This window comes from Mixophyes fleayi, chromosome 2, assembly GCF_038048845.1.
Source record: "Mixophyes fleayi isolate aMixFle1 chromosome 2, aMixFle1.hap1, whole genome shotgun sequence".
NCBI classification, from domain to species: domain Eukaryota; kingdom Metazoa; phylum Chordata; class Amphibia; order Anura; family Limnodynastidae; genus Mixophyes; species Mixophyes fleayi.
Window position 1 is genome coordinate 223127842 of NC_134403.1, and position 51000 is coordinate 223178841.

The 51000-nt window shown below is 40.3% G+C and overlaps 1 protein-coding gene and 2 long non-coding RNA genes across 6 annotated transcripts; 2 read left to right on the forward strand and 1 right to left on the reverse strand.

Annotated features, from left to right (window-relative positions):
- The first annotated feature begins 6597 nt into the window (after window positions 1-6597).
- LOC142138674 (uncharacterized) lies at window positions 6598-11140 on the forward strand. Of its 2 annotated transcripts, none has more exons than XR_012688087.1 (3): window positions 6598-6660; window positions 7454-7509; window positions 11013-11140. It is a non-coding gene; the product is annotated as an uncharacterized LOC142138674 (long non-coding RNA). The 2 variants fall into 2 exon arrangements; XR_012688088.1 differs by lacking the exon at window positions 11013-11140 and adding an exon at window positions 10615-10702.
- LOC142138673 (uncharacterized) lies at window positions 11140-14796 on the reverse strand. 2 transcript variants are annotated; one of them, XR_012688086.1, is made up of 4 exons: window positions 14725-14796; window positions 12508-12565; window positions 12051-12416; window positions 11140-11619 (listed from the first exon to the last, which is right to left on the reverse strand). It is a non-coding gene; the product is annotated as an uncharacterized LOC142138673 (long non-coding RNA). The 2 variants fall into 2 exon arrangements; XR_012688085.1 differs by lacking the exon at window positions 11140-11619 and having other exon boundaries at window positions 11903-12416.
- Window positions 14797-14900: 104 nt separating this feature from the next.
- LOC142138672 (uncharacterized) lies at window positions 14901-25047 on the forward strand. Of its 2 annotated transcripts, XM_075195517.1 has the most exons (6): window positions 14901-15025; window positions 18371-18498; window positions 20523-20635; window positions 20887-21095; window positions 23086-23121; window positions 23231-25047. In XM_075195517.1, exons 1-6 carry the CDS (start codon window positions 14901-14903, stop codon window positions 24453-24455), a joined length of 1836 nt encoding a protein of 611 aa, XP_075051618.1. In that variant the 3' UTR covers window positions 24456-25047. The 2 variants fall into 2 exon arrangements, with proteins under 2 accessions (XP_075051618.1, XP_075051620.1); XM_075195519.1 differs by lacking the exons at window positions 14901-15025; window positions 18371-18498 and adding an exon at window positions 18511-20162.
- The last annotated feature ends 25953 nt before the right edge of the window (window positions 25048-51000 follow it).

A 51000-nucleotide genomic window follows, 5' to 3' on the forward strand; every position in this document is an offset into this window, starting at 1 on the left:
AATTCCTATCCTAGTTTATTTAATAATATGGTTAACAAAATTTACTATTTTTTGTTTGTAACCTTTTTGTCAAGGTTCAAATTTGAGTGGCACCGGAAAAAAAAATTGAAATATGTGTATGTGAAACATTCAACCAATATCTAAATAACATTTAAAATTTGTGTTTTCTTTGGTAGTTCGAACACAAAAAGACAGCACACTATCTAAGAAAAAAGATTCACGTGTGACAACTACAGGTATGTATGATTAATCTCTTTATTTAATTTTTTTTTACAAAATATAAATAATATATCTATATCATCCATTAGCTTCAACAAATCCATTTTAAAAAGACATTCAAAGAAAAGGAATGATAGAATACCCACTTTCTGGAATTCCTAAAATCACTGAAAAAAGAAGAGGTTGATTTTAACATTACTTTTGTAACATTTTGTAAAATTCAATTTTATGCAAATTTTTAACATTGATTATTTTTCAGAGACTGCATTAGAAGATCAGGCTTGTACCCCAAGGACAGAAGTGAAGTCATTTCAGAACATTTCTGAATCATTTGCAGGTGAATGATAGAACAATATACTGTCTACCTTCAACTTTTCGCAGCAAATTAATTTTTGAATTTGAAAAATAATTCTAGTTGTCAATATTTGTAAATAACATACAAATATGTTGTTGATGTAATAATTTAGTTATAATATTATATTACAAAAGCAACATATCATGTATTATTGTTCTACCTCAGAAACCCTGAGAGAGGAGCAACAAGAGACAAGACCTGCAGACAGCGATCTAACCCATATTGAGGATACTGAAACGTGTGAATTGGCGGGGAATGGTTTGTAAAAATGTCGTAGAACTATGTTTGAAAGTTAAAATGTAACTTATGTTAATTACCAATATATTTTATTGATCCAGAATCTGAAGAATCCCAACTGAAATTCCTGTGGTTCAGCGTAAATGTACAGTCATTAATTTAAGATATTTTTTTAACAATCCAGCATGTGTGTATATAAATATGTGTGTGTGTTTATATATGTATGTATGTGTATATATATATATATATATATATATATATATATATATATATATAAAACTAGATACAACAACAGCTTTTGAGGCCCTGCAGCAAACATTTAAGCGTTTGGAAGACACCTCACAATCAAGATTGCAACGTGGACAAAGTGCACCTTCTCCATCAAGTTTTTTCAAGAATTACAGACTTTGCCAGAGATATGGAAAACTCTCAGGAGGTGTTTAGGAAAACAATGGAAGACAACATGAGGGGAATCAAAGGTACCATTGTTGGACTGATGGAGGAAATGAGAAATTACAGATGAACAACAATAGAGATATTGCCACAATTCTTTCTGAAATCCTAGCCTCCCAAGAGAAAACAGAAATGAGCATAGGACGAATTTCAAATACTCTAGACCTAATTTCTCATAACCAGCAACAGACTGCAGCTGCCAATATCCTGATAGCCACCAACCTTCAAAGTTTAAATGAAGAATTGAGATCAAGGCCTTTGGAAAATATTTCGGTAAACTTTCCAGAGTGGAATCTGTCAGGTACCATCCCCCAAACAGGACAACATCAAAGTGCTATGCCAGTAACCAGCTCCAGGACCCCAGAGATACAGTTAGATTTGACAGTGCAGTCTGCAAGGCCAAGCCCAGAAGATTTACAATCTTCAAGAAGAAGACTTCTATCATCATCTTCATCTGAGGATCCAGTGATGCAATCAACACCGAATGTAAGTAAATTTATATAAAAATGTTATTATATTTTTTTTTACATTCAAATGTAAATTAGAAAAATATTTATTAAGCTGACTAACCAAATGGATGGTCATAATTAATATTAAATAATTATCAATACAAATGAAACAAAAGAATACAAATTTGGTAATAATCTTTTTAATTAAAAATAATAAGTTTTGTACAGTTTATAATTTTTATCTATCTGTATTTTTTCTCAGAAATAAAAGAAGATATAATTCAGAGAAATATATATATGGAGCTACAAGTTAAAAAAGTTTGAGACGTTTGAACATTTTAAAAAGTTAAATTTTGATGATCACAATGAAAATTACATTTAAAAAAGGTATATATTTTTTCTTTTTTAAAGGTCAAATATATATATATATATATAAATATGTAGCTATATATATATATATATATATATATACATATATATATGTATATATATATATATATATATTAAAAAAAAATTTGGGTTAAAAATACACAAAGTTATTGTTAGAGTGAAAACATTAGAGAAAATGAGAAGGAGATGCTCCGCACCAGGAGAATGCAAATAATAGAAACGATGGAGGTAACCTCCAGCACTGATAATCTCATCAAAATACTGTAGATAGTGTGCCAGAGGGGTGCTAAATCTTGTATATATTTAAAACAAAAGAAAAGAAATCAAAGAGATTTCAGTACAAAGAAAGGCTGGGAAGCACTCCTACCCTAAAATATAACTTTTATTATTCATATTAAAAAATGAGAAATAATATGTGAAGGGAATATCATCTTTAATAAAGAAAAAGGGGTGTGAAATATTAAAAACGAACATGAACACAAAGACATGTGTATTAAAAACACTGAGGGAAAAATAATGACATATAATAACAGTTCAAAGCAATAAATATGGCATGCAAATATATTGGCCAAATTGAACTTGTAATGGTCTAGATAAACTGTATCCTGAGCAATAGCAATCCTGGAAAAAAAAATATATATGAATCAAACAGGTGTAATGCCCTGAATCTGATTAGAAAGAAAAAGGAAGCACAGAAATAATTATATTCACAGAGTCTCCTCCGTGCTATAGTACTCTATGCATGTTATAATGCTGTTGTGAATGTGATCGTTATATCAATTTTAAATAGAACGGGTATTGTGACCTGAATCTCATTCATGAAAGTAAGAGTACAGAAAAAATTATATACACTATATGTGTCACGTGCTGAAGTGCTCTGTGCAGGATCTCTGCCGTTGTAAATATATTTTTTTAAATATCAGATAACTATGTCCACTAATAGTATTGAAACACAGAGCCGATCTGGACTCATTCAAAAATTGTAATGTGATCTAAACGTAATCCGTATCAATAAAAACATTTCTATGCATAAAAAGTTTGGGTCAATGAATTATAGTTGTCAAAAGCTAAAAGTGAATGCCAACTAGCGCGCGTAGTGTGTAGTGTAATTGGTTTATCATTCACGCATCAACAAAATGAAAAGTGGAAAGAAATAATGATTCTGCTGAAATCTTATAAGAGACCCGCAAGTTAAATTTCCAGAAATGCACTTTAGGAAACAATTGTTCCAAATATAGTAATCCCTGCATATTGTTGAAAAGTCATAATATTTAGTATGCGGGTTAATGGTGAAGAACAAATAAATGATGGTAGAGAGGACTACAATGTAATAAAGACCGAGGGAATCCAATGCTTGAATTATAGGTATATCGAGTACACAACTCAAATAGTGAGAATGCTGTCTAGATTACAAGAATCCTAGTTACAAAGTAAAAACTTGCGAAAGTGTAACTCGTGGCAATTACAATATATGACTGAAAATGTGCCGTAGTATATAAAATACGGCTAATGGGAAATGTCACTGAATATAGTTCACCATTCACAAAAGTAGCTGTCATGTTATGTTCAGCAACATGGTTTGTTAAAATTAATTTGAAATCCGAGCATTTTCATTCAGAAAAAATGTATTAGAATCATTATGTAGAACAGTGACAGATCTACTGCCGGCGTATTAGACAAATGCTTAAACTGACGGCTCAGCGAATATATAAGAGTTTTAAATTAGACTCTTGATATGAATGTTTTCATTCAAAATACAACGGAATCGTCAAATCAAATGATAGTGAGTCTGCTATTAGCGTGTTGAGAGATTATCTAAAACGATGTCTCAACAAAAAAATTATAACTGAGCCGCGGCATGTAACATACAGGTATTAGGGAAACATCATTGTATGTATTCAGGTGTTCACAGAAAAAGTAGTTATTTGTATTCAGCAGCAGAATTTAAAAATGAGCTTTTGATACGAGTGTGGTCACTCAAATTGAGCCTAGATCATTGTGTTACATTGTAACAGATCAGCTACATGCTGGTTCAAATATTTATTAAGAATATTATCTTAGCGGAAACTGAGATTGCCGTATACTATTAGAAATGTCAGACACGAGGTGTATGTCTAACAATCTATTGTTCTATCTGGTAATTTATAAGGCAGTCTCATCGACTTGTGGAAATATATAATGGGGAAAGTGATTCCCTTCTATGCTCAGTGTAAACAAGGCCCTCAGTAGGTAAAACGTCCCAACGTATGTTTCACAAGCTTCTTGCTTTATCAAGGGACCTAAACTTTTTATGCATATAAATGTTTTCATTGATACGGATTATGTTTAGATCACATTACAATTTATGAATGAGTCCAGATCGGCTCAGTGTTTTAATACTATTAGCGGACGTAGTGATCTGATATTTAAGAAATATATTTACAACGGCAGACATCCTGCACAGAGCACTTCAGCACGTGACACATATAGTGTATATAATTTTTTCTGTACTCTTACTTTAATGAATGAGATTCAGGTCACAATACCCGTTCTATTTAAAACTGATAGGGGCGTACTCAATTGTTCCTCCGGCCGCCGGGAAAACGAGCGCGTTAAAACTATTACCGTTTATACGGTAATAATGCGTGTAAAAAACGTTAATACGGTAGTTTACTAGCTGAATTTCAGCGAGTAATTACCGTATTAACGGTAATAGTTTTAGAGCGCTCGTTTTCCCGGCGGCCGGAGCAACAATTGAATACGCCCCATATAACGATCACATTCACAACAGCATTATAACATGCATAGAGTACTCTAGCACGGAGGAGACACAGTGAATATAATTATTTCTGTGCTTCCTTTTTCTTTCTAATCAGATTCAGGGCATTACACCTGTTTGATTCATATATATTTTTTTTTCCAGGATTGCTATTGCTCAGGATACAGTTTATCTAGACCATTACAAGTTCAATTTGGCCAATATATTTGCGTGCCATATTTATTGCTTTGAACTGTTATTATATGTCATTATTTTTCCCTCAGTAAGTGTTTTTAATACACGTCTTTGTGTTCATGTTCGTTTTTAATATTTCACACCCCTTTTTCTTTATTAAAGATGATATTCCCTTCACATATTATTTCTCATTTTTTAATATGAATAATAAAAGTTATATTTTAGGGTAGGAGTGCTTCCCAGCCTTTCTTTGTACTGAAATCTCTTAGATTTATTTCCTTTTGTTCTAGAATGAAAACATGCAAGTAATCCTTCAAATAGCGGAAGAATAATTAACAATGGTAAGTATAATATGTAAATTTTGGGGGAAATTGGAATTATGTTACATTAAATCTTATTAGGTATGATATATATCAAAATAAAGAAAAGAAGTTAATCGATAGGTGCACTGTGGCTTCTAATATGTGTATAAATGTTTAAGTAAAATATAACTTTTATTTTTATATTAAAATAAGCGAAATATATAAAACCAATTAAAAAAACAATGCTGTCTGCATATATAACCTTCAAAATATGTGGACTTGCGCTTAGGTAGAAATAGTATCACCATCAACCTTAATCATATATTATTCTGTGACATTTATATCTCAAAGCACAGTGAAGCCTCCCTTCATTAAGTTTGCTCTCAAATGGAATCAGCTGAATATTGCACAAAGTTTCACTGCGATAGAAACACTATCTCTTTAGCCCATATATTGGGGTTATAGTGTATCCTGGTATAAAACGGGGAGTATACTGTAATAAAGCCTCCCTTCATTAAGTTATTTCTCTAATAGAATCAGCTGAATATTACACAAAGCTTCACTGCGATGAAAACACTATCTAATTAACCCATATATTAGGGTTGTAGTGTCTCCTAGCAAAAAACGGGGAGTGTATTGCTGTCTACCTACATAATATCTCCGAACTAATTGTGGTTTTATCAGAGTATTATACAAGCTGCCAATCTAGAAGGTAAATTTCTTGCAGACAGCGAGGACGCCGACGCGCGTTTCGCTTGAGTCTGCTTTATCCAAGGCAAGCTGAGGCACTGTTTTGACATTCCTTAAATACACCAAAGAGCACATCTCCATTGTCACGTGATCGGAGTTTCAACCAATCAAAAATCATCGGTATGGGGGTGGGTGAGATTTATTAGATGTTATTGGTGCTCAGATCTTAAAGCACTGCCCCTTCAAAAATGTTTGTTGTTCCGATCTCAATCTGAAATGTGGCGATCGTACAATATTTAATTTTATTTATTTGTGATAAATTTTGGGATTGACATCTCCTAATAGGTGATCATATTATAACTTTTTATTATCTTAACTGTTTTTATTTATTTTCATGACAGGCCTCGATTATCCGAAGATTGATTTATATGTTATGCTGTGTGTGTGATCATAATCTTTTGATCACATACATTCAGTTAATCTGTTATTTATATAGTTGCAATGATTAGAATATTAGAAGTACATCTTTGATTATGTAAATACTTTTGATTAATGTTTTTAAATACTTTAGAGAACATATCTTCACTGTCACATGACCACAACCTCAACCACTCAGAATTCATTGGCATGGGGGTGGGTAAATTTCACAGATTATTTTTAATATTAAAGCCCCCCACTATGATTTATTTGTTAATCAGGTCTCCTACAAAATCTGGAGATCATACTATATTTGGTTATTTGGTTTATACCAAAATTTAGAGATTAGCATTCCCTAGTCTACACTCATATTGGTACTTTTTATTATTTTCAGTGTTCTCATATTTTTTACGAGCAGATCTTAAATGTCTAACAAGTATAATTAGACATTATGCTGTGTATGTAATCTCATGCCTTTGTCTGCATGCATTTAATTTACCAATTGTTTATACAATTGCAATGATATTAGATATTAGAGGTACATCTATGTTCCCATAAATACAGTTGCTGTCATTGATTATTATGAGATGGTTATTATTTATTTATGTAATATGATTATAAGATTACCTGGTTTTGTTACATGATTCTAGCTATACCTTTTAAGCTAATCTCATTAATCTGATATTATTAATTATATACTGGTGATTAAATTATTGGTCTATTATGCTCTGATATTATCTTTATGTAATAAATAAATTAAGAAGGTGAATAAGAAGTAATATTACCTAGTGACAAAAGAAAAAGAAAATTACTTATGTGGTTATCCTAAAACCAAAGGTGATTATGATATACAAGTTTTGTGCAGATTATTATAATATCATAGAATAAGTGCTGTAAATTACATTTTTATATTTTATTGTTTATTATTTTTATTTTTTTTATATTTTAGTTTCATCGTGAGTGTTGATTATTTTGACTGTGTTAACTATTAATTTTTTTAACTTTTTAGTACCCACCCAAGTGACGCCAAGAGGAAACCGGAAACCCCCGATCCACATCGGCAAAGTAAGTTAGTGTTTTCATTATTTTAATACATCTTAACAATAGTGTTTATATATTTGTGTATACATATATGTAGAGTGATTAGTGAGATTATTATATTTAGTTAAATTCTTTCAGATTTAGTAGATTAATAATTCTTTTGTTTCTTAAAGCCTAAATCATATGATAACAAGAAGTATATGAGTATCATCTATCCAGATAAATTATATTACATTATATCATATATTTATGACTATGAATTTAGAGAAAGACCATGTAGTTGTTATTATCATTCAGACCTGCTGGATGCTCCGTTCCCATAAGGAAAATCATTTTGGTTTCTTTCTTCAATAGTTCTTGTTTAATATTACCTCCTCGTATTCCTAGATTAAGCTTTTCCATACAATATGCTGTCAATTCATTGGAGTTGCTTTTATGTACTTTAAGAAAGTGTTTTGCTACTCTAGTGAGTGTTTTCATTTTCTTAGTATCTTGTTCAGCGTTACGGATGTTTCCAACATGTTCGAGAAGTCTCTGCTTAAAGGCTCTGGTTGTCATTCCAATGTACATTAAATTACATGTGCATGTTAGGCAGTAAATTACACCTTGTGTGTCACAGTTCATAAAGGTATTGATTTTGTGACAATGATTATATTTGTCAATAAACTCCTTAGTTTTTTTGGTAAATTTGCAGGCCTTGCATTTTCCGCAAGGAAAAAATCCTGTGATTGGGTTTGTGAAGCCTATTTTCTTGATTTTTTCTTGGAAATGGCTATGAACCAATATGTCTTTTAAGTTTCTTGATCTTCTCCAACTTATGGCTATTTTTTCTCCAATGACTTCATTGATGTCTTTATCTAGTTTAAGAATATGACTATGTTTTTGTATTATTGAGTCTATTTCTTTCCATTTATTGTTGAAAGTACTTATGAATCTAGTTTTTTCTGTTTGTAACTCACTTTGTATCTTTTTTGGAAAGATCAGTTCTTCTCTTTTCGTGAGTTTAGCGGTCTTATACGATTTTCCAATAAGTTTATTGCTATATCCTCTCTTAGATAATCTTTGACGTAATTCTTTTGCACTCTTATCAAAGATCTGTAGATCTCCACAGTTCCGTCTAATGCGGAGAAATTCCCCTTTGGGAATGCTTTTTATTGTGGGTGGGAAGTGGGAACTTGATGCATGTAAAATGCTATTAGTAGCTGTATTCTTTCTAAAATTGTCTGTTGAGAGTTCTTTTTCATCATTGATAGATATGGTTAAGTCAAGAAAATTGATTTTTTTTCCATATTTATATCAAAGGTTAATTTGAGGTTGATATCGTTCTTGTTTAGATAGTTGATGAATTCTATGAAGGTCTCTTTTTGGCCTTCCCATATTATAAAAATATCTTCAATATATCTTAGCCATACTAAAATGTGGCTTATATATGTTTCATTTTCCTCAACAAAGACAATTTTTTGTTCCCACCAACCCAGATATATGTTGGCATAGGTTGGGGCACATGTTGTCCCCATAGCTGTGCCCCTTATCTGTAAGAAAAATTGGTTGTTAAATGTAAAATAATTGTTTGTTAAGATAAATTCCAATAAAGACAGAAGAAAGTTATTATGTTCATTCTTTACTTTTGTTTCCAAAAATGATTTCACTGCATTTAAGCCTATGGAGTGTTCTATGCTCGTGTATAATGCTTCCACGTCACAAGTGCATAACCATGTATTTTTGTTTACCACAATGTTTTGAAGTTTGCTTAGAACATCTAAGGTGTCACGTATGTATGAGGGTAAGGTATACACAAATTCTCTTAGATATGTATCAACATATATACTAGCCTTCTCTGTCAGATTGTCAATACCAGAGATAATTGGCCTACCTGGTGGTTTTCTTTCATTTTTGTGTATTTTGGGGAGTACGTAAAATGTGGATATTTTTGGGTTTTCTACCCATAGGAAATCATAATCATTTTTGCTGATATGACAATTGTCAAAGGCCTCTTTTATTAAATTTTGATTGGTTTTTAAAATAACATTAGTTGGATTGTTACTTATTTTCCTATAGCATTTAGTGTCACTTAGTTGTTTATGTATCTCCCCTTTATAATCTTTTGTAGGCCATATAACGATGTTGCCACCCTTATCAGAGGGCTTTATAACAACGTTATTCCATTCTCTCATTTCTTTTAGTATTTCTCTTTCTTCAAAAGTTAAGTTGTTTTGGCTTGTTGATGTTGATGTCATCATTCTATCCAAATCTTTTGATACCAACTCCATATATATTGTAATTTCCGGACATATCATTGGGCTGGGACAGAAAGTTGATTTCTTTTTAATCCCTGTCTTATTTTGCACATTTGTTGTGGAATTATCTAATGATGCTTCTTTTTGCAATTCCTCAAGAGCATTAATTGTCTCTCGTTCTTGTGTATCAAATTGGGAGACAGATGTTATTAAAGATTTGTCTTGATTTTGAGATGGTGAAGTGTCTGATGTAGTATTTGGATCAAACTCTTCTTTTTGACGAAAGAATTTCTTTAACAAAAGCTTTCTTCCAAATAAATGGAGATCTTTTTCTATTTCAAATCTATTAATGTTCATTGTGGGTGAGAAGGATAGACCTTTTGAGAGTACATTGATTTGGGTTTGTGTGAGGGATTGAGTAGACAGATTAATTATTTTTAATGAATTATCTATTTTGTCTAGTATTTTGGTCTTCTCCTCTGTCTCTGTTGATTGCCTTCCCATTCTTTTATCTCTCTTTTTCTTACGTTTTTTGCCACCCCTTCTCGTTTTCTTATGTCTATTCCTTCTTCCGTTATTCTGGTGTTTCTTTTTTTTTTTTAATTGGTTTTTTAATTGGTTTTATATATTTCGCTTATTTTAATATAAAAATAAAAGTTATATTTTACTTAAACATTTATACACATATTAGAAGCCACAGTGCACCTATTGATTAACTTATTTTCTTTCTTTTGATCTATGTACAATAAGTTAAGGTGCCACCCCATATCGAGATAATTTTGATATATGGAATAATTTGGGTAGTAAGCTTCTATAAGTATGATTTAGTGCGACAGTACCCTTTGTTCCTAGGTATGATATATACAATTTTTGTATTGTTTAAATCCCTTAGACAAAAGATTGAAAAATTATATAAAGGTATATGCTATTAATCATGATGTAATCATAAAGAAGAACTGAAGACAAGAATCTTAATTGACAATTTATTAACCATGGTATGTTTTTGATATATAAATGTATAATAAAAAAAGATTATATTTTTTAACGTTTTTGTGTTTTACAATCGTACCAATCATTGTCAAATATGTTCACTGTTAATGCTATTGATGTTAAAAAAAATGTAAAAATAGTTACATAAATATTATCATTAATTTTTAACAGACGATACAGAATACTGCAGAAAACTTAAATAGAGGATTGTCATTGATGATAATGTTGAAATGAGAATGTAAATGTATGAAAAAAAAAATTACTATTGAAATTAAAAATAATTACTTTTTGGATTCACAGACTACTGAAAAAGATATAAGAACTGCTGCGCAAAATACACCAAAATCAAGAAAAGCAAAGACCACAGAAAAGACAATTAATATTTATTTCCAATAATCAAGTAATGATAGAGAACAATTTATTGCATACACAAAAAAATGTTAATTAATAAAACTCTGTTATCTTTTTCTTTAAAACATGTCTCTTTCATTATTATATTGTAGATAGTTAACATAAAACCTTCCCTCCGGTTTAATTTTTCAAGGAAGGACAAGTGGCAGATGTATGTCTTTAAATAATTTGCTCTGTCCAGATTGGCCTACCTTCAACACTTAACCGAGTCATACTTTTGTCTGAGTAAACTAATTTTTATTGATTGTGGAAAAAAATACTAGCAATATAAATAATTGTACAACAAATCAAATTTGTTTGAAAAAAAATTACTAATACATTTTAAAGACTAATTTAAATATTTTTGTACAACAAAACAATCATTTGTCTTATTTTTAAGATCAATTTCTGAAACATTTGTGGGGTATTTTAACATTATACATAATATATTTAAAAAAAATCAATCAAAATGGGTCCATAATCCAGGCACTCTTCAAACTTCAGTCACTGGGTCTGTCTGTAATCCACATTCAATAGGTTGCGACAGGAACATGTTGGAGAAGGGAAAAGAGAAAGACAAAAGCCATATACTTACCATAAAGTTGCATTAGACACAACATAGAAGAGTGAACTTTACAAAAGATCACACCCATCTGGCCAAGAAAGTGCTGGTAATGAGTCTGGTCCTCAATCTAACTCCACAGCTCATCCTTCAAAACTTAACAAATAACTGGTAATAACACCAAAAACTCTTAATAAAAAATATATATAAATCTATATATATATATATATATACAAAACCTTTAACCGAACACTGTACAACGCTTTTTTGTGATTATGTTCCACAATTTATATCGCATTCCTGAAAAAAGAATACAAAAAAATTTACTATTGGTTATTATTACAGTTATAAAAAAAAAAGATTAAATAAAGAAAATTCCCACTTACATGAAAAAAAATCGGAAATCAAATGCTGGCGCTCAAAAGTACCAGTTTCAGGACCCTCTGCTAACGCTGAAGAAAGGTCTTGATACTGTAAAAGATCAGGATCTATCTCTACCTCCAAATTATTTGCCAAACAGATACTGTGCACAATGCTGCAAGCAATAACAATAAGGCAAAATTTTGATGGTGAGTACAGAAGCGCACCGTCGGACCTGTCTAAACAGCGAAACCAGCTCTTAAGTAGCCCAAAGGTAAGCTCAATTACACCTCTGGTGGCTATATGTGCCGCTTGGTACATTCTTTCAGCTTCAGACATTGGATTGGACACTGGAGTAAGCAACCAGGGTTGGCTCCCATATCCTGCATCACCTAATAAAAACATTTAAGGACCATTATTTTTCTTACTGTTTTTCTCATTTAATTAACAATTATTAAAATACGTTATGTTGTTATAACTTACCCAGCAGCCATCCATGAGAAAACTGTCCCACCTCAAACCTTGTGAACAGTCCTGAAATCTGCAAAATAAATAAATCGTGAGACGAGCCAGGAAAGCCAACACAAACATTTCAATTTTTTTTTCTGGCATCACACACCATTTGCACATTCATGGAATGGAAGTTCTTTCGGTTTCGAAAGCTCTCTTCCACTCTATGCGGAGGTGTGAGTGCCACATGGGTGCAATCTATTGCACCCGGGACATTTGGCATATGTGCTATACTATAAAAATCTGATTTTACCTCCCGGCATTCTAATTCAGACTGTGGAAATTTTATAAATTCCCAAGTATGTTTTTTCATGGCTTTCAGGACCTAGAACAAGCTCCGTGAAAATGTGGATTGGGAGAAACCCGCAATTACGGACAACGTCGGTTGGAAAGTTCCCGAGACTAGAAAATGCAATGCACCAAGCAGCTTTGCCAATCCAGGCACAACATGGTTTGTGGGGACTGTTGGTTCCAGGTCCTCTTTAAAGAGGTCATATAACCAATAAATTGCATCGGAGGATAGGCGATATAATCTTATCACCTCATCCTCGGGGACCTCATCAAGTAACCGACATGTGCGGTACCGCCTTGCTTCAAATAATGGAACCACAGCACTATCTCCCTCACTTGCAGCCACATGCACAGATACATTCTCCTGTTTCAAAACCATTTTCTTCCTCTCCTCCAACTAGCAAACCAGCATGTGCATATTCATCAATATATGCTGCATACATATACTGCCAAACTGTGATAGAAAATGGCTCCATTAGTAAATTTGCAATTTAGAAATAAAAAAAACAAAAAACAAAATTAAATATAAATTAATTAGATTAAGATATTAATACAGGTAGATATTAATCCAACTATTAATAAAATAGTAATATGAGAAATAAAAATCCAAAGTTCTCAATAGTTTCCAGTCTGCAGCTCTACAGTCTTCTTCTCTCATGCCAGTTGACTGAGAAATGTAACTAATGGTTTTACCATTTGTTTTTTACCAAAGGGGATGTATTTGACAGTCATTTGACATATATTTTAAACTACACAATACTCATTTGAGACAAGTTTAATATCATAAAAAATGACCCCCATTAAAATAAGTTTGTCAATTAAAGGATACATTAACGCTTTTAAATCACCTTCAATGGTGCAATCGAAAAAATGGCAAACCACAATTTTTATGTACATGCGGTATTGCGAATATTTACAATTGAATAGTCTGCCTGCACTTGTTCTATGGGCTTGATGAGGATTTGCGCTACATAGTTTATTTCCGTCTTTAACGCGTAAAAAATGGCAATTTAATTGAGCGCACTCTATACTAACGCTAAAACGTGTTAAATAGAAGCGCTAAAGCCCAATTGAGGCTAATTGAATACCCCACTAAGGTGTATATTTACTAAGCTGCAGGTTTGAAAAAGTGGGGATGTTGCCTATAGCAACCAATCAGATTCTAGCTTTCATTTATTTAGTACATTCTACAAAATGACAGCTAGAATTTGATTGGTTGCTATAGGCAACATCCCCACTTTTTCAAACCCGCAGCTTAGTAAATCTAGCCCTAAGACTTGAAAATCTTATTTTTTGCTGTTGGGCTGAGGATATTTAAGTAAAGGAATGATGATGGGGGAAGGGTGCTCATTAATCACAAATAATTTGCATTTTTGATGTTCCTAAGCATTGAAATGTGTGTAAGTGGCCCTTATATATTAATTTGTGGTGATAATACAGATTTTTTTTATCTTATCAGTCATTAAAAAAATCAATTACCACTGCAAATTTATTAAGATAATATCGCCGAAGCAGCTGAGTGGACATAGTCAGGTGATCCAGACATGTGTGCCAGAGTAGCAAGGTTTCAATTGCAGATGTGGAAGACCAGTCTTGGGGCATATACGCATGCGTGGCCCTGCTAGCTTATAACAATGTACATGTGTAAAAAAAAAAACAAAAAAAAACAATACTTGATTATGCATGCGTGAAAGAGCTCCTATAGACATTTTACACCCATTTATTAGGATAAATGGCACGAATTAAAAGTTTATGAGACATACAGCGCTCTTTTGTTATATCAATCGCTACCCGCATTGAAGGTGCAACTTTGATCTCTTTGATGGTCTACGGGAAATTACACGCATACTGAAGACACTTTACGGCAATTAATGGTCAAACCGTTCCGGAAATACGCACCAACGTACGTTTTGCGTTCCACCGGTCTGCGTCGCCTCTCCGATGTTCACTTCCGGTCCGGAGCCCGCGCTTTGGCCGTTGCAGATTGAGCAGTGAGCGTGTGACTAGAAACCCGGTCGGGTGCACTGTTACGCGGATAGCAGCGGCCAGACACTCGCTGCCAGCCCATTGGCCTCATGTCTCGTTCTCCGTCTATGCCCAGGATCTATATCGGGAGGCTCAGCCACAGGGCCCGCGAGAGGGATGTGGAGCGCTTCTTCAAGGGCTTTGGGAAAATCGTAGAGGTGGATTTAAAGAACGGGTGAGTGGCGGGCGTTGGGTTATGTGGATCGGTGACTAGTGCGGACTGCCACCTTCATGCGAGTTGATGTTGGGCCTAAGGGAAGATTCCGGACAGATCTGTTATTGCGGTGACCGGTTTTGTATGGTGTCTTCCTGGGAATGTGGTAGGGTGATGGGAGACATTTGGGCCATTGTGTTACTGACAGGCATAGTCCTTCCGCCATCTGTACAATGCATATACAGGATCCATTCACTTACTCGGATTTCGTCATGGAACATCTGTCTGAAACTGATTTAGATATGCAAAGTATTTACTGCAGGGTGGTTAGTTGTCCTGTGCACAGTAAGACTTTAAAAAAAAAAAAAAAATAATAATTTTTTTTTGGGTTGGTTTCGTCTTTAAATTGACACAATTCTCAAATGCTGGGTTTATGAAATAGTGATTTTGGTAGGAAGAACCTTGCTGTACTCTTTATTATTCATCTATTAAAACCTAGTATCTTCACAGTTAAGTCTTGATTCTGCAAATTGCAGCTGCTTAAAGAACAAGTAAAGCTATAATTTGGCATTGATTTATATTGAAGTCTGTGTGCTACTTGGCTGAATAATATGCATGATATAACTATCGTGTATGCTAAAACACGCTTCTTCATGCATATGCAGCAGGTTAACATATCAGCAAGGAGCACTTCTCTAACTGAACAGGCAATAGGTTACTAACAGACCTGAACACTCACTATTTTGTGTAGCATTTTAGATGGGGGGGGCACTTGATGAGGACAGCAATGTCACAGCAACTTGATTGCTTTTTCATTGACAAACTTTGCCCTAAAGAGTGTTATCTAATGTGAAGTGGTAATTATTGATTTAACAGTGCTTCAGTGAATTGCCTGGTTAAAGCCAAACAAGGTATTTTTGTTCCATCTTTATATATTGAGGAAGGGGGGGGGGGTCATTTTGAGCCATGGTTGATCATTCATTTTAACATTTTTTTATCCCTTTACTCATATTCCATTTGCAAGAGAGTTTGCTGTGCCGTTTTTGTTATACTTTAGAACAGTGGTTCCCAAACTTTTTCAGCTCGAGGCACCCTTAGGGTCACCATAATTTTTCCAAGGCACCCCTAAGCAAAAATAATTACCGGGTAGTCCCGTTTTTTAAGTAGTTGGGTCAAAATGACGTAAGATGTATTTAGACCCCTTCACCATCACATTGTGCCCCTTTATCATATCACTCTGTGTCCCCCTCTTTGCCATCTCACTCTGACCCCCCTTCAGCGTCTCTCTCGGTCCCCCTCCTTCAGCGTCTCTCTCGGTCCCCCTCCTTCAGCGTCTCTCTCGGTCCCCCTCCTTCAGCGTCTCTCTCGGTCCCCCTCCTTCAGCGTCTCTCTCGGTCCCCCTCCTTCAGCGTCTCTCTCGGTCCCCCTCCTTCAGCGTCTCTCTCGGTCCCCCTCCTTCAGCGTCTCTCTCGGTCCCCCTCCTTCAGCGTCTCTCTCGGTCCCCCTCCTTCAGCGTCTCTCTCGGTCCCCCTCCTTCAGCGTCTCTCTCGGTCCCCCTCCTTCAGCGTCTCTCTCGGTCCCCCTCCTTCAGCGTCTCTCTCGGTCCCCCTCCTTCAGCGTCTCTCTCGGTCCCCCTCCTTCAGCGTCTCTCTCGGTCCCCCTCCTTCAGCGTCTCTCTCGGTCCCCCTCCTTCAGCGTCTCTCTCGGTCCCCCTCCTTCAGCGTCTCTCTCGGTCCCCCTCCTTCAGCGTCTCTCTCGGTCCCCCTCCTTCAGCGTCTCTCTCGGTCCCCCTCCTTCAGCGTCTCTCTCGGTCCCCCTCCTTCAGCGTCTCTCTCGGTCCCCCCTCCTTCAGCGTCTCTCTCGGTCCCCCTCCTTCAGCGTCTCTCTCGGTCCCCCCTCCTTCAGCGTCTCTCTCGGTCCCCCTCCTTCAGCGTCTCTCTCGGTCCCCCCCCCCTTCAGCGTCTCTCTCGGTCCCCCCCCCCTTCAGCGTCTCTCTCGGTCCCCCCCCCTTCAGCGTCTCTCTCGGTCCCCCCCCCTTCAGCGTCTCTCTCGGTCCCCCCCCCCTTCAGCGTCTCTCTCGGTCCCCCCCCCCTTCAGCGTCTCTCTCGGTCCCCCCCCCCTTCAGCGTCTCTCTCGGTCCCCCCCCCCTTCAGCGTCTCTCTCGGTCCCCCCCCCTTCAGCGTCTCTCTCGGTCCCCCCCCCTTCAGCGTCTCTCTCGGTCCCCCCCCCCTTCAGCGTCTCTCTCGGTCCCCCCCCCCTTCAGCGTCTCTCTCGGTCCCCCCCCCCTTCAGCGTCTCTCTCGGTCCCCCCCCCCTTCAGCGTCTCTCTCGGTCCCCCCCCCCTTCAGCGTCTCTCTCGGTCCCCCCCCCCTTCAGCGTCTCTCTCGGTCCCCCCCCCCTTCAGCGTCTCTCTCGGTCCCCCCCCCCTTCACTTACCTTCTTCCCTGACGTCTTCTCTGCTGCTGCTCACTGAGACTGCCGGACATGATGAGGTCACGCCCCCGGCAGTCAGTGAGGAGGAGGATCCAGCGCTGGATGATGGGTAAGTTTTTTGTTTTTTTTTCTCTAGGCGATCGCGGCACCCCTGTGACAGCGCCGTGGCACCCCAGTTTGGGAACCGCTGCTTTAGAACATACTTGCCTACTTTTTGGACCTCAAGGACATGGATGTAAGCGAGAGGACCAACGAGATGCTGCAATGTCCGTGATTGCGACTTCTTGTTGGTCTGCGCCCCGCTCCATAAGCTTAGGCAAATGCAGTTGTGCTCTCTCCCTCCCCAGGTGATAATGCAGCTTTGAATTGGAAAAAGTGCCACTTAATAATGCCTGTACTTTCACAAACTAAACTGATCTGAGACTCTTAGTGTCCAGGCTTGGAAACAAAAAACCCTATTTTGTTTTTCCTCAGCTGTTTAGACAATATAAAGGCTAGCTTTGGTCTGCAAAGTGTCATTGAACCCAGACAAACACCTCAAATATGGTGCTCGAACTCAGATATATGAAAAGCAAGTGTAACAGATGTAAAGCTTACTTTATTGTAACATATTGCTAAGTAATGACAGCAGTTTGAAATAGCTGCAAACTTAGGAGCAAGCTCTATGGCTGGTATGTGTGCTTGAGCACCCTTGATATTTGTGCTGTTGCCACTAACCAAGTCTATGCATGGCATTTTTCAGTCATATAGGGGGAGGAGGGGGGGGTGTAACAATAGAATCCCTAAACATTATTAAAAGGTGGCTCCTGTGAATGCAGGGAGCTTTTATTATGCAGCAGTGATTTCGGTACTCTTTAAAGATCAAGAGAGCAATGATATAATCATCACACTTCCATTCAAGTAATACACATGTACCACTTTGTTTTGCTTTTAGCTATGGCTTTGTGGAATTTGAAGATCTGCGCGATGCTGATGATGCAGTGTATGAAATGAATGGGAGAGACCTTTGCGGTGAGCGGGTCATTGTAGAACATGCACGTGCGCCAAGGAGGGATGCCCGCAGTAAGTATATCCAAGATCCATATTTGTTTGCAGTGTTTGGCCATTTCAGGCATATTCTACAAATCATATAAATGTCAACTGTAGAGATCTTAAACAATGAGAGGCATGAAGGGCATACTTTTTAATGATTAACAAAATAAAAAAAAAATTGCAAGCATTTTGGTTCATTTGTCAGACAGACCTAGTGAACCTTTAGTTTCTTCATTATTTCAGTTGTTGCATCTGCGACAGTCATGGAATGAATTAAAAAAAGACATACTTGCCTTTCTGACTGAGGTCTTCAGTTCCTGTAAATAGAGCAGAGGCGCTCTGGATACTACTGTTCAGGACCTACTGCATAGTAAAGTGACAAAAATTAAACTCCCGTTTAAGGCGTCCATCATTGTTTTTGCAGTAGGCGCTTTCTGAAGCTGCAGCTGAGTTTTATTTTTGTTAGGTCACTATGCAGTTGTAACCATGGCGCCTTTCCTCCATTACAGATGATTTGCTGTTGGAAAGCTACTGAAGATCAGCTTCAGTAGGGTAGGCATATATATTTTAATTTACTTAGTATCTGCAAACCTACGTTAAATATTTTTTTTTAAATCAAAAATAGTTTTGTCTCTAGCTAGAGGAGCCACAAGGGCCCTATAACCTTATACCATGAATTAGGAGAAGCTAACCACTCTCGGTGCCTGCACTACCATTTTCCAGGGTTCATAAGCTGACATTTTGAATGTGAGCTGCTTAAGGTAGAGATATTAAGTGAGAGCTGATTTAAAAGGCCAGTCTTCAACTTCCACATGTAGTGGTTTATCTTCATATTACTGGCTGTTGAGGTCTCTAGGTTGATAAAAGTGCACGGGCAGAGCTGCGCTTCTATTGAACCTGAGATCTTGACACGTTTGCCAGAGGAATGGACCACAAATTGTATGTTTTAAGTTAATTCCGTCATTTCACTTTTGTACTAAAAAAACAAGAATAAAAGACAATACATTGTTTTGCTTTGTGTGCAATTCCTGAAACACTATTTATTGTTACTAAATATGTAATAAATCCTCATTGTGGTATATCTAAAAAACAAATAGCTACATTATGTTGTGTGGTCCTACAGAGTATTCTTCAACTGATATATAGATATCGAGAGAGAATATAATATATATATTTTCTCTATCTCATCGTGTATCCCTGTAAGCTTAATGTCATAAGTATCTGCTACACCAAAACATCTTGTCTACATGGGAGAGTTTTGAAGCAATTCATACCTTTAATTATAGTAATGAGTCTATAATTTAGGATATTTCAAAACCCTTTTTAATTTGTAACACATTGCTGTTCTAATTTACTAAATTAAATCCCATGTGCCTTTTAAAATGGCTTCTGACATTGGGAGGATATCCCTTTTGTAGTTAGTCGGTGCCCATTGTATTAAGGTGCCATGGAGAGATTATGCAGAGGCTTGCATGGGGCTGACTTGTGTCTGTCTCCAAGTAATATTTACTGTGCAGCCCCTTCCTTCCCCCTCCTCTCTCTTCTTCTCGCGAGATCCGAGGAGGTGCCGCAGGGGGGGCGCGTACGTGGGTGAGCGTGTTGGGTTTACCAGTCGGCGGGGGGCCAAGGCAGCCGTCCGACGCAGGGCATGCAGAGATGAGCGTGGGCGGCTGAGGGGAATCAATTTCTTCAAGGTAAGTGACCAGTGGTGTGCATGGGGTTACTATTAGGGAAATGCAGGGAAGGGGTTAGTATGTGGGAATATTTGGTTGGTAAACCAAATGTAACTTTATGGAACAGAAGCAGAAAGAGAATTATGATTTGGAGGTAGATGTTTTGATGTGCCATATTTTAAGGGTGGGATGGATTGAGGACATTCTAAATGATCACAGCCAACTGCTGTAGTGTGTTGCAGATATGTAGTTTGTAATGAAATAAATCACTTGTATGTATAAGACAGTAGCTCCAGATAGTGTGTGCCTTTGTGGTATGTTGTCCATGATTAAATGTGCCTCCCAACTGACTCTGAATCAATCTCTGTCCCTGTGTCCCAGGTGGCTATGGCTACCGTAAAAGTGGTAGTGACAAGTTTGGCCCTCCAGTTCGTACAATGTATCGACTTCGGGTGGAGAACCTTTCTACACGGTGCAGTTGGCAGGACCTTAAGGTAGGATTCTTTGACATCAGTTTTTTGGTCTTTAATACAAGGTCCTCTGTTTACCTTAATTTTTCTTTTGCATTTCATCTGTAGTATTTGCTTTTGTGTTTTTAAATTTATTTTTCTATTTCCCTGAGGTGCTTCTTTGTCATAGTTTTATTTTTGTTGTCTTTTTCCTCTCTCTCTTCTTGATTCTGTTTTCCTAGTCGCCTTCTTAAATGTATATTACAGGTCTCATATCTGTGTTGTCTGTCCTGCAGGACTTCATGCGCCAGGCAGGAGAAGTCACTTTTGCTGATGCTCACCAGCGCCGTCCTAATGAAGGAGTTATAGAATTCCGCTCATACTCTGACATGAAACGGGCACTGGATAAATTGGATGGCACAGAGGTCAATGGTCGAAAGATCCGTCTTGTGGAGGACAGAGCTGGATCCTTGCTTAAACGGTCTTCCTCCCGCAGTCGCTCAAGGTAAATATTGTTAACTATTGGCATATGATATGTATAGTAACTAAGTGTGTGTGTGTGTGTGTGTGTATAGAAAACAATGGGCACTTACTCTATGTAAATAAAGATCCGTTGCCTTAGTCAAAAATGTTTAACAGAAAAAAATGACGGCACTCGGGAATGATGGGGGAAAAAAATGAAGGATAATTCCATAAACAATAATGAATAAGGATGCTGCATTGTACACCACCTGTGTAGACTTCTAATAATAAATTATTCGGGAATACCTATACTTTGTCCTGTCCTCAAATTATCTCAATGTTGTATTATAGTTGTAAATTAGATTCTGTTAATGCCAAATTTCTAGACATTTAACCTTTTTTAGGTCGGTCTTATAAACACTATAGTGTTTATTTAGTGTTTATATAAGATATATTATATATATTTATATATTAGACTTCTTTAGCTTTAAAGATAATCTGCTTACTAGAATATTCTGGTAATATGTAAAAATATCTCTGCAGTGTACCTGGGTATGTTACTTAAAGCTAGTACTATTAATGTACTAAATGGTTTCCACTATAAAACACTGCTTGTGACTTTGTGTCAGGGAAATGGCTTTGTTCTAACAGCGTTCCCTGATCACTTTCACGATATTGGCACAAAACACAAATCCCTTTTATGTACTATTGAAACAATACTGCCTATTAACCTATTTGTTGCATTACCAATAATCTTAAATTTATATAGCACTGTCAATTGCACAGCACTGTACAGAGAATTGACATTCACATCAGTCCCTGTCACATTGGAGTTTACAGTCTAAATTCCCTAACACACAGACTAGGATTAATTTTGTCAGCAGCCCATTAAGTGCCTTGTACCTGGAGGAAACTTGCGTAAACAAGGGGAGAACATGCAAACTAAACAGATAAGGCCCTGATCGGGAATCAAATTCAGGTCTGCAGAAGTGCTAACCACTGAGCCACCATGCAGCTTTTAAAAAATAATTCGGCAGCTGATAATTGGGAGAACTTGCATCACCTTTACAAAGAAATTGTTACAAACAAGGAATGTCAGCACATGAACCCAGAATGAAATTTGGGGATATAGATATAATAAAATTTAGATTAAGCAAATCAAATACTATTGTAAAGATTTAAAATGAAATATAAAGAAAACAAATATGATTATATAATATATATCATACTCTCTTGATTCACATAAAATAAAAATTTGTTGAAAATATTGATAAAACAGGATATATTCCTGTTGTACTTCCATGATATGCTGACTGATCAGATTATCACTTAAGTTTCCTTACTTAAGAAAATCACATTCTAAAGTGCATGTCTGACACTACCCTAAATTTGGTATGATTTACATGTCTAACTAGTTCTGTGCATGGCTGATAAATATCTAGGATGTAGACTTGGGTTAACCATCTTACCTGATTCCAAATAATCGGTCACAAAAGTTGTGTAACGCAGGAATATATGGAATTTATGATCTGTAATGCTTGGGACTTGTGTTTTCTTTATGAGTTTTTTTTCCATAATTTGAAGAGCAATGTTTAACATATGCTAAATTATGTTTTAAATTAACCCATGTTTCCCCACGCTACCTTGTGTTTGACCAAATAGAACGGTAGTTAATTACATTTTTTCCTGATTGGTTTTCAGAGCTTCCTGAAAAATAGGATTTAAAGATCCCATACCTCAATGTTCCTTATTAAAGAGTTGTCAATTATAAAGCACACCACAACAAGTCATCTATGTGCAGGTTGGGAGTGTACAGAGGGGCAATGCTTTTTTATTTATTTTTTTGTTGTCATTCTGCATCTTTCTGATGGCGTAAAACATCTTTCATCAATGTAAATTGTCATTTAGGGATAATGTTAATGGTTACATCTATTTATTTTACTTTCATTTTACACATGACTTTGTAATGTAGATATTTGGGTATATCCTTTTGAAATTATGCTGGACATAAATAATCTTTTGTCATATTTCAGGTCACGCTCACGGAGAAGCAGTCGCTCTAGATCAAGGTTAGCGTCCTTTTCCAGTTTAAAACTGTTTTTCTATAGATGGCACTAAAATGAGTTGTGCTGTCACGTTATCTGCTTTGTCACACATCTGTACTTTTCCAATTTTCAGATCTCGCTCTGGCAGCAGAAGACGGGAAAGGAGAAGTAGGAGTCAAAGCAAAGACAGGAGAGATAGTAGAAGTGTTAGCAAAGGAAGGAGGGACAGCAGGAGTGCTAGTAAGGATAGGGCAAAAGGCAGAAACAGAAGTAATAGTCGGAGCAGAAGTAAAGACAGGAGAGAAAGTAGGAGTCCAAGCAAAGATAAGAGAAGAAGAGGCAGTCATAGCCACAGCAAGGATAGGGTGAGCCGGAGTAGAGAGAGAAGCAGAAGTCCTAGCAAGGAGCGAAAGGCTAGGGATAGCCAAAGCAAAGAGCGAAGTAGAAGTCCTAGTGAGGAACAAAGGAAGAGTACTAGCCAAAGCAGGGACAGAGAAAACAGGAGTGGTAGCAAGGAGCAGAACAGTATAAGTAAGGAAAAAAGCCAAAGCAAGGAGAGGGACAGCAGAAGTAAAGAAAGAAATGGAAGCAAGGATAGAGAAAACAGCAGTAGTAAAGAAAGAAGTCCAACAAAGGCGCTAGTTAAAGGGGAAAGGAGTGTGAGTAACGATAGGGACAGAAGCCAAAGCAAGGAAAAGAGGGAAGGTAGCCAGAGCAAGGAAAGTAGGGGTAATGATGAAAGTCGAAGGAAGGATAAGGACAGAAGCCGGAGCATTGATAGGAGCAATAGAGACCGAAGTAGGAGCAGAGATAGGAAGAATAGGCATAAAAGAGATAGGAACAGCAGGAGAAGCAAGGATAGGAGGGGGAGAGACAGAAGTCGGAGCAAAGAAAGGGATAGAAGCAGGAGCCAGAGTAAGGACAGACATAGTCAAAGCAAAGAAAGAAGCAGAAGTCGCAGCAGAGAGGAAAGAGAAAGCAGACAAAAAAAGCGGGCAAACCGTAGTAGAGAGAGAAGTCGCAGCAAGGAAAGAAGTAGAAGAAATGGCAGGCATTCGAGCCGTAGTTGCAGCAAAGAGAAAAATCTTAAACGTAGTCGTGAAAATAGAAGCAGCAGTAGAGAGGCCTGTAAGAAAATCAAAAGGGAGGACACCGTGGCATTTACCACAGAGTCTGATCAGGAGCCTGAAATTGAGGAGGGTGAGATAGTCAATCCTGGTGCTGGAGATGGTCTCCATCCTCCACCGTCTCCCCCTCCTACGAAAGTTTTTCTAGAGGAGACAGAAGAAGAAGAAGCCCAGTCAGTCAGCTCTCCTCTGAAACCACGATCTAGATCAGCCTCTCCTACACAGGCTTAATTTTCCTTTCTCTGACTTCCTTTTACGAAAAGGAGCTGCACTATGCTCCTCATGTTGGATGTTTTATATTTATTTCAGGAATTAAAGCATTTTTTTAATATATATATTCTGGTCTGTTAGCATCTCCCCTATTAAATATGTAATTTTTTTTTAAAAAAAAACATAACGTACAACAAAATAAGTTGCAAACTCTTAAATCAGCAGTGCATACTTGATGCATGATCTTAAGTTACTTGGATGTCTATTTTGTTTAATGTGGGTGTAAGGTTGGGTAATTTACTGGTGAAAAGGTATGTTAAGAAACCGGGCATAGTCAGTGGAAATTATCACCTCAAAATTGTGTGGTGCTGCTTTACACATGAGCTCTTGTAATTAGTGTTCATTTAGAAGTATATGATAATGCGTCTTTCAGTAAGTGCTGGGGGAAAAATAATTCTAAATATGTTTCTTGATAACCTGTAGGTTTCCCAACTATTGTCCTTGCCATGTTTCTCACTCCCCTCCCCCTCCATCTTGTTACTTTTCATTTTTGATAGTGAGATCCCTCCTGGTTTTCATTCAATTTGAATAAAGAATATTTTTGCTTCAGAAAGCACTGGTGCAATCATTGAGTAGTAATCTATTCATTAAAGCTGCAATGCCATGTTTTTTGTTTTTTTTTAAAAAAAAAACCACAAAACCAACCCTGGCTACTTTGAAGACATTGTGGTGGTCTATTTTTCTTGGAGATTTCTTTTTCCTTCAAGCTGCTATTAATGAGCCATTGTCATGTGTTTAACGTGGAAACTAGTCACTTGACATGATTGAGCAGAGAGGCTTTGTATTGCCTCTCTTCTCATGCTTATTTATATTGGTCCACAGCAGCCCCCTTCTTTCCTCTACCATTGTGTGAAACAAGGGAGATTCCTGACTGGGTCTGATTTGGAGGTCAGGTTATTCTCCTCGTGTAAATACTTGAGAGCTGAAACGCATATGTGCTCCAGCTGAGATACTTTTCCTTGCAGTGGTAGCCATATTACTAGCCCAGACAGAGTGATTTTGCAACAGGAAAATTGAAGCTCCATCTAACAAGGTACAAAACTTGCTGGCTTTAAATACAATAATAAAAAATATAAACAGCTTTAATGGAGTTCTCTTTTTTGTATTTAAAAATCAAAATTAAATTAATATGTGGCACTTCCCTAATTTGATAGCTTGCAGAGACTCATAACTGCTTTCAGCCATGTACTTGCATTATGTAAGCACATACAATGTATCTGATCTTAGTAGAGGTCTGTGAATAGTATATGCACATACGTGTTTTTTGCAAGTGCATTGTTTACAGATGTTGCCACTTTCAATTATTAAATTTATAACCTAACCACAGCTTGTAAAAATGCCCAAAAATCGTTTAAATTGTTGGCTTACTTGATTAAGGTAAGTGGCTTGATTATAAGGTCTTTCATGAGCTTTTGTAAAGGTTTGTGAAAGTGCATATGACAGTTGCATCATAGCTGTCTAATACAGGAAATGTATTTTTAATTAATATTGTTTATTCAAAGTTTTTTGGGGAGAGGGAGGTGGCATATCTGAGAGGTTCTAACCTTTCTGTACTTTGCCCCCAAGTCAGGTCCCAAGTGTTTCTATAGCCCTGTCTCTTCCCAGTTTACTACTGTTACTTTTGTGCTAAAAAAATTAAATAAAAAAAAAAACCTGAAAAACTGCTTCTAGACTGGCTATAAAGGTTCATTAATACAGGTCTCTTGCATCACATTGGAACTGCTCCCTGAAGGGTCAAGTCCTTGTGACTTCAAAGGATTTCCTTTCATAGCATTGACTTTGAATACCATGTTCTATTATATAGATGCCACGAATTGAATGAAGCTTAACCGTTTTACTTACACCAGAAAGCTTTTATAATTTGCATATCATATCAATATAGATGTGGCTGTGTAGTAAATCCCAGTGAAAGTTCAGGAGTGGTTCAGGCCAGAATTGTGAAAGAGACTATTGCCCACATTTTCAGGGAAAACACAGTAATTCTCATGTAAGGAACGTTCGTAAAGTTTATTGCTTGCACTGGCAATGTCTCTTAAATCCCTGGGATCATCATGCATTTACAATACGCCTAAACAGTTAACTTCAAAAACTACTTTAGTTCCACTCGAAGTGACTGAAATCTTATTATCCAGTTATATCTTTTAGTAGACAAATGAAATCAGCATTTTGTTTTGCATGTGGAAGCAGAGTGACAGATTTGGAGTACAATTGGCCAGTAAGAGTAGATGTATACTGTTTAAGAACTGCTGTATTGCTATACTACTTCAAGTGCATTAACAGATTGAAGCATTAAACTTCTAACATTTCATAATACAGCCACAAGAATATCTTTTGCATTGGGTAGTGGCATAAAGCTTTTAAATCTAGACTAGTGCATACTGAATGTCGGGGTTGGATTTAGCATAGGGTGCGACTTTGACAGAAAAAGTAAGGTCAAGGTCAATAAAACAGGTAGTAACCTAGAAACTCACTAGAAAAAAAAGTGCATAGTTTGAGGAATCCAGTGGCCACCCTGTAATAGAGATAACAGGTACTATCCTTGTGTTGTAATGAGTATCATAGATTATATATGCTCATACCTAAGGCAAGAGATATTGGAGCAGATGTAATTAAAAAAAAATTGCAGTGTAGTGTCCTAGAACGGCCACAAGACACTACAGGGTGATGGTTTGTTTTTGGGTTTTTTAGTGAAAGTCACACCTTTTGTTTGTGCCCCATAGAGATGCGAGCAAAAGTAAGCATTACTTTTTACCAAATAAATGTGAGCAATTGAATCTGCCCCATGGTATTGAATAACTCGAACCAGAAATCCATTCTGTGAAATATAAGTAGATTTACTGTTTAACTTATGCAAGTAGTTTAAAAACTAGTAAAGTACCTTTATTTGAGAACATATATTGGCATTAAGCACACAGAAAATGGCATCTCTGCCTTTGCATGTACAAACGGTGAGCAGTTTTTCATGTGTATACTCTACTGCGAAAAAGTTGGCTCTGATTTTTAAATGGAGTTAAATTCTTATTTTGTGCCTTTTTTTTTTCCCCTCTTCCTATTACGCCTATTCTGAAATGTAAATATACAGTGATCAGCCACAAAATTAAAACCACCTGCCTAATATTATGTAGGTCCTCCTCGTACTGCCTAAACAGACCTGACTGCCTACAGTTGTCCTGTAGTATCTGGCACCAAGATGTTGGTAGCAGAACTTTTAAGTCCTGTAAGTTGTGAGGTGGGACCTCCATGGGTTGGGCATGTACTTGGAAAACATCCCACAGTTTCTCAATCAGATTGAGATCTGGGGAATTTGAAGGCCAAGTCAACACCTTGAACTGTGTCATCTTCATCACACTATACCTGAACAATTTTTGCAATGGGGCAGAGTCCATTATCTTGCTGAAGGAGGCCACTGCCATCAGGGAATACCATTTCTATGGAGGGGTGTTCTTTGTCTACATCAATGCTTAGGTAGGTGGTACACGTCAAAGCGACATCCATATGATTGCCAGGACCCAAGTGATCCAATCTGAACATTGCACAGAGCATCAAACTGCCTGCGCTGGCTTGCCTTCTTCGCATAGTGCATCCTGTCCCATCCCTTCCCCAGGTAAGCAATGCACATACACCTGGCTGTTCACATGATTTAAGAGAAAACCTAATTCATCAGGCCAGACTACCATTTTCCATGGTCCAGAGCTGGTACTCTCGTGGCCATTTTAGGTGCTTTTTGGCAGTGATCAGGGGTCAGTATGGGCATTGACCGGTCTACGGCTTGCAGCCCCATATGTAGCAAGCTGCTTTGCGCACTGTGTTCTGACATGTTTCTATCATAACCAGTTTTAACTTTTTCAGTAGTTTGTGCTACTTCTGTTGGATTGGACCAGATGGGTTAGTCTTTGCTCCCCAATCGCATTAATGAGCCTTGGGTGCCCACCTGTTGTTCATTAACCAGTTGTCCTCCCTTGGAACACTTTTGATAGGTACTAACTGTGGAGTTTGTATGTTCGCCCCATGTTTGTGTGGGTTTCCTCCCACACTAAAAACATACACAAATAGGTTAATTGCCTGCTTTCTTATAATAGGGAATTTAGACTAAGCTCCAATGAGGGAGTGGCTGATGTGAGTGTGTTCTCTGTACAGTGCTGCACAATTAGTGGCGCTATTTAAATAGCTGATGTATATCGAGAACACCCCACATGACTTGCCATTTTGGAGATCATCTGACCCAGTTGTCTAGCCATCACAGTAGCCCTTGTCAAATTTGCTCAGATCTTGCCCGTTTTTTCTGCTTCTAGTACATAAACTTCAAGAACTGATGCCATGGCGACTATGCTAGAATTAGATCTGCGTCCAATATCCAAAATAAATGCAGCTGGTTTGAGACAGTTACTTGAGAACTTCTGTCCCCATTACCAAATTCCATCACCACACTATTTTACTAGAAAAGCTATTCCTCACCTCTAACAGAAGGTTCGTAAAAATGTAATTATTGGTCTACAAAATGCCATTCTACGCGCTGTACACTTAACCACAGATAGAGGGACAAGGGGAACTGGGCAAACTAAAGATTATATGATTGTGACAGCCCACTGGCTTGGTGATTCGCCTTCAGCAGGGACAGCAGCAGCATGTACCCAAGAACATCGCATTTTTCAGAGGCAGACTACTCTGTGCATTATCTGCTTCACTAAGAGGCATGTTATTATTATTATAGATTTGTAAGGCACCACAGTGCTCCACAGCACCGTACAGTAGGGAAAACAAGGACATAAATAAAACAAAAACAGACAAGGCACACAAAATGAATGGAGACATGAAAGCAAAGTGTATGGAGGACCTTGCTGATTAGAGAGCTTACATTTTAAAGGGAAGAGGGCACAGCTGAAACGAGCGTGGCTCTGGGTGGAGATAGTTGTGGGGGGATGCATTAGTGTGAATAGTGTTAGCGAGTATAAGGTCACATCAAAAAAAAAAAAAAAATGGGGTTTCAAAGAGCATCTAAAGATTTGAAGGCTGTGGGAAAGTCTGATTGAGAGTGATAGGGAATTCCATAAGTGGGGAGCAGCACGGGAGAAGTCTTGAAGGCGGGTGTGAGAGGTGGTTATCAGAGACGAGACAAGGTGCAGGTCAGAGGTAATACCGCTGATAACCTGTTTGAAAAACTAAGGGAAGTCATTGCAACATGGCTTATCCTGCTTGGACTCTCCTGAGGATATGTGATTTCTGATAACGTCACCAATATTGTTAGATCATTACAGCGGTGGGAATTCCATCACATCTCCTGTTTTGCTCACACAATCAACTTGGTGGTACAGAACTTTTTGAAAAAATGACAATGAGATGCTGTCTGTGTCCCGAAATATAAAGGGTCATTTTTGGGATTCTTCAACAGCATGTAAGAGAATGCAGCAGCTGCAAGAAGAATAGAATTTAGGGGGAATGTACTTTAGTCCAGCGCAGTGGAGAACACGTGCAAGGTGCTGAAACAACTCGAAGTAGTCACCTGTGAAGAGAGTGCAGACACTGTTCGCTTGAGTCAAGTGATTCCCCTAATTAGACTTTTTGAAAAGCAGCAAGCGAAATTGAAGGAGGAAATGAAACAAGGCAATTACACTAATTATGTTGGACTTGTAGATTAAGTACTTTATTTGCTTTGCCAGGATCCTTCAGTTTCTCTGGAAAATGCTGCTAGGAAAAAACTTAGCTTTCCCAAGACACCCAGTGGTGATGCAGATGAGTCAGCACAACATTTGGTCTGGTGTAAAAGAATTACCCAAAAATCGTGACCGCTCTTCTGTAAAATGAACTACACATTCGATAAAAGAGGCAATTACATCAAAGTACACAGACTTCTCTGATGGTGGATTCCAGCGGGGATGAATTAGTATTGTTTGAGGATGATATACACAGTGATGAGGGTGAATATGATGACAGTGTAGATTGCAGGTGCTGAGATCTAGCTGAGAGAAGGGAGCTAGCTGGTGCTGGTATGCTTGGTAATATTTTGGATAGACTGGCATGTTGGCAATTTTATGTTTTTCTAAAGTGAACTTTCACATTTATTAAAGAGGTGTTTTTTCTTTAAAAGGTACAAGCTTTTTATTTACATTTTTGTTTACCTTACTTAAAACCACTATGCACTTGAACATAGGCTTTAGCACATGTAGTAGAGGGATTAGTATCATCATGACTGAGACTGGAGAGTGGCAACAACGTCACCCCTCCTGTTTTTGTATGAGCTATGACACAGTAGAATTTCACTGGAGACTTTTAAGAACACTGACAGCACTATTATTACAATTGGTTTCAGCACTGAGCTCTGCCAGCGTTCCTGTTTTGGAGTAATCTATAGTACAGTAAAATGTAACTGCAGATTTAGACCAAGACTGCCAGCCCTATTATTTCTATTTCAGCAGTCATAATTACCACTGGAGCTCTCCTGAATGTCACTGGAGACCTTTAAAAACACTGCTACCCCTCCTCTTTGTTTTCTACCTATGACGCTACCCAACTGCACTAGCGACTGCCAAGACCTGAGCTACCCTTCTGTGTCCCTCTGTGAAATGACGCTGAATCACGGTACTTATAGAATCCAAAGCTCCTGATACAACAAACGTAACAATGTTGTTTTGCCTTGTTTTCAATTCCGAGTACGCGTGAAAGTACTGAGCTGGCTCGGCTCGGTACTCGGATTTGCTAAGTTCAAGTGTGTTCAGGTTCTCGGGGATACGATCCTGAGCATCTCTAATTAGAACACATAAAACACATGGACACACAAACTTACGTTATAGTCTATTTTAACAATAATAGGATTTCTTTTAGAAAAGTTCATATTTTAAGCCTCCAGCTATCTCTTGTCAATTGGTAGCAAAAAGGGGAAAAAGAGTAGTACCCTGGAAAGAGTTTGATGGTACACCAGAACAAATTGAGCTCCTTACTTATACAGAGGGGAGATCCACAGGTGCGTGTAATGGATGTGACATGGGCCCAATTGTAAAGCGCTAAGGAATTTGCTGGCATTTTTTAAACCAAGGGTGGTGGGGGCTCTGTTTGGTAGTGGTCACAATGATTTAACATTTTTTATCTGGCAGTACTGCTCAGGAAATCCAATGGTGGCCAATCTACAGATCAATCAGCCAATGTGTATAAAATTGTCAGGGACATAGTGATGCTGAAGAACACTGGGGTTAATTATTTACAGCAAGAAACCACTAACTGACAGGCTCAGTGAAAACATGCATGTACTTGCCATAAGCCAAATGCTTGTGAATGCACTATACCAGGGTTTCCCAAACCCAGTCCTCAGGGCTCCCCAACAGTGCAGGTTTTCTGGATCACATGTGACATAATTAGGACCACCTGTGGATCTGTTACAATGTGTCATTCAGTAATGAATAAACCTGTGCTCCAGCAAGGAGATATGAAAAACTTGCACTGTTAGGGAGCCCTGATGGACTTGGTTTTGGAAACCCTGCACTAAACTACAGATAAAAGCATTCATGAAGAAGAGCTGATTATATAAAAAAAATTCAGCTTAAACTTACATGATGGTAAACATCATTAGTGAATTTAGGAGAACAATTGCTTTTTAAAACTACTAGATGTTAGTTTTGAGTAATATTCAGTGTTCTCCCCAGAAAAATTTGCCAGCCATGTGCCATTGAGAAGTATGTGAGTGGGGGCGGTTGTAATACTTTGCAATAATAATGAAAAATGTTGGAGGGTATTGCCCACATCTGCAAGGACTGATCAGACTGGTGGTCAGTGGTCTAACACACAGCTGACTGTAGTGCTCACATAGTGCCTGTTCTAATAGGAGAAACAATGGTTTATTCTACTATAATAGGACTCTGTTGGGCTTCAAGAGCCAGAGGGCAGGTTAAAACTGCTTGGTGTAGCACCCGCGAAATAGGTGCTGCGGAGAACACTGAATATTAGTTTGGATACTGTTACATCAAGCAATGTGCCATTTATAGTCAGTGGAGTATAGATTATAGCAGGGGTCGGCAACCTTTTTCTGTCAGTGTGCCGGCTAAAACACGCTGCCTACCACATTCAGGAGAGCAGAACAAAAGGTGAGAAAAGAGGAGATGTGGAAGACAAGGGGGTAGAAGGTGTTGTGCAATAGGACTGTGGGTTGTGGGGGCACATAGGAAAAAAGGGTAAACAAATGGGATGGACAAATAGGAGGGACAAGGGAGACATGCACACAAATAGGGAGAGATAAAGGAACAGGCAGCCACAATGTAAGACAGGTACACACAAACAGTTTGGGCACACATCGGCAGGGAGGACAGGCACATATGGGCTGGGGAGACAGATGCACATTTGGGCAGGGAGGACACAGCGACACATGGGTCAGGAGGGACAGAGGCACATATGGGGTAGGGGGAGCAGAGGCACATATTGGCTGGGGAGAGAGAGGCACACATGGGGCAGGAGGGACAGAGGCACACATGGGTCAGAGGCACACATGGGTCAGGAGGGTCAGAGGCACACATGGGGCAGGAGGGTCAGAGGCACACATGGGTCAGGAGGGACAGAGGCACACATGGGTCAGGAGGGACAGAGGCACATATTGGCTGGGGAGAGAGAGGCACACATGGGTCAGGAGGGACAGAGGCACACTTGGGGCAGGAGGGACAGAGGCACACATGGGGCAGGAGGGACAGAGGCACATATTGGCTGGGGAGAGAGAGGCACACATGGGTCAGGAGGGACAGAGGCACACATGGGTCAGGAGGGATAGAGGCACACATGGGTCAGGAGGGACAGAGGCACACATGGGGCAACGGTGACAGAGGCACATATGGGCAGGGGGACACAGGCACACATGGGTCAGGAGGGACAGAGGCACTCATGGGGCAGAGACATGCAAGTGGGCGGCAGATGCACACATTGGGAGGGAAAAATGGAGGCTGGAAAAGGCAGGGTTGTAATGCAGATGGGAGATCTAACTTCAGGCTCCACTTTTACAGTGCACCGTGAGAGAGGCACTCAATAATAATGTGTCAGAAGGGAGGCGAAGAGGGGAAAAACAGGTAGAAGGAGGCTGTAGGTAGAGGATGTAGCGCTGCGGTACCTGTATAAATGTCCGCACGCGTGCTACAGTTCAAAGGGAGACTATCTGTTCCCCCAGAGACACCAGCGGCGGAAGCTCGGAGTTCCCGAAAACAGCGTTCCCCCTTGATGTCGGGACGTGACCTGGGGGCTGGCGTGCCATCGAATACGGCTCCGCGTGCCACGTCTGGCACGCGTGCCGGGGGTTGCCGACCCCTGGATTATACTATACAAATGATTGGACATCCAAGTTCTTGAATTACAATTGACAAGTACCACTGATGATTGTCTGATAAATATTAAACAAGTATAATTCCTCACTTTTTATTGTTGTCTTTCAACATTATTTAAAAAAAATATTAATAAACATTTGGAATTTTACTGTGTCAGCATTTTTGAGTTGGAATGTCCTATTTTGCTGAGTTACGTCAATCCATACTCCAGTTCTAAGAGCACTAACAGTGCAGGTTTTTCAGGTCACAAGTGAAATAATTAGTACCATCAGTGATGGATGCATTTGTGTGCCAACAAGGATATCTGGAAAACATCCACTGTTCGGACTCCCTGAGGACTGGATGTGGGAAACCATGAGTTATACAATAAATCAAATCATTTGAAAGTGGTGGAAAGTGTTTCTTTTTTCTGTATAGTGTCAAACAATGTTTCCCTACAATTAACTGATTATTTATCATAAATATTATCCCCAATAAAGGATCATTAATTCTTCTGTTTATATGCATTATATTTCATATTATCCAGGAGAGCAGCCTAGGCCAACATCTGTCAATGTCTAATCATAATAAAATTTTTCAGAACTGACCTTAGGGGGATATTACATATCGAATAAGAACTATATTGTACCGGTAAAGAGGCCCATTTTGGCTTTTCATGGAGGGTTGATGTTGCCCTATCACCTTCAAAATTGTGTTCAAATTGTAATTAGCATACACCAGCTAGCAAAGAAAATGATTGTGATTAACTCCAAATAAAGATCAGTTGTTCTGGAGGATTTTCTTTCAGTTTTCTTGGTTGCATCCTACTGGTGTATAGATGTGGTTCATAAGGAACTTTCATAACATCTATAGGATCTTATTGTTGAAAGGTACCAATCAGGAGAGGGTTCTAAAATAATTGTACAGGTATTACTTGTACTGCGCAACACTATTATCAATAAGTGTAGAAAATGTTACACAACAGGGGTATTGCCAAGATCAGGACTCCCTAGATTAATAACAGGACAGAAGAAAACTCATCAGGGAGGTTGTCAAGAGGCATACAGCAATTTTGAAGGTGCTACAAGAATTTCTGTCAGGAACTGGTCTCTAATTGCATGTGACAACAATCTCCTGTACTGTCTGGGCTATGGGGTAGGGTGACCAGATGAATTCCATTAATCACAATAAGAATATCCAAGCCCATCTAAATTTTGTAAAAAAAATAAAAACATTCCATTACCCCAAACAATGTGGGGAATTGTGTTAAGGTCTGATGAGGCCAAGATTTAACTTTTTGGCTTCAATTCTAAAAGATGTCTGGTATAAAACACAACACAGCTCATCTCCCAAAGAACTCCATACCAACTTTTAAACATGGCGATGACAGCATCATTCCTTGAAGCTGCTCCTCTTCAGCTGGTTGTTAGGACCTTTGCCTGTATTTTGTATGTGGCTGCAGTACCTTAATTCCACCAGAGGTGCTGCTGTTTTGCCCCTGAACTTTATACCTTGCATGTAGGATTAAATCTCCTTATCTTTTTTTTTTTAAACTCTTTATTTGAAGAGGAAACAACAGGAACAGTACATACAACATTTTTGACAAGAAGAATCTTAATAATCAAGGTGTTTCCTCTGAGTTTTATACTTTTATATCGGTTCGAAGGGTGAGAACATAAGGGGGGGAGGGGGGTAGAAAGGCACAAATATTGTCAACAATATAGCTAATAAATTAATAGGCACGCAAACTTGGAACATTGCTAAGAAAAGCTGGGACACACAGTTACAATGGCTACCCGAAAGAGAAGTAGCATACAGACATTACTCACCAACCGCGCACCATATCCAGCCTGGGGGGGTCCAGAGGCGGCCCAAAAGCCATGTCCAACTGCCAGAGGAGGAGCCGTATTGAATAGGCAGCTACGGCTTTCTAGCAAGTACCACGGGCAGGGCCGGATTAACCATAGGGCTAACTGGGCTACAGCCCAGGGGCCTCGGGCATCCAGGGGGCCTGTTTAAGTGCTCAGCAGCAGTATTGATCGGTCCGATCAATGCTGCTGAACACTTTCACTGCGGTCCTTCCCCGGCGCGCTGTAATCTCCTTACTGAGGAGATCTCATGAGTCTCACTCTCACGAGATCTCCTCAGTAAAGAGCATACAGGGCGCCGGAGAAGGACTGCAATGCCAGGAGAAGGAGGTAAGTGCCTTGGGGGCGGCTCGGCTCACCGGGGAGAGGGGGCAGCTCAGATCACGGGGGGGCCCTCACGGGGGAATGAAGGCTCCCTTAGTCCAGGGCCTCCATTCCCTTAATCCGGCCCTGACCACGGGACCCACACCTTATCGAAGTTATATGATTTATCATGAAGGTAGCACGTTATACTCTCCATGCTTGCGACATGACCTATACGACCGTAACTCCTGCATAGAGGGAGCCCTCGGGTCTTTCCAGTGTTTCGCTATTAGGGATTTAGCGGCTGCCAGAATATGGGAGATAAGCTTGTTAGAAGGCGCGCTCTCATCAGGTATAGGGCGAGAGAGAAGGAATGACCAGGGGTCCTTACTTATCTGTTGTTCTGACACAGAGTTTATGAGTGTAAGAACCATGTTTCAGAAAGCAACTATACGAGGGCAGGTCCACCATATGTGTAACATCGTACCTCTCTGGCCACATTCCTGCCAGCAGCTCGGAGTAGCCGTAGGAAACATTCAAGACAACTTATCAGGAGTATAGTACCACCTATAGTACACTTTATAGGCAGTTTCCTTAATTAATGTAGAGATCGAGCTCTTGGCAATCCGCTCCCTGACCTCCTCCCAGCATAAGTCGTCTGGAGGAGGACCCAAGTCATTTTCCCATTCCCGCTCATGTCGGCCTGGAGTATCGAAAGTATAATCTATGAGCCAATTATAGATCTGGGAGATCATCCCTTTGGTGAGAGGTGAGTGTAAACACATGTACTCAAAGGAGGTCGGGGCCCGGAGAGACTCCTGGGGGGGCAGGGACATGGCGAAGTGTTGAACCTGAAGTACTCAAAAAAGAGCGGACGAAACGGTTCAAAATTATGATGAAGTTCTGACATGGAAGCCCAAGTTTGATTAACCACCAGGTCCGAAACCACCCGTAATCCCACCTTTATCCAGAGTTTAAATTGCTGGGTTGAATTGCCAGGAGGGAAGTGTGGGTTGCCCTAAAGGGGAGTCAGAGATGAGATAGGGGAGGACAATTTATATTTGACCCGGCATGAGTCCCAGAGGGATAAGCAGAATTTAAGAGATTGAAGAGAGGAGGCTGCTGGTGGTCTATCTATATTGGCCAACCCCCAGAGTGATGCCATGGAGGGGACCCCCACATAGTGGGTCTCCAAGTCCACCCAAGCTATGGACTGGTAAGGCACATAAGTTATCGCCACCTGGGTCAGATGGGATGCCAAATAATAAAATTTAATGTCTGGAAAACCCCTGCCTCCCGAGCCCTGGGCTTCTTAAGCACTGCTATGAAAATTCTAGGGGGCTTGGCACGCCATATAAACTTTAGAAAGGAGGAATGCAAATCCTTAAACACAGAGTTGGGAACCCTCACTGGAAGAGTCTGGATAAGATACAGAAGTTTAGGGACCAAGTTCATCTTAATAGCAATAATCCTCCTCAGCCACGATATGATATAGCTCTTCCAAGTCTCCAAAGTCCTGTTTGATTTTGGACAGAAGGGGGGGGGGGGAGTTTTCCCGACACAATCTCTCATAGGACGAGGTGATATAAACTCCAATATATTTGATCTTATTTACCTGCCAACGTAGTGTAAAATTAGTCTGGAAGATGGACCTAAGGGAAGGGGAAGCGTGGCGGAGCATGGCCTCAGATTTAACAAAATTAATTTTATAGCCAGACAGGAGGCCATATTCATCGATAAGTTTATATAGGGCGAGTAAAGACTCCGGAGGATTCGTCAGAGAAAGAAGTATGTCATCTGCGAAGAGAGATACCTTGAATTCCCGCGGTCCCACTGTCACACCTGAGATCGACGTCGACTTTCTGATCATCGCCGCCAAGGGTTCTATCACTAGAGCAAAAATTAAGGGGGAAAGGGGGCATCCCTGTCTCGTTCCGTTGGAGAGGAAAAGAGGGTCGGATAGAGACCCATTAACCAGAACCCTAGCTGAGTGAGAGTTATAGAGGGCAGATACCCCGGTCAGAAATTCAGCCGTGAAGCCGTACGCCTTCAAAGCTAGGGTCATAGAATCCCAAGAAATCCGATCGAACACCTTCTCGGCATCCAGTGAGAGCATCATGGCCGGGAGGCGCCTTTGATTAATAATTTGAACAAGGTCAATCGCGCTGCGAGTATTATCCCTCGCCTGGCGACCCAGGATGAAACCCACTTGATCATGATGAATTAGACCCGGAAGGACTTCATTCAGCCGGGTAGCCAGGATCTTTGCATATAACTTAATGTCAACATTGAGAAGGGAGATGGGACGATAGCTTGCACAGTCGCTAGGGTCTTTTCCCTCCTTATGTATAACTACAATCCGCGCCTCTAGCATTGATTTCGGAAAGGGGTCACCATGTAAGACAGCATTGAACAGGGAGCGGAGGTGAGGAACCAAGGTCTGGGAAAATCTTTTATAGTAGCTGCGGAGAAGCCGTCAGGCCCTGGGGCCTTGGAGGTCTTTTGAGCCTTGATAACTGCCAGTATTTCCGCCGAAGTAATCTCCTCATTTAGTTGTTGGATTAGGCTGCTGGAAAGTGTAGGGAGGTTCGGTTGCCTCAAGAAAGCTGCTATTGTGTCCGCAGGAGGAGGGGCACTCCCGGGTTAATCTCCTTATCTGATTAGTATTGCACCTGTCTCACAGCTTTGTGTACCTGCCTCAATCTGTGTTCTGTGCAGTTCATTGTTTATACCTGGCTGCTGCTTGTCTCCTGATCTCCTGTTGTGACCCTCTGACTGATTACCGGACCCTGCTTGTTTGCCTTTTGCCCTGACCTCTGCCTGATTACTGGATTATGCTTGTTTGCTTGTGACCCTGACCTCTGCCTGGCTACGGGATTCTGCTTAAACCAGTGGTTCCCAAACTTTTGCAGTTCGCAGCACCCTTAGCGTCTCCAAATTTTTTCAAGGCACCTCTCCAAAATAATTACTGAGCAGTCCTGTTTTAGAAGTAGCTGGGTCAAAAAATTGTAATAAGTATTTAGGTCAGGACAGAAATACTTATTTAGTTGTATGCAAAAATGCCCCCTCTGCATCCAGACACTCTGCCCCCTCTGCAGCCCCCAGGCACGCTGCCCCCTCTGCAGCCCTCTGTCACGCTGCCCCCTCTGCAGCCCTCTGTCATGCTGCCCCCCTCTGCAGCCCTCTGTCACGCTGCCCCCCCTCTGCAGCCCTCCGTCAAGCTGCCCCTCCTCAGCAGCCCTCTGTCACGCTGCCCCTCTGTCACGCTGCCCCCCTCTGCAGCCCTGTGTCACGCTGCCCCCCTCTGCTGGCCTCTGTCACACTGTCCCCCTCTGCTGTCACGCTGCCCCCTCTTCAGCCCTCTGTCACGCTGCCCCCCCTCTGCTGGCCTCTGTCACGCTGTCCCCCTCTGCTGCCTGCTGTCCCCCTCTGCTGTCACGCTGCCCCCTCTGCAGCCCTCTGTCAAGCTGCCCCCCTCTGCAGCCCTCTGTCAAGTTGCCCCCCCTCTGCAGCCCTCTGTCACGCTGCCCCCCTCTGCTGCCCCCGTCATGCTGCCCCCTGTCACGCTGCCCCCCTCCATGCTGCCCCCTGTCATGCTGTCCCCCTCTGCTGTCACTCTGTCCCCCTGTCCCCCTCTGTTGTCACTCTGTCCCCCTCTGCTGTCACGCTGTCCCCCTCTGCTGTCACTCTGTCCCCCTCTGCTGTCACTCTGTCCCCCTGTCCCCCTCTGCTGTCATTCTGTCCCTCTCTGCTGTCACTCTGTCCCCCTGTCCCCCTCTGCTGTCACTCTATCCCCCTGTCCCCCTCTGCTGCCAAGATCCTCTCACTCTGCCCCACGCCAGCCATAAAAAAAATAAAGAACAGAAACTTACCAATCCGTCAGGCACCGGGACCCAGCAGACTCCTCTCTCCCGCAGCTGTCACTGAATATTGACGTCAGTGACAAGCTGCTGCGGGAGAGAGGAGTCTGCTGGGTCCCGCACCCGACGGATTGGTAAGTTTCTGTTCTTTATTTTTTTTATGGCTGGCCCGCGGCACCCCAGTGACAGCGCCGCGGCACCCCTGGGAGCCGCGGCGCACACTTTGGGAACCGCTGGCTTAAACTCTTGTTGTCCTGACTTCTGCCTGGTCACTGGACTCAGCTAGTCTGTTTGCTTCCCTGGACTGCCTTGTGCCTCTGGCAATCTGGAATCCTGATCCCTGTCTCCTTAGTCTGGAACCTTGTGCCTCCTGGCAATCGGGTAACCCAATACATTTGTTCCTGCTTTTAAACTGTATTTGTCATTGCTTGGATCCTGTTGCTTATGTGGACTATTCCTGCCATTCATCACACCTGTTCATATTTAATACACTTGTTCCTGCATTTAAACGTATTTGTCATTGCTTGGAACCTGTTGTTCTGTGGACTATTCCTGTCATTCATCACACCTGTTCTTATGTGTGTATTGGATTATACCTGTTTATACCTGAAATCTGCATATTCCACTAACCCAATCCTTCACATATTTTGCCTAAATAAAGAGACATGGTTTTTCTACTACTATTGCTGTGTCTTGAATTCACTAGGAATCATAACACTGGGAAAGGAGCACTGGTCAGGATACAGGACATAATGAATAGCTTGAATATCAAGATATTTTGGCACAAACACTGCTGGCCTCTATCAGAAATATGAAGAGGAATTGTACCTTTTAACATGATAATGACCAAAGCACATTTCCAAGTCAACCAAGGAAGGGTTTCAGAAATCGAAGATCAAAGTTTTAGAATGGCCCTGTCAGAGCCTAGACCTCAATCCCATTGAAACCTGAGGAATGATCCTCTCACAATTTAACAGACCTTCAGCTTTATTGCAGAGAGGAGTGGGATAGAGTTGCAAGTCCAGGGGGTAAATGTATCAAGCTGTGCGTTTCCGGCGGGTTTGAAAAGTGGAGATGTTGCATATAGCAACCAATCAGATTCTAGCTGTCATTTTGTAGAATGTACTAAATAGATGATAACTAGGTATCTAGTATCCAGGAATCTGGGTATTTTAGGATTTTTTTTAAAACAACTATGTTTTCAGAATAAAAGATTCAACAGGTGCCTGTGATCAAAAGTATAACAAGCATAAATAAACATCTTATACAACCAAAGAGTGAGAACCATATATTGGGGTTCTTAAATTAATGGAAAAAAGGTAATGAGGGTGTGTGTTTTTGATTGGTATAAGTAAGAAATATCAAAGGACTTTAGGAAGTCACAGAAAGGGAGGTGGAAGAGGCCAAGGTCAGGACCCTGGGGGCCAAAATTCCTAGATGCTAATGTATATTATGTATCTGTTTTTATATTTAAGTTACAAAAATAAATCTGAAAAGCCTAATAAGGGATCTCTTTGTTTGAGTGAGCTGTTGTAAATAAACCACAACAAATTTGCAGATATTTGTGAAAATTATTGTGTAAATATGTAGAGATATTCTACATAGTTGTCAAGTCCCAAATTTTATTGCATTACTGCTCTGAGGGTGGCTCTGGCCATTTCCAATGTGTTGCATCCAGACACCTGGCAGCATTAACGATTTCCGCAGAGAGCTTATCAGAGTTCTTATCCAACTCCTCTAGAGCGAGTCCAAAGAGAAAAAGCAAGTGATCAACTAGGATTTTAAGCTTTAGAAAGGCAAATTTTAATATGCTATAGGGTTGTATAAAGTTCATAAACTGGGACGCACTTTTTGAAGGAAAAAATATAGAAGAAAAGTGGGTTGTCTTTAAAATGTTGGAAAAATACATATATAAGTTAATTATTATCAGCAATAAATGTAAAAAAAATCGAAAAAAAGGTCTAAAGCAATGTGGCTACATAAAAAGGCAAGAGAAGACATGAAAAAATTGTAATTAGAGCAAAATGTTGTTTCTCTGCAGAGGGACTTGAATAAACTGGACGATTGGGCAGCCAAATGGAAAATGTTTACATTTAAGATAGATAAATGTAAGCTTATGCATTTAGGGATCAAAAACAAGCATGCAATCTATAAGTTAAATGGAATAAATTTAGGGATACGTTTAATCTAAAATGTAAAATAATTTGGGAGTGCTCGTAGACAGTAGACTTAGCATTAGTTCTCAATGTAAGCAAAGCAACAGCTGCAATATTGGCATGCATAAAAAGGGACATAGTTGCAAGGGAAGACAGTGTAATTTTGCCACTATATAAATCATTAGTAAGACCTCATATTGAATGTGAGTACGGTTCTGGGCACCACTCTATAAAAAAAAGACATTTTGGAACTAGAAAGGGTTTAGAGAAGGGCGTCAAAATTGATAAAGCGTATGGAGTCGTTAAGTAAGTTAAGATATGGAATTCACTGCCAGGGAAGTTTGCGATGGCAGATTCAATTGATATGTTTAGGAAAGGGTTAGACAGCTTTTTAGCAGAAAAGGATATCCATGGTTATGACCATTAATTTAAATGAAGGACTGTAGTGAATGCTATTACACTTTAATGCTGGAAGCTGGAAATAACAGCTATGGAGGCCAGGATATGATGAAAACATAATATTTATTTGAACAGATATGAACCACAGAATACAGGACATTATATGAACTGAGTATTGCAGACAATAAAGAAGATTGGGTGATGTTGAAACTGGTAACAAGGAATACAACTGGCACAGGTTGACTGGCTGAATGGAGAGAAATCAGATACAGAGATGGCAGCAGCTTGTAGGAGTCCCAGAGAACAGGAGAGCACAACAATGAGGAAAAACAACACAAATAACAATGACCAGCACAGGTAACTGGGAGAGGTAGGCAGCCATAAATAGGAGACAATCAGGTGCAAATGATTAGCTTAGTGCAGCTAGTTAATGCCTGGTATTCAGAAGAGAAAGGCACAATAGCAGCACCTCTGGTGGTTCACAGGTACTGCAGGGTAAACACAAGAATAAGGTCCAATATAGTCCCAGAGGCAGGAGTTGCCGATCAAAGCAGCATGCAGATGCTGTGCAGCAGTAGAAGCGGAGGCAGATAGTGACAGATCCAGCGAGAAATAGGACTGGAATATTGGGTCAAGAGGGATTGCAAATTTAAGAGAGGGATCACAGGAGATCCAAAATAGGTTAAAATTGATGTACTGGTGTGTTTTTTCAACCTCAACAACTATTTTAGTATGTTACTTAGGATTTTTTTTTAACTTCCAATTCCATTTTCCTACAATTGTCTTTTGTATTCTACTTGATTGTGGCTTGGATTGTTCAGCTTGTAGTTCCACAACATTTTCAGACTTAAAGAGAGATCCACAAGTAGCCTACATCTGGTCTATGGGTAGAGAGGAAACAGGAGAGGATTGTCAGCCTCTGTTTTTTTTTTTTGAGAGAGATATAGGAACATGGGAGACATTAGGGAAATTGAAGTACGATTGGGTAAATCAGGTAGAGGTTAGGGAACACAGAAGCAGCAGGTGACACAGGCTCTACCTTATTTTACATATTTTATTTTATGCTATCTATTGTTAAAAAGCATATAAAATATATTACACACTATCAAAGTTCGTAGAGCTTATGGAGGCCTGGGCTACACCCAGTTCCTCAATATTTAGATTATATATATATATATATATATATATATATATACATATATATATATAAGAATAGGTACCATCTACTGGAGTTGGCTTTAAACAGCAGCAGTCAATCACATAAGTTCAAGGTTTTCATTGTAACTGACCTCATTCACTTTTATTAAGCACATTCAAATAAACAAAACATAAATAAAAAGCCTTGCCTGTCCGGCACTAACTACCCATTCTCCAACGCCCTCTCTCGAGTGTGGAACCTTGTGTCCCAAACACATACCAAACACAATAATGTTTGCTTATCACTTGCAGGGTCTCTCAGGAGGCATCCAACCTCCTCCCCAGGTCTAAGAGAGAGATTGAAGCAGAGCTGCAGCCTTTTAACAGCCACAACAGCGGTGCCTGTCCTACTTAGTCTGCTGTGAAATATACAATAAACAATCTCCCTGCTGTTAGTGTATACAAAGCAGAAGACCTGGGAGACATACCTCTGCCATTTAGCCTCATTCCAGTGAATCTGTCACAATATGTAAACATATGTGTGTGTATATATATATATATATATATATATATATATATATATATATATAGGCAGCATGGTGGCTAGGTGGTTAGCACTTCTGCCTCACAGTGCTGGGGTCAGGAGTTCAAGTTGTGTGGAGTTTCTATGTTCTTCCCGTGTTTGCGTGGGTTTCCTCCGGGTGCTCCGGTTTCCTCCGATACTCCAAAAACATACTAGTAGATTAATTGGCTACTATTAAAATTGACCCTAGTCTCTCTCTCTCTTTCTCTGTCAGTCTGTGTGTGTATGTTAGGGAATTTAGACTGTAAGCTCCGATGGTGCAGGGACTGATGTGAATGAGTTCTCTATACAGCGGCGGCGGAATCAGTGGCGCTATATAAATAAATGATGATGATTATGATATGTATATATATATATATATATATATATATATATATTAGAAAAAATACAAAAGACAGGGGGCGCCACACATAGTGCAATTAAAAGTGATACACTGTGGTAATCTTCCAAAAATATATGGTTCCCATACCAGATGTTCACAATATTATGGCCAGAATGATATGTGAGGAAATCCCTCTGTTGGCACCACAGGTGGATACTGGCAATCAGGGCGATCCTGGATGGCAAATGTCCCCTCCTGACATTAGGCAAGGTGGATAACTGCAAACTCAAATATAAGCCACAATAGTGTGATACCATCAGTGAACCACACCTAGATTCTCTAAAAAATCATGAATTTAATAGCACAATATTTCACACTGCAGCTCTTAAAAATAAATGCCCATACATGAAACATTTGATAAAACAGCTTATCTGTCCTATGGACACTCGCAGATGATGGAAGGTACCAGCCGGCGACAATCCAGACATCCAGAAGGTGGTCACAGGAATCAGATAACAGTGCAACACCTCCGATGCGTTTCGTCTTAAAAAAAGATCTATAGATGGCCCAAAATTTATTTCCAGCCAGTTATACAGAGGACAGCGAGACCAGGAGACTGTCTAACCACCCAAAGTCTCAGTCTTATTCTCTCCTTAAGCACTGCACACTTAGCTGCCTACTGTATTTAAGTATTAATTTAATTGATTTTTTCACGTTCTATATTTGCACTCTTTAAGCGCTTTACAGCTTAGAAATACTGGGTTTTATATATATATATATATATATATATATATATATATATATATATATATATATATATATTATATATATATATACATATATATTATATATATATATATATATATATATATATATATATATATATATATATATATATATATATTTGAAAAGGGTAGAAAGGGGTGCCTGATAGTGCAGTATGCAGTATTATTGGAAGTTTAAACCAATAATGAATATTGAGCAAATATTCTGCATACTCAGAGTTAGGTGAAAGATGGGCACTAATTCAAAGTCTCTTATTACCACTACTCTAGCTCAAAACAGATAATAGGATTACATAGTGTAGTAAGTAAAAGACAACCATTAATATATAATAATAAAATAATATGCACTCACAAGCAAAAGATAAATGCAGGCTTATCTGTATCCCAATTGTATCCTGATTCAGCAGTCCCTCTGAACCTGGATTGCTTCTGGAGCCGATCTTGGACATAGATCATTGGTGGACAGTTCCTTTTGGATACAGGTTCCAGCTCTTTACTCTTCAACGCATTTTGTCTTGTTGTGACTACATCAGGAGGATTAGTATATATATATGTATATATCTATATATATCTATCTATATATATATATATAGATATATATATATATTATTATTATTATTATTATCATTTATTTGTTAGGCGCCACAAGATTTCCGCAGCGCCGTACACAAAGCAAACAGTAGACTATACAGGGTATAACAATACAGAACAATAAACAAAAATACCAATGCATCAGAAACTCCAGTTAGGTCAATGCAGTAGAGGCGGAGTAGAAGAACAGGTGTGGAGACAAGAGGGAAGAAGGCCCTGCTCATTCGAGCTTACATCCTAAGGGTGGGTGAACGAACAGACACAATTGGAGGAATTTGAAGTGTGGGGAGAGGGACCGGGAGGAGAGAGGGTAGAACGTTTGGAGGAGATGCGGGTTAGGTAGAAGGTTGGTAGGCTTTAAGGAACAGGTGAGTTTTGAGTGCTCGTTTGAAGGAGCACAGATTAGGAGAGAGACGGATGGAGCGAGGGAGGTCGTTCCAGTGGAGGGGGGCGGCACGGGAGAAGTCTTGGATTCTGGAGTGGGAAGTGGTGATAAGAGTGGAGGAGAGGCGGCGGTCATTAGCTGAGCGTAGGGAGCGGGCAGGAGTGTGAATGGAGATGAGGTTAAAGATGTAAGGGGCCGTAGACTGAGAGAGAGCCTTGTACGTGGTGGTAAGGAGTTTGAAAAGGATTCTGTAGGGGAAAGGGAGCCAGTGTAAGGCAAGGCAGAGAGGGGAGGCAGAGGAGGAGCGGCGTGAAAAGAAGATGAGTCTTGCAGCCGCATTGAGTATAGAGCGGAGGGGTGCGAGGTGGGAGTGGGGGAGGCCAGTAAGGAGGATGTTGCAGTAATCAAGGCGGGAGATGATGAGTGTGTGTATGATAGTTTTGGTGGCTTCCTGAGAGAGGAAGGGACGGATGCAGGCAATGTTGCGGAGTTGGAAGCGACAGGCTTGGGCGAGGGATTGAATGTGGGGGGCAAAAGAGAGAGAGGAGTCAAGAGTGACCCTAAGGCAGCGGAGTTGGCCGACAGAGGAGATGGTGGAGTTGTTAAAAACGATAGAGAGGTCATGGTGGGAAGGGAGTCGAGGTGGGGGAAAGACAATGAGTTCAGTTTTAGAGATGTTAATTTTGAGAAATCGCGAGGACATCCAGGAGGTGATGGCTGAGAGGCAGTCAGATACACGAGAGAGGAGGGAGGTGGAAAGATCAGGAGAAGATATGTAGAGTTGAATGTCATCAGCATAGAGGTGATACTGAAGACCGAAAGAGGAGATGAGAGCGCCAAGGGAGGAAGTGTAGAGCGAAAATAGTAGAGGGCCCAGAACAGAGCCTTGAGGGACTCCAATAGGGAGAGGGGAGGGGTTAGAGGAAGAACCAGACGTGGATACAGAGAAAGAGCGGTTAGCAAGGTATGAGGTGAACCAGGCATGGACCGAACCGGAAAGGCCGAGAGAGAGAAGAGTTTGCAGCAGGAGGGGGTGGTCTACAGTGTCAAAGGCCGCGGAGAGATCGAGGAGGATGAGTAGGGAGAAGTGACCCTTGGCTTTGGCTGATAGGAGATCATTGGTAACTTTGGCCAAGGCAGTTTCAGTGGAGTGGAGGGGGCGATAGCCAGATTGGAGGGGGTCGAGGAGGGAGTTGACCGAGAGGTGTCTGGTGAGGCGGCTGCAGACAATCCGCTCGAGTAATTTGGAGGCAAAGGGGAGAAGAGAGATAGGGCGATAATTCGCAAGGGAGGTGGGGTCAAGATTGGCTTTCTTGAGGATAGGAGAGATGAGAGCGTGTTTGAATGAAGAGGGGACTGTGCCAGAGGAGAGTGATAAGTTGAAAAAGTGAGCCAGGTGAGAGCAAGCAGTAGGAGTAAGAGAGCGAAGGAGGTGAGAGGGGATTGGATCAAGAGGACAGGTAGAGGGTGGAGAGGAAAGAATAAGGGAGCGAACTTCATCACCAGATGTAGGGGTGAAGGAGCACCAGAGCTGATTAATAGAGGGCGGTGAAGCGATGGTGGTGGCGGGAGAGGGATTGGAGGAGGAAATGTTCAGTCTGATGGCCTCAAATTTGGAAGAGAAAAAGGTGGAGAAGTCAGAGGCGGAGAGGGAAGATGGGAGAGGGGGAGGGGGGGAGAGAGGATGGAATTGAAGGTGGCAAAGAGGCGACGGGGATTGGAGGACTGAGAAGAAATGAGGGACTTGAAGTAGGATTGTTTAGCAAGGGACAGGGCAGAGCAGAAAGAGGAGAGCATAAATTTAAAGTGGAGGAAGTCAGCCAGGGAACGAGATTTCCTCCAGAGGCGTTCAGCTGTGCGAGAGCATTTTTGAAGGAAGCGTGTAAGTTTTGAGTGCCAGGGTTGGGGAATAAGGCGTCGGCGGCGGATAGAAGAGGCCGGGGCGACAGCGTCTAAGGCAGTAGTGAGGGATTTGTTGTAGACAGAGGACGCCTGATCAGGGCAGGCCATAGAGAGCAGCGGTGATAGGAGAGTTTCAAGAGAGGAGGAGAAAGAGATGGGGTCAATGGCATCGAGGTTGCGCCTGGTGAGGGTGGCTTTAGGTGAGGCGGGAGCGGGGGAGGAGGACAGAGTGAAGGAGAGGAGATGGTGGTCAGAGAGTGGGAAGGGAGAGTTGGAGAAGTCAGAGAGATCGCAGAGATGAGAGAACACAAGGTCGAGGGAGTGACCAAGACAGTGGGTAGGGGAGGAGGTCCACTTAGTGAGGCCAAGGGAGGAGGAAAGGGCGAGAAGTTTGATGGTGGCAGGGTCAGAGCAGTTGTCAATAGGGATGTTAAAGTCTCCTAGTATAATGGATGGAAGGTCAGAGGAAAGATAATGGGGGAGCCAGGCGGTGAAGTTGTCAAGAAAAAGAGAGGTGGGGCCAGGGGGACGGTAGATGACGGAGACACGAAGGTGGATGGGGGAGAAAAACCGAATGGAGTGAACTTCAAAGGAGGAGAAGGAGAGGGAAGGTAAAGTGGGAATGACCCGAAAAGTGCAGCTAGGGGGATAGGAGGAGGCCCACTCCACCTCCTGGACGATCATCTGTTCTGGTGGAGTGAGTGAAAGAGAGGCCCCCATAGGAGAGAGCAGCAGGAGAGGCAGTATCCGAGGGAGTGAGCCAGGTTTCGGTAATGGCAAGAAGATTGAGATAGTTGGAGATGAAGAGGTCGTGGATGGAGGACAGTTTGTTACGGACAGACCTAGAGTTCCAGAGAACACACGAAAAAGGGATGGAGGGACCGGGGGAGATGTGGATGAGATTGTCAGGGTTGATGGAGCGAGGGGGAGGGTGAGAGATGGGGCTGCAAGAGTTAGGCCATAGGTGGGGGCTAGGGGAGATTATGGGTATAGGAAAAGAGCGAGGTGGCATGATGAGAGATGGGGGACAAGGGAAAAGAGAGCGGCAAGAGTTGGCAGGGGAGGGGTGAGGGAGTAACAGAGGGCAGCAAAGGGAGATTGTAGTGGAACAGAGCAAATTAGACTTTTAGTTCCCTAAGGGCTGACGAGCAGAGTAGAACAGTAGAGGGCTATAGACAGGGTGGAAAAGAAAGGCAATATCAGAAAACAATATGGAGTTCAGTAGACATAAAATAAAATAAAATAAAATTAAATAAAAATTAAATTAAATAAAATTAAAATTGAAATAAAAATAAAATGAAATGGAATGCAGTAAAATAAAACACAGTAAAATGAAATGGAATGCAGTAAAATAAAACACAGTAAAATAGGCTTAAAATAAGAGTAGGTTAAGGTGACATAATAGTACAATAGAAGAGAAGAATGCAACGTAAAATTGAACTGAAACACACAATGTAAAAATTGAAATGAAAAATACAATGTAGAAGTAGAAAGGAGGACAAAGAGAGCCAGGTACCAGGAGGAAGGAGACCACAGGAAACAGGCGAGTGCAGGCCTCTATAGTCCAGGCAGGCGAGTCCAGGTCACGGGTAGATTGCTGGAGGGACAATGGTCTAGGGATCAGGGTTAAGGCAAGACGAGTGATCCAGAGAGTCAGGTAGGACCAAAGTACAGGTGACCAGAGATGATGTGGGTCCATATATACAAGTTAACCCGTGCATGATACTCATGCATTCTAATCAAATAAAGCTACTTAAGGTGTTAAAAAGGTTCTTGTCATGCATTTAAGGCTAGGCCAGGCCTCCTCAGGGGAAGAGCGTTACTTCCCGACGTAAGCGCCTTTTTTTAACGTGGTTTTGTCCACATGTCACCACCTCATCATTCTTCTTCATCACCTCAACCTTCATCTTCATCGCCACATCCTTAATCTCCATCGTCTTACTGTTCTAAAACCTCTCGATACACAACGTTTCTGCTAAACACCTTATCGCTGTGCTCAATCAGTCTTTCTTGAAGGGCAGTTTTCATAACCTGCACTTTCACATCACTGCTTCTCCGTACTCGTGAAAATGCGACATACAATTGTCCATGACCAAACACAGGCTCTGGTAAATAAATACCCACACGGTCAAGAGTTTGAGCCCTCAACTGGTAAATTTAGCCTCTACTACCCCTCTCACGGGGGGAAGGGGGGATGATGGAAGTTAACTGACTTTTTTTGTCAAATAATGTCAGTATACCAAATTTCAGGTCAATTGGATGAGCCCTTTCTGAGAAAATAGTTTTTTCCACACACACACACACACTAACACACGCCGCTAGGCTTATATATATTATATATATATATATATATATATATATATATATACATACATACATATGAAAAAACATTGAGCCTCTGCATTGGCATTGGCTATAAGGAGACAGGTGTTGTATTGCATTGTGTTTTCCATGTGTTATGTGTTGTGTTACAGCTGATATTATGTGATTGATTGAACCCTTTCATAGAATTTATAGGGGCGTATTCAATTGTCGGCGGAAACGCTGAAAATCCCGCGGTCCGCGCACGATTACCGTTATTACGGTAATTGTGCACGAAAAAACAGTTAATACGGTAATTTACACGCTGGATTTCAGCTCGCAGCTCCCTGAGCCGCGAGCTGAAATCCAGCTAGATTTTACCGTATTAACTGTACAAGTTTTAACGCCGCGGAACTTTCGGAATTGAATATGCCCCATACTGTTCTATTGGTAATTTGAATTAAATAAACACAAGTATATTTTATTTATTCGCTTGGGTGTGAAAGTATGTTCCCATGTCTGTGGTATTGGAGTCAGATGCTGACTTGGTGCACACTCCTTTGGTTGGTGCTGGCAAATAGCCTGTGGATGCCCTGGCGTTGTAACACTAGGGAAAATGCTGAAGGCCCTAGCAGCTAATAATGC

Coding starts and splice junctions, on each gene's coding strand:
- LOC142138672 (XM_075195517.1), top strand. CDS start 14,901: ATGTCTCGTTCTCCGTCTATGCCCAGGATCTATATCGGGAGGCTCAGC. Junction 20,636..20,886: donor GCAGTTGGCAGGACCTTAAG/GTAGGATTCTTT, acceptor TCTGTCCTGCAG/GACTTCATGCGCCAGGCAGG. Junction 21,096..23,085: donor TCCTCCCGCAGTCGCTCAAG/GTAAATATTGTT, acceptor GTCATATTTCAG/GTCACGCTCACGGAGAAGCA.